The following is a 59,106-nucleotide window of genomic DNA, read 5'->3' as shown; positions in this document are numbered from 1 at the left end:
ACAAGTGGGCTCTATGTAAGCAACGACGGGCAACTAGTTGTGTGTCAAATTTAAACAATGATGGCATCCTTTTGTTATGGATAGATGGTAGGTCGACCTCAATTTTAATGAGGCCTTGTTTGGATCCTTGGAATTGAATTCCATTCTAATAATTATAATTTAGACACCAATTTATTAAGCTAATATGATTATATATGGAATATATTTGTATACTATTATTGGCCATATATACGAGGGAGATACTTATGTGCTATATTTCTACTATAGAAGAGTGAGTCAAAGATCATGTAAGTTATAGAATAGAAATATAGCTTGGTGGTATATAGAATCAATTTCCATCTCCCATCCTATGAATTTAGAATAGACTTATATCTAAACTTTGGAAAGTGGTGGAATGTCAAATTCTAAGCCAAATAGTCTAATTTATGAAGTAGATTTCAAGTCCTCCAAAATGTATTATTTTCATTTGCTTGATTGGTGATGTGTTTGCTCTTTATTCTTTGATGGTGATCGACGATGTTGCTCCATATTTTATTTTTCTCCGAGTGGCCAACAACGTTTCAAGTACAATTCGCATAGTTTCCAACAGTTTTACGAAATCAACAACATAACTCACAATAAATTCATCACCCAAAATTATTGTATGAGTAGATATCTGAACATACTAGAAACCACTAGCCACTTATATAAAGACAAAACTATTTCACATCGACCTTGCAGTCTGGCTGCTATATATGGGGCGCCCCCGAGCCGTCGCAATCGAGAACTGTCATGAACATATATATGTATGGGGTCAATATTTGTTGCGGGGAGCATATGGCTGCGCGCGCCGACGTGGATCGTGGATCCCTCGACCTCCCAGTCCCATCCGGGATAAGCAAGCCTCGCGGGTCACACACGTGGACGTGCGTGCGGTACGGTGCGACACCGGCATGTGCTCTATAGTAGTACTGCATTGAATTATTCGGCAACCGAAACTAGTTGATCTCTCTCATTACTATGATGCCGGATCGTGCGCGCTGGGGAAATTTTATTTCCGGTTGGTTTGATGTGTGGATCGGAACAACTCCAGCAATAACCTACAAGGTGTGAGGAAAATAGCCTCATTAGGTCATTGTTTTATGATTTTGGTGATTGAGTAACAACACAATTAATGGGACTAATGAGTTTGTAAAGTGAATAATTATAGATCCCAGAGATGAAGTAAAAAGGCCAAGCAAAACAAAACACGAAGAAAGAACTCAAAAAAATGTTGAATTAGACGAGTTCTACAGAATTCAATAGCACTGGTCTATCCGGTAGGCTTCAGATACACCGGTACCCTATCACCGGTGCATTAGACAGAGCATGTGGAGGTTAAGTCAACAAATCACAGTTGCACCGGATACACCGGTGGTGCCTAATTGAAGCACCGGTGCAATCACCATGCTATTGATCAGAGAACATGTTAAGTAGAGGAGAAGAAATTTCTTCAGCACCGGATGAACCAGTAGTGCACCAGTTGTTGGTGTCTCTTATGCTCAATCTGAATAGATATTCTGCAAGCGCACAGAATTCACCAGTGTAGCACTTTACCTTGGAGTATTCCAGGGTATCGTGAAATCATCAAGGAAGCACTATGGTAAAGTGTATTGTAAATTGTAGTGACAACCCTTACAGAAGTTATCGACCGACTAATTCAGCAGGGCTAAGCCAGATAACTGATGAGATAAATGGCCAAGTTATGACCGTGTGACACACAGGAGATTCTATACCTTAGAGAGGTAGCAGCTGGGAGGACAACGAGCGAGAAAGAACTCCTGAAACACTTTTAAACTACTGAGCTAGCCTCACTAGAACTAATCTAAGTTTCTAACTTGATGTGGAACCAGGAGTTTACTTCGGCGGCCTAAGCGAAGGGTGCAGGCAAGGGTGAGAAGGAGCCCAACATACTTTTGGCAATCCTACTGCTATGAAAACACCCGAACGTGGTGGACTACGAGGGACGGACAATGCTGTCACCACTTACCGCCTACCACTGCGGTACCGTGGGGGTAGAACACATTTTCTAGCTAGCACTAAGTCAGACACCACGTTTGCTCTCGGTACTAGGATTTCTCTTGAGGCCTTCAAGAGAAATCCCCCTCAACCTAGTGAACTAACTTGAATTACACTAGTATGGGCGAGAAAAGCCGTAAGACTAACTCCGACAAGTAAGTAAGAGAACTTAAATTGAACTAGAGGTAAAACTTACTCCCACAAACAAGTACTAGTACTTGGGAAGATAAATACTTGCGGAAAGTAAAACTGACTCAAGTAAATAAAGAAGATAACTTATATTAAAATAGTCAAAGGAAAAGATACAAGAGCTTTACTGAGCTCCGATGACGACTCCAGATCCCCGAGACAAGCTCGACTCGACTCTAACTCCCAACTACTAACCTACTCTAGACTTGAGAAGAGAGAATTGCTCCTTTGAGTGTGTGTTTACAAGTGAGGGGGGGGGGAGTTCTATTTATAGGCTTCCAAGGTCGGTAGAAGGCCGGTAATTCTGTTAGCGCCAGGTGCACGCAACTGTAGAGGCGGTGCTTAGCTTCCACGTGAAGCCGGGAGCCGGGAGGCTGCAAGGTGGGGCCGGGCGGCCCTCCCTAGGCCGGCCGGCCTAGGGGTGTGCCATCTGGCCACCGACCTCCCGTGGATGGCTCCTGATCTCTTCTGGACATCGGTTCTCTGGGTGGTTTACTCGGATACTTCTATCTTGGGCCGGGCGGTCTGAGGTAGGCCGGGCGGCCTGCCGCCAGAGCCCATTGGCCCTCCGCTTCGCCGACATTGCACAACAGCACTCCACTTTGCTTCTGGAATGGGTGGTTTACCCATTTGACGATCTTGGCACTGGTATGTGGGCTTTTGAGTTGAACCTTGTGCCTTCCAGGTCCACCGACATGATATGAAATGTTCGCCTTGTTCTGAAACCTCATGAACATGTCACATTGCTCCGGTGAAAGTATTGGACCCCATGTATGTGGAGGTGTCAGGCCGGTCGGCACGGAATGTGCCGGGCGGCCGGGATTTTCTCTGATTTCGACCATCTTTGGACAGTGAATACCTGTAATCACAACTCATCCAAAACTTGTGGAACTTATTAGAATCAAATAAAATATGCATGGAACATAGCGCAAAACTCAATTTATTTCCGAGAAGTTGACGGTAAAAAATGTGAGATAATGGCCGTCAACACCCCTCCTAGCTTAAACTTTTGCTCGTCCTCGAGCAAAGCTTAATACTGAGGCTCGGTGGATCAAGAGTTGCATCGATGTTTGCCCTCTACAGGTACCCTGTGCACATCATATTACTCTATCCGTATGTACTTCGAGTAAGTTGGCTTATACCTATATATTCTGGATGATGGGGCTAATTTCACATTTCATCCCTTGTCTTGAGCGGTTGGAGGACTGAACAACCTTCACCAGAATATTTTCATGTTTTCCCTATTCAGATTCATTCTCGAAATATTTCTTAAGTATGCATATGATTAAGGTTCCCTAAAGGTACTCTCAATCACTCAAGGTGTATGATTCCTCATCAAGGTCAAAAATTTGACCATCTTCTTCCTAATCTAAGACTGATATCTGGAGTTATGGGTAGGAAGAGTATGACATACCTTGATTACCTGTGTTGCCGAGCCGAAGAGTGGTTCACAAGAGGTAGGTACTTGATCAAATTCCGATCTTATAGAATCACAAATGTTCAGGGGAGAGGGAGAAATGGACTCACACTTTTAGAAAAATTTTTGGGTCATTTTATTGAACTCCTCTTTTTGAACTATTTTTTTAAAGGATCAAGGGCACTTCTTCTCTCTCTCTCTCTCTCTCTCTCTCTCTCTCTCTCTCTCTCTCTCTCTCTCTCTCTCTCTCTCTCTCTTTTAAGAAGATAATCCCATGTCCTCCATGAATTCAGTATTTTCAGAGGGAGTAATTAAAGAGATTTTCCTGACCTTTTTGAAATGGATAGGCACACAGTGGAGATTTTGGGCTGAGTTGTGGTGGAATTATCTGGTGAGAATGGATGACAATACCCGGAGTAGGTAATTGTCTTACCAGACATTTTGAGGCTAGCAATGAAATGGATACGCAAAGGAGAAAGACCGGCAGATGACAAGTACCTTTTCTCAAGTGAACTCACCATTCGACAAAGCTCAAAGTAAATCAAGATAGCCTATGGTAGCTCATACATGAAATATCATTATGGCTCTGGATGGGACATGTAAACCAACAGGGAAACTTTTTATCATATTTTAATATTACTCCGAGAATTTTCCCTTACTGAGGTAGACAATGTTAATTCCGATGTAGGCCATCTTGAATCCCACAACAACTTAGACTTAGAAATCATGTTAATGCTCCTACACAAACAGATTAATTGTGTCTATTATGTGCCAACCAGCTCTGGTACTAGATGAGTAAAAAGCTGTAAACGGGGCACATGCAAAATTCAAACAGAGCAACTATTTATCATTTCCAAGATAAAAGTTTGCACGGATTTCCACACATTTATTCTAAGCATGGCAATTCTCTCTTTTTTTAACTAGGCTGAACTGAACGAGCGGGTATGACGACTTACTTGGGTACTGACGATCTCCCCCCCCCCCCAAGTTTCAACGAAGCTCAGGGCTACTGGTCTGGATGTGGCAGGGGGTAGTACGCACCATGGTGCCAATCATAGGACATGGAGGATATCATCTCCCAACTCTCATGTGTGAGAGTGGTGTTGTGATCGAGGCTGTGTCCCAATTCCTCCTGTCGTAACTCTAAGGCGCCCAATCGGACAGTGAGGCCTGACAACTCCTGTGTGAGCGGATTGTCATACTCGAAGCATGCTGACGCAGATGGGCCAACCTGCGGGCCATGGGAGGTCCCCATACCCGAGGGATAGTAAAATCCCTGGTCGTGCCCATACCCCGTGCTACCCTCAGGCTGGTACGAGGGATGGCCACCCTGGTTGTAAAACCCCGTAGGCCTCCTCGAAAGTCATGTGAGTGGTGTCTGGGTGAGGCTGTGCTGAGGCATCTGGCGAGGGTGCAGCGTGTGATGGTCCAGCTTCCTGAGAAGCACGGGCCTGCCGTGAAGCTCCTGGTTGGCGAGAAGTACCTGCCTGGCGGGATGCTCCTGTCTGACGGGAAACTCCTGCCTGCCGTGATGTGCCACCCTCGGCCAACTGTGCGTCATGCTGAGTTCTGCCACGTGTCATAGGACCAGCTGTGCTGTGGCGTACTGGCTCCTTCTTTTCCATCTGGAGGGTCAGATGTTTCACGGTGTAGAGTGAGAGCTTCGGGCATGGCAGCTCGAACTTCTTCTCATACCCCGGATAGCACATGAAAACTGAGTTCGCGGGACCTTCACGCATCATGTGCACGTGAACAAAGTGGTCCAGACCAATGAAGGTTCAATACTCATCCGTCGCGGGCAGATATGTGACTTGTGCATTCTCCAAAACACCGACATACCGCGCAATGCGGGTGACCAGTGAGGTTATGTCGATGGGAGATTTGCACGTGATCATTTTCTGCCAATGTGCGACCATGCCCATGACAGGTGAGTAGCTAATCTTCTTTGCCATAGCATAAAGGCATATGAGCTCCGAGGAGCTACATAGCCTGAGGTCTGCTCGAGAAAAGACTACCATAGCTAGATACTTGGCTAGAACTCTCAGAGTTGGATTATGGATGGAGACTATGTTGTTTTTACTACTTACTGGTTCATCCGAGATTTCGTTCCACCAAGCACTACGATCATATTCAAGATCATCTGTTAATGCATTAGCTTCTAATAGGCATTTCTTACTGAAGCCTAGTGCATTACTAAAGTCTCTGGGAAGCATTTCAAAGAACTCGTTGAAAAAGCGGAAGTGGATTTTAGTTTCTTTTCCAACAATTTCGACATGAAGTGTTGATAAGAATTCCATGGTGAGAAGGTGCAAACCTGGTTCGGTGATGTCGGTGAAGCGTGACCATCCCACGGCTGTGAACACGTGGTTCATGTACTGGCGGGGTCCCGTCATTATGAGGAATTCTGTATCGAACCGCTTGGCGTGGCTGTACGACTGCTTCTTCAACAGCTCAAGGCCATCCCGCTCATAATCAGTCCGGACAATGATCTGATCGGCCGATGTCAGAACTCTGATTTTGAGATGGGGCCTCGGTATTGCTGGAGAGGCAGGGGCTTCCTCTTCTTCTTTCTGGGATCGTGACGGTCGGCGGACAGAGTCCACCGACATGTCATCCCGGGAGCCTGATGACGCGCGCAAACTTCGGGATCGGGATGACGAGCCCAGCTTCTTCACCTTGCCTTTGATGTTCCCCCATAGCGACATGACTCCTGCAGAAGATTAGTACAGAGAATATGCAGGGAAAAATAATCGGAGGTGTCAGTGGTTAGTCGTTCTTGTGGGGATCAGTCCACCACAAATGTTCTTCGTTCAGAGCTTGATTATGCATTGGAACATATTTTTGTAATTTTCATTTTAGGAGAGGACTACTACTAATTTTATTGAATTAGTGCCGAGCTAATCTCAACACTATTATTATTTTTATGGGGCTAATACTTGAGTTACTTGGCTTAATTAACTTCTAAAAGCTTCACTAAGCAAGAAAACTCAGAGAGAGGAAGAGAGAAAGTGTGCTCGGGAGAGTGACCTGCGTACTCAGAGCGATGGTGCGACGATCGACGACGACGCAGCGGCTTTTATCGAGGCGCGCAGGGGCAGGGCCGGCCGGCCTGCATGGCGCTGGGCGGCACCTCCCGCGTCCTTCCTTGCTCCACGTCAGTGCCTACTTCGTAGACCTGCAGGTGCTCATGCTCTGGTGGGTGGCGACGGGACACGAGCGGAGGAGGAGTGTCGGGCGGCCATGATGAGGCCGGTCGGCCTGCCCCCCTGTGAAAGGTGTCGGTCTCCTCCCCTTGCTTCTGATGCACTCCAAGACTCTGATTCCTGATGCCCTCTAACCAAACAAAGGAGAGTGGAGCAGGTGGGGCCGGCCGGCCTACACTTTGGCCGTATTTTTTATTTGCAATGTAATAATACTTGAAGCAAAAATTTAAACTTTGGTTTATAAATGTAAACATGCCATGACTTGAGAAAATTTATGCGAGGAATTTAAAGTATCCTATATGCAAATGCAAAAATAGATACGTACCATGGTTCTCATGGCGATAGCTCGGATTTTGAGTCCGGAGCGGGACTCTCCATACCTCGGGTTCTGTTGTCGTCGCCAGATGGAGTTCCAGACGAAGACACTTTTCTCCGCCATTCCTTCTTGGTGGCGGGTTTCGTTTTGATCGGTTTCGCCTCCGATTTCTCAAATTCTCTACGAAGGATTCGTCATCTTAAGTTCCTGTAGTTATGCACTCTGATTTCCCTATCGACTCTCAGTCGTTCCAAGAGCTCGGCAAGGATATCGATTGTGGGTGTTGATGGCTTCTCCTGCTCTTTCTCGGATTTCTTCCAGTTGAATGTTTTGACCTGGGAACATTGTTCGACCTTCGGTCGGAAGGTGAACCTCTCTGTCTGCCCATTGATGTTGAGCCAAATTTCTCCAGCTCCGACGTCAATGTGTGCATTTGCGGTACTCAAGAACGGCCTTCCCAGCATGAGAGGCGTCTTGGCGTCGACTTCCATGTCGAGGACGACGAAATCAACGGGAATAAAGAAGTTCCGGATTTTAACCGGAACGTTCTCTGCAATTCCCGCAGGGTAACGGACCGTCTGGTCTGCTAGCTACAAGCACATAGCAGTAGGGGCAAGCTCATGATAGTTTAGTTTATCGTAAACTACCTTGGGTATGACGCTGACGCTTGCTCCCAGATCACACAGAGCATGTGAGAAATGTTGACTCCCGATTGAACATGTGATTGTGGGGCATCCTGGATCTTTCTTCTTCTCCAGGAGAGGATCGAGTATAGTTGTGCTACACTCCTCTGTGAGTTGCACGACCTCGGTGGTGGGCAGGCTTCTCTTGTTACCAAGTATATCTTTGATGTACTTGGCATAGATTGGGACCTGCATAGCGTTAAGAATCGGTATATTGACATACAACTTCCGTATTACCTCGACGAACTTGCCGAATTGCTCGTCGGCCACCGGCTTCCTTAACCGTTCCGGAAACGGTAAGGCAGTAGTGTCATGAAACTCCCGTGAAGTTCTAGGGGGTTCCACGGTTTTCTCCTGGACAGCAGTTGTGTTGTACTCTTCTACCTCCTCCCGGTCTTCGTGTGCAGCAGAGGTATTGCTGGCGGGTACGGCTTTCCGCCGAGATCCTGCATCTTTAGGGTATGGTGGTTCTTGTGTGGACTTACCTATCCGCGTAGTTACCGTACTAACATTTTCCTTCGGAGGAACTTTCGGTTGCCCAGGAAGTTTTCCCGAATTATTGTTAGGACAAGATGAGGCTAGTTGAGCAACCTGAGTTTCTATCATTTTGTTGAAGCTCAACTGGTTTTTAATAACTGAGTTTATGCCCTCTAGTTGTCCGGCCAAAGACTCCAAAATTTTGTCATTAGCAACAAATTTCTTACTAATGTTGTCATTAATTTATTTCTGGCCATAAACTAGGTCCTTTAAAGTGGTCTGAAAATTGTTATTAAAATTCATACCTTGCTGCTGACTGAAGGGGAGGTTGCGTTTGGAATTCCAACCCTGCTGAGGACGGAAGCCTGAGTTGTTGGAGTTGTTCGCTCCAACGAAATGAGCTTCCTCCTGAGTGATCGGGCAAGAGTTGCCCATGTGTCCGGTTTCTCCACAAATTTCGCATGTCATGCGAGAATCCATAACTTTGTTAGCCTCCTGGTGCGGAGACTCCAGTCTCTTCATGAGAAGGTCCATCTTGGCAGCAAGCATATCGATGTTGTCGATATGATGAATTCCCTTGCGGGGCTGTTGCTGCCTTTCACCTTTCCAACTCTGGTTGGAAGCAATCTTCTCTACCAGCGCTTTTGCTTCAGGGACGCTGAGCGAAAGGAAGGAACCACCTGATGCTGCATCGATGTGGTTCTGAGCTGATGTGTTCAGGCCATTGAAGAAAATCTGAATAATCAACCATTCCTCCATACCGTGGTGGGGGCATGCTGCAATGTACTCCTAGAATCTATCCCAAGCTTCCGGAATGGCTTCATCCGGGAGCTGTTGAAAGCCAGAGATCTTACCTCGGAGGGCATTGGTTTTGCCCACCGGGAAATACTTCGTCAGGAATGCATTGGAGCAAGCTTCCCATGTGGTGAAGTCTGCTTTATTGGTGTAAAACCACGTCTTCGCCTTGCCTAACAAGGAGAAGGGGAACAGTCGAAGACGAACGTTATCCATTGTGGTACCTCTGGGGTTGATGGTGCTGCTCACTTCCAGGAAGTTTTGAAGGTGAGCGTTGGCATCCTCTGATGACTTGCCACATAATGGACTCGCTTGAACCATGTTCACCAGTCCCGACTTGAGCTCAAATCCATCATTGCCATAGTAATTGTTCAGTCCAGAAGGAATGGGGCTGCTGGACGGGGCCGAGTACTGCCTGAGAGTCTTGGCCATGGGTGGTGCTGAGACTGACAAACGAGGATTCCAAGTGGGTTTCTTCTGGGGTGGGACGACGCGGCATCTCACAATTCGCCCAATTCTCTGAGGATTCGGATCGAAGTTGGATGGTAGATCAAGACCGGTCATGCACTGCTCTGCATCGAATAAACGAGAGAGAGAGAGAGAGAGAGAGAGAGAGCAATGGTAAGCCCGCTAAAACTAGCGGTGATAAAACAGTAAGGTTTTCCACTCAATTATACGATAATTTTAGCCAATTGCTTCCCCGGCAACGGTGCCAGAAATGCTTGTTAGTGTTTCTTATGCTCAATCTGAATAGGTATTCTGCAAGCGCACAGAATCCACCGGTGTAGCACTTCATCTTGGAGTATTCCATGGTATCGTGAAATCCTCAGGGAAGCACTATGATAAAGTGTATCGTAAATTGTAGTGACAACCCTTACTGAAGTTATCGACTGACTAATTCAGCAGGGGTAAGCTAGATAATTGATGAGATAAATGACCAAGCTATGACCGTGTGACACACAGGAGATTCTATACCTTAGAGAGGTAGCAGCTGGGAGGACAACGAGCGAGAAAGGACTCCTGAAACACTTCTAAACTACTGAGCTAGCCTCACTAGAACTAATCTATGTTTCTATCTTGATGTCGGAACCAGGAGCTTATTTCGGCGGCCTAAGCGAAGGGCGCAGACAGGGGTGAGAAGGGGCCAACATACTTTTGGCCATCCTACTGCTATGAAAACACCCAACATGGTGGACTACGAGGGACGGACAAGGCTGTCACCACTTGCCACCTACCACTTGCGGTACCGTGGGGTGGAACACACTTTCTAGCTAGCACTGAGTCAGACACCACGTCTGCTCTCGGTACTAGGATTTCTCTTGATGCCTTCAAGAGAAATCCCCCTCAACCTAGTGAACTAACTTGAGTTACACTAGTACGGGCGAGAAAATTTGTAAGACTAACTCCGACAAGCAAGGGAACTTAAATTGAACTAAAGGTAAAACTTACTCCCGCAGACAAGTACTAGTACTTGGGAAGAAAAATACTTGCGGAAAGTAAAGCTGACTCAAGTAAATAAAGAAGATAACTTATATTAAAATAGTCAAAGGAAAAGATACAAGAGCTTTACCGAGCTCCGATGACGACTCCGGATCCCGAGACAAGCCCGACTCGACTCTAACTCCCAACTACTAACCTACTCTAGACTTGAGAAGAGAGAATTGCTCCTTTGAGTGTGTGTTTACAAGTGGAGGGGAGAGTGCTATTTATAGGCTTCCAAGGTCGGTAAAAGGCCGGTAATTCTGTTAGCGCCAGGTGCACGCAACTGTAGAGGCGGTGCTTAACTTCCACGCGAAGCCGGGAGCCGGGAGGCTGTAAGGTGGGGCCGGGCGGTCCTCCCTAGGCCGGCCGGCCTAGGGGTGTGACATCTGGCCACCGACCTCCAGTGGACGGCTCCTGATCTCTTTTGGACGTCGGTTCTCTGGGTGGTTTCCTCGGATGCTTCTATCTTGGGCCGGGCGGCCTGCCTCCGGAGCCCCTCGGCCCTCCGCTTCGCCGACGTTGCACAACAGCACTCCACTTTGCTTCTGGAATGGGTGGTTTCCCCATTTGACGATCTTGGCACTGGTATGTGGGCTTTTGAGTGGAACCTTGTGCCTTCCGGGTCCACCGACAGGATATGAAATGTTCGCCTTGTTCTGGAACCTCATGAACATGTCACATTGCTCCGGTGAAAGTATTGGACCCATGTATGTGGAGGTGTCAGGCCGGTCGGCCCAGGAAACCCTCCAAGCCTACCTAAGTGCATATTGATCAAATTCTTAGGTTTAGCACTAGCTTTGAGAGTGTAAGTGCTAGATTAGCTCTTGAGTGAGTGAGCAACCAAGGTGTTGTACCTTGTGGCTGGTTCTTGAGTGAACCAACAAGAAGATCTTGGTGCGCCGGCCTCTTGGAGCATTGGTGGCTCGCCGGCACGTAATCGATCCTTCGACTTGGTGTGGAGCGGCAACGACAATCTTCTACGGGGGACGTGGAGACCCTCTTCCTTCGTGGACAAGCTCCTTAGTGGAAAACGGGATCAAGGTGATTGTGGTTGAGTCCATGGAAGAGACTTGATTGCCGGGAAGCGATACTCTTAGTGAGTGCTTCAACAACATGGATGTAGGTGTGCCTTTGTGGCTAACCGAACCACGGGATAAACACCCGCGTCGAGAGTTTATTTCCTCCTATCCCGCTCTTTACGTTTTCACATTTCATACCAGCAATTCTTGTGTGTCTTTACTTTCGTAGAGTAGTTTCTTGTTATGAAAGACTATATGTTGCTAAACTCTCTTGGGATAGGAGTTTCACACTAGAAGAACCGTAGTTGCACATATAGATAGCATGTTTTAGTTTAATATTATGCAATTTAGTTGGAGCCATAGGTTATGGTTTTAACTTGCCTAATTCACCCCCTCCTCCTCTTAGGCTAGAGCACACGATCCGATCTTTCACAAGGCTCCTACTTTCTTGAGTAGGGGTTCTCCCAACTTTCTGAGACTTTCAATTTTGCTTCTAACTCCAACAATAATCCCTACTTTCATAATAATAGTAGAACCCATCTCTCATAGGCTACATTTTTTTATTTTCTTCCTTTTTCTCCTATCCTATCCGTTCCCTCTCTCCTCTCTCCCGCATTGCTCCTCCGCCTTGTCATGAGTCTAGTGCCATGAGATTCTCTATATTTTCCCTGTCAAATTACACTGTTTAATATCATGAGTCTAAGAAATAAAAGTTAGCAAATGTTTCCAATTGATGTTGGGGGCATTATTTATGATCAATGTTACAACGATGCCTAAGTAGATCTACCAAACATTTGCATTTACTGGCTGCTTCAGGACTGCTAAGGACCATAAGAAAAGGGGGGGGGGGGGGGCCTTAAGAACTAGGGAACAGAGAACTACAAGTAGGAGCAAACTCCAGCTTTCAAGTGGGAGTGATGGCCCAAAACGCTCATTTCCAAAAGGCACGAGCCGCAGCTTAAGAGAAATGTGGAAATGTGAGTAATTGCTTTTGAATTTGCTGCTTCTTCCTTTTCTGTGCACATGTTGCTCTAATAGAACACTAACACTTTTACTGTACCATATCTATTAACTAGTTCAAGCGAGTCAGGCAGCATTGGCTGATTTTCATAAGAAACGACGTGCAATTGAGGAGGAACAATGCGGCGGGTTTCCCGATCGGGAAGTTCCAAAAAATTCCTTTAAAGAGAAACCATTTGGTGATGAAGCTGCACATGGCCAAGAACTTTGTCGATCCAGTGTTGTTTCACTTGCTTTGTTTGATGGTGACAGTGCTGGTATGCTATGATTTTTCCTAATTTGTATTTTGGTATTTTGCTTCCACTTGTTAATGATTTAAATCATGATTTTGTGCAGAAGAAAACAAGTTGTTTGCATGCTCTGGCATAGCTCTACCACATGGGAGAGCTATACTACGCCTAACAAGATTTGTTACTTCGGCATGTTTGGTTCGAGAATTCAATAACAAAAGAAATAGAGATGATAAATTGAGGGTTGGTGCTGCTGATCATTGTCTTCCATTTTGATTTGTTTAATCAAGCTAACCGTGGCCATTCTGTGCTGATCTACTGCTTTTGTCACTAGGTTAAAGCGCGGCTTCCTGATAACACAACTACTGATGGGCTCTTGGGACTATATGATAAAGATATTGCTATTGTTACATCCATTAACCGCCTAAATGTCCGTCCTGTACATCTCGATCTTCAGGCATCACCTGACTGCCCTGATGGTCATGTACTAGCTGCTGGACGTGCCTTCAATTCAGGCAGTTTTATGGCCATGCATGGATCTCTGTCTAACGAATCTCCCAACATCTTCCTTTCTGATAGTGAAGATTTCACAGAGGTTTGTTGTTAATTTATTTTTACTTTTTGGCATGATGGAAAACTTTAAACTAATATTTGCTTTATGAATTATACCTTTGGTCTAATGTGTCATTCATACACAAGTAAAATGCATTTTCCCTTCATAAACCATGCCACTTTTCTTTGTTCTAGGCTGCACTTGGAGGGCCACTTGTAGGAAAAGACGACAGGTTTTCATGGGATGATCGTTGATCTTTGTCATGATGGTTTTGAGAATAGGAAACGTGCCAAGTTCCTAACGCTGAAATCACTTTATGAACGCTTGGAGTTGTTTCAGATACTCAAGTATGTCTTTGGCAGTTCCAGTATCTGTGAGCTATATCTTCCCCCACTTAATTATATTTGTTACCCTTTTTCTGGTGTTGCATCGGAGCCTTTCACGCTGTAATTTGTGGGCTGGAAACAAATTGATTCTTCTTACCGACCTGGTGCAGACCTGCACCAGTGCTGTCTCCTATTGTTAAATTAGCACCCATGCTTAATTTGAAGCTAGTGTGTCTAAATTAGAAAGAGCAAAAACAATTCATTCAGATGATATGGACAATACAAATTTGTTGCTTATGAATCTGCTTACTCCTGTCATGTCTTTAGCTGAATACGTACGAGTCTGATTGCCTTTGTCCCCTTGTACCTTGATTCCTTTAGTTTCACTGTTATATTTATGAGAATGACCCTTAACATTTTCTATCGCAGTCCTAAGAAAACCCGCCTCTGGGATTTTTTGTTGCCTGAAGGTGTATCAAGTGTGGTCCCTCCAGGTGTGAATAATCTTTCAAGCCATCACTGTAAATGTTACCAATTGATCATTGTCTGCAGAATATTATGTGTTGTCATTCAGAGTACTCATTAATCTCCTTGTTGCATCAGGATTCATGAAAACTAGTTACCGGATAAGATCCTTAGGCTATCCAATGCCACCACCACTTGTGCTTGAATGGTAAGTTCTTTGGTTTTATATTTCTGATGTCCCTTGTTCTCTTCTTTATAATTAACTTCTGATCTTGGTTTTTAACCAGTCAATGGTCGGTTGCATAATCGATTTGAAGACCGTTTTGGTGAATTACGTGCTTGGAAAGGGTATCCTTTTGGTGCTCCACCCAATGATTATTTCAAGCGTGTCTGGGATCAACTTCAAAAGGAAGTTGTGACAAATATATCCCGTAGGGTTGTCTCGCTTCTTTCTACAGCGATTGTTCGAGGTCCTTTGCTTGCACAGGGTTGCTTATAAAGTGGCTTGGAAGCAGAACCACACGCACTGTTGTCTTGACTTCTGCCAATTTAGTTAGAAGTCGTGCTAATGAAGATGAAGTTGATGGAAACTTGAGGGTTGGTGCTCCTATCACTCTTGGCCTTTTAAGTTATATATGGTGGTTAGCTGATCTCTCTTAATCACTGCAGATCGAGGTGTTTCTCCCACCGAATCAACGTTGTGTGATGGGACATTGGAATTGTATAATTTACACTATAATATTGCTATTGTCAGTGTCAAGAAAGGTTTCAATGCTATTCGACCAGAAGACATTTTTAATGGAAATGAAGTGTCAGCTAAACAGGTAGTAGCTATAGGGCGTGACACTATACATGGACTTTTGATGGCCATAATGGGTAAAGTCAAAAGTAATAACAAGGGTAAAGTCGAAAGTAGTAAGAAGGGCGTACTCAATTGCAAGGAGCTACGCTGTTCCACTTGTAAAAGTAAGAAGGTAGTGTGTTGGATTTCTCTTACTGTTTTTTTATATGGCAACCTGTATTAAATAATTGCATTAGAATCTGAGTTATCTTTAATCACAATTCATCCACTGAAGTTATCCAATAACATTTGCCTTTTTTTGTTACTAGGCTGGGATTGGCGGCCCTCTTATTGATTTTGGTGGGAGTTTTGTTGGCATGAACTTTTATGATGGAAGTGATGTAACTCCTTTCCTTCCAAGGCACGAGGTTATCAATGCTTTAAATGGAGCGAATAATTTCAGTTTACCATCGGAGAGGTACTTGTTTTCTTGTTATGTCTCAGTTACTGGGTAAGTGGGTATGTGTTACAGCCTGTGAACTTGTGATTAAAAAATATGTTGGATGACAGCTCAAATAATCCTTTTGCGACTTGATTTCATTAGAGGGGAGGAGAAAAACAGGTAATATTTGTTCTATTTTCTCGTTTTCACTTGTTTGTGACTTCAAAAATATTTTCAACAACCTATAACCTTACATTGGATAAAATATATCTTGGATGACAGGTGGCCAGTGCCTAAAGCATATTGGCATCATGGTGAACTTGAGGCGGATTTGTATGATGTGCGAAGTGGAAGGACTCTCATGTGATCATTGTGAACCTGAGGCGGATTTGTACGATGTGCGTAGTGGAAGGACTCTCATGTGATCATGGTGCACTTAATGGTGTATTAGTATCATGGTGCACTTAATGTGGATAGATATGATGTACCTTGTTATTGGGAGGATTATCAATCGGATGTCGAAGTTTGCTAGTATCTAAGTAATCAGTAGCGCTATGGTTGCCCCTTCTGTCTAAAATATGTGACTTGTACGGATTACTGCAGGATTCTGACAGTTGCAACTTACATGTTTCCTCAAATGTTTGACCTCGTCAAAATGTGCTTAGGTGATCACAACTTTGCCAGGTTTATATTATTTGAAATGAAGGGTTTATTCATGGAAAAAGTTCATTTTTGACCATTGAACTTTAGGCTCAGTTTGGTTTTTACCATCGAACATCAAAATTGGGTATCTTTGACCATTCAAATATCAAAACTATTCCTGTTTGGCCATTAGGTGGTTTTGCTAGGCGGTTTGCCGATGTGGATGCCATGTGGAGCTAAGGCCCACTTGTTAGCATTACCCCCTCTCTCTTTTCTCTCTATGTTCCCCTTCGGTCTCATCTCTCTTCCGCGCAGCGGCCGGCGGGTGGAGTAGGGGGTATTTAACTTTTTACCATTATAATGAATGGTCACTACAGATTTAGCATAAGAGAGAGAGAATCGATCTAGATTTATCACATTTGCTCACGTGGCACGCCAGGTCGTCGCTCCAGTGTGGATCTGAGTCGGCGCGAGAGGGCAAATGACCACCGATGCCCTTGCTTCTTCTTCTTCTCCATCCCGCATGGCCGGGCTGCTTCTTCTCCATACCACAACATCCTGCAGCAGGCTCACGGTGGGGGCGAGCGCCCTTGTCCTCTCCGCCGACTATAGATCGCCCCGGAGCACCACCTGCTGGCCGCCATCGACGACGCGGCCGCGGTCCTCAGCACACCACCTCGGCGCCATGGCCGTGGCTATTGCGGCTCCCGCTCCTGCCATGGCGTGCGCTGGGTGTGGTGCAGATGGGTGCGCCGGCGGGTGTGATCTCCTCGCTGTACGGGGACGGCACGAGCCGGCGCTCGGGCACCGGAGGCATGAGTCGGCCGTGGGTTGTCGGCGCCATCGAGCATGCGCCATGGCCGCGGCGAGCGGGTCCCGGCCGCTAACCCCGCCGTTGTTGCCGTCCTCCGCGCACAGGCTCACCTCCCGGACGTGGCCGTAGCGCTCATTGCAGACGACGGTGGCCTCCGCGCCATGGTGTCCCCCGTGAGTCACTTGCGGTCGACGGAGATGGGGCGGCGGCTGGACGCGTTCAGGGCGCGGCCGGTGATGGCGAAATGCAGCAACGTTCCCGTGCCGCGGCGCGCGCGGTGGTGGCGACGGTGGGGAGCGAGGCGCGAGTCCCGACGGGGCACGTGGCGGTGTGCATGGGCGGCATGGCGTGGCGGTTCGTGGTGCGGGCGGCGCACCTGAACCACCGGGTGTTCCGAGAGCTGCTCCGGCAGGCGGAGGAGGAGTACGGCTTCTCGTCCGGCGCCTGTGCGGGACCCATCGCGCTCCCCTATGACGAGGACCTCTTCGAGCACATCCTCCGCCACCTCTCCTCCCCGTCCAAGGCCTCCCGGTTCGTCACCCTCGAGGACATCAAGAGTGGCGCCTTGGCGATTGTAAGGTCCAGATAGGCTCCTCGAGCAGCAGCATCAAGATGGGCTCTTGATGTAGTCGTTAGCCCATTATAGAAGCTTTGGAGTACGAGCCACTCATCCATCCCAAGATGAGGACAGGCGAGTATGTATTCTTGGAGTTTCTCCCAAGCTTCTGGGATGGATTCCATCCGTGTCTGCTGGAAACTTGATATTCTTCCACGTCGTAGGGCATTTGTTTTGTCCAACGGGAAGAATTTGGCGAGGAACGCCATGGCACATTTGTCCCACGTGCTGACGGCGTCCTTGTTCTGATAAAACCACTGTTTTGCTTTCCCCAGGAGGGAGAAAGGAAACAGGCGGAGCCTGATGGCATCAGCCGTAACGCCCCGTATGGTTATGATCTTGCATAACTCCAGAAAGTTCTGGAGATGGGCGTTGGCGTCCTCATTCGGCTTGCCACAGAATGGGCTAGCCTGCACCATGTTTATGAGGCTGGACTTCAACTCAAAATTCACATCCCCAACATCAACATTGGGTCTAGTTGACACATTGGCAGCTGAGGAGACGGAGAAGTCTCGGAGAGTCTTCTCAGCCATGGGTTCGGTTGTTGTTGATGGTGCTTGAAGAGCTGGTTCACTTGTCGACTGCGAGAGTGGAGGAGGGACGACGTGAGGTAGGACCCTTCTTACAAGCTTCTCGGGATTTTCAATGAAGTTTGTCAGCAAGGAGAAACCAGACATACACTATCCTGTTTTCATCCAATCAGGAGAAAACAAAAAGAGAAACACATTAGCCTGTATAGGCAGTAGCTACCTCTTACTCATATTGCCAGGTTTATGTGCTTAGTGAAATCTTTACACCTAGTGCTATCCCCGGCAATGGCGCCAGAAATACTTGTTGGCATTTCTTAACGTCGCTACTAGGAAGGGTTAGTTCCTAGCAGCGCCGCCAAGGAAATGTCGGGTTGGTATGTCTTAACGATTACAGAAAGATCCGCAAGAGCACAGATATACCGTTGTAGCATTTCGCCCGAAAGTATTCAGGGTATTGTTATTTATATTTTCCCAAGGGATGGCGAGATTGTGTAAAGATGTTTACTAGTTACATAATCATGACATTATGAAATAAGGTGTAGACTACTGATTATACAGGGGTAAGTGATAAATAAAGATAATCAGGGATAATGTGACACACAGAACAGCCAACTCTCATAAATAAAGAATAAACAAGCACACCTAAGGTTAGCGGGAGCATAGGCAACAGATCCTAGTATACTATTCATGTTAGCAGATAAGATACGTTAGCCACATGCTTAGAGCTGCAGGTGCCGGGAAATTAGGGACATCAGGGAGAATGACCCACATTGGAGAACATCCAGTCCCGTTTCAACTTTGCATGAACTCCTACACGATACCCGAACGTCGGGGAGTACGCTAACCGAGAAGCAGCTTCCCGGTGGACCGACAGAGCCGTCACCACTTGCGGTCTACCCTAGTCAAACCGTGGAGCACCGTCATATCCGAGGGATCCCGCATACCCGGGCACCATGCCTGCATATGAGGTCACTACCTTAGCACCCCCGGGTCCCCCACCCTTCGGATGGACAGGTAAGATGCTAAGGCAAGCCCGAAAAGCACAACGAACCGATATCCTTACCCAAATCATCTGGTCTAAGCAAGCAACTAGAATAACTTGATAAAGCATAGATCAAGGCTAAGCAAGCTAAGAACATAGCAAGATAACCAAGAACGAACTCTGTATGAATAGCATAACGAGAGTCGGAATACAAAGCCATACCAGAGGCTGAGGATTGCTCGCCGACCCCGAGGACGACTGGATTCGCTAAAGAGATGAAGTACTAGCCTAGCTCCACTACCCTAAGGAGTACAAGTCACAAGAGAGTGTGAGAGAGAGGCCTTCAAGTAGTGTGTGTGGTGTGAGAGAAAAGAGGCCCCTTTTATTGCTTGAGAGGTCGGTTCCCGGCATCTCCTTGTATGGAAACCAGGGTTTTTTTTCCCCAACCGGACACCCCAAACCGGAGCACTTCGGTTTCGGTTTACCGGACCGGTTTGACCGGTTACCGGTAGAAACTGGTCAAATTCAAATTTGAATTCAAAAAACTCAGTTCAACCAGTTCGGACCGGTATACCGACCGGTTAGACCGGTTTGCCGGTCGGTTTGACCGGTTTACCGGCCGGTTTGACCGGTTTGAATTCAAATCCAAATTTAAAATCGCATGTGTAACCGGTTTGGACCGGTATACCGGCCGGTTTGACCGGTTTACCGGCCGGTTTGATCCGTTTACCAAGTGGGCCTTAATGGGCCGTCTCATTTTTTTCCTTTTCTTTTTTGTTTTAACTTTAAATGCCCTAAAAGTATGTTAAACGAACGAATTTTTGAGAAAATTTGACACCATTAGATTCGTCGCACCTTGAAGTATTTTTAGGAATTTTTTTGGGAATTTTTCATTTTTTCGAATTCAAATTTGAATTTTGAATTTGGGCTGGTTTGGTACCGGCCCAAACCGGTTAGGTGAACCCTGATGGAAACATGCCAAACCGCCATCAGGAGGATAAGATCATCCTTCCCGCCAAAATGCACCTGAATAGGGGCCTATCCTGGTTTGGCCGGCCCCACTTTGCCACCTCTGGCCACCGCCTTTCTCTGGTATACTGCCTGGTGGGCCCTAATGTTGGTAAGTCGGTGTCAGGGGCTTCGTTGGTCGGTTTGGTCTGGTTTGTGGGCCTCTTTTGCATGTGTTACGCAGGACGCGATCTTCTGCGATTTTGTCTACGTATTCTTCGTGTTTTCTTCTTATTCTGGACTTGTGCTCCTGAAAACATAAATCTTCGAAAACAACTGTGGAGCTAGGTTAGTGATACAAATATGTAAGTAAGAGGTATGGTTTTCCTTATTTAATGAGTATAGTTGATGGTCATATTTTGCACTTAACGACGATCAACATAAAACTTTCTTGCACCTTTGACTCATTAACCCTCCTAGTACCTTCTTCCGGGCGCTTAGGCTTGAAAATTCTAAGCTGGCTTTTTGCCTGACCGGTCTGACCAGTTGAGGTGGCCGGTTTGACTGGTCGTGCCTGAGTTGCAGACCAAATGTCTTTTGAGAGGAACTTTCTTGCCCCCGGGTCTTGAAGGAGTCTTCTCCATCGTCACTTCCCTAGCCTGAATCTTGTCATTGACATTTTTTGGCCTTGGCTCACCAATGATAACATTTTTTCCTTTTGCTCCTTCGTCTTGTTCTGGTCGAATGAGTACCTTGACATTATCCAAATCAATCGTATGGACTAGGAATGACGCCTTGTCATCTTTCACCTCATGCATTGCCAATCGTCTTTCATTAATGGTCGATTGGATTTTTCGACGAAAGATATTGCAATCATTAGTTGCATGAGAAAAAATATTATGCCACTTGTAATATGCATGTCGCTTTAGCTCCTCAAGCGACGGTATGGCATGAGACAACTTGATGTTTCCGCTTCTAAGCAACTCATCAAATATACGATCACACTTAGAAACATCAAATGTGAAACGAACTTGTTCTTGTCTATTCCTTGGAATCGGCTTAAGGGATAAACAAGAACATGGCTTAGCTTCTTATTCAGGAACTTCCTTTTTCTCATCGTCCAAATCAGATTTATAATCAACATGTATGGACCGATGAGTATTATGGGCATCTTTTTTGCGTTCTGGAGTCTAAATTCAAAACCCAAGGCTTTCATTTACAAATAATTAACAGTTTGATACTCAAAGCCTTTGAGTTCTTTTTTCAAATAAGAACATAAACCATCAAAAGCCAAATCAGCCAATTCCTTTTCAGAAACTGTTAAATTGAAGCATTTGTTTTTTATATCTTTAAACCTTCGAAAGTTCGAAAGTAATATGAAGCAGGCTCATCTTGGCCTTGCCTAACTGATGCCAAATCCGACAGCTTAGTCTCATTGTCCCCATTATAAAAACGATCATGAAATTTACGTTCTAACTGATTCCAAGATTGAATAGAATTCCGGGCCAATGAAGAAAACCAAGGAAAAGTGGTTTCAGTCAAAAATAATGAAAATAAGCGAATGCGCAAAGCATCATGGAAACCAGCTTTTCCCAGTTGTAACAAATATTGGTCAATGTGCTCCCAAGGTGCTCTATTATCATCACCACTAAATTCCACGAAATTAGGAACACACCAACCAGCAGGAAAAGAAACCAAACCAAATTCAACGGGATATGGCTTTTGGTATAATGTAGAATTACCTATATCCACACCAAATTTGGTTTTCATCGCACTAGCCGGATCCTCTTTTAACCTAGCGGGATCGGCTTCGCATCTACCACCCGTGGATGCTTGTGCTCCAGAAGTAAGATGATGTTCTATAGGATCATCTTGTACCATCATCTGAACTGAACTTATCAGTGCATGCCCCGCAAAATTTCCATGTATATTAACAAAAATCGATTCATGTGGAGAACCAGATTCTTGTGAAGGAGAAGGCTGCACACAATTTGTCATCTCATTGGTTCGGCTAAGGGTTGCCGAGCAAGGAGCAGACGTGTTCGGTGTAGATGTTACTGGGCTGACCAGCATCGCATCAGTCTGACCGGTCTTTTGGACCGGTCTGACTAGTCTAGTCTTATTCGGCCGTACCAGTCGCAATGGTGATGTTTGCCCTACAAAATAGTTCGTCGGTATGTCATATAGTGGTTCTTGAACAGATGCTGGCGTAGCCAACGAACTAGCAGTTTGGAACGCACAATTATCATCTATAGATTTGCATTTTTTTCATGACTGTCGCGGGGATTTTCAAGGGTACCCACAGCCGGGTGGCGGAGCGCACCCGCCTATTCCCAGTGAGGGAGTACTCGGGGAAGTACTAGGCGATGGGGCTAGATCTACGCTGAGATTGGGACTCAGGAATACACGATTTAGAGTGGTTCGGGCCGCCGGAGCGTAATACCCTACGTCCACTGGGAGATGTATTGTCTTGGTTGTGTGAATGAATCTATCCTCTGCTGGTCTTGGCTCTTACCCAGCCTGAGGTTTTCTAACGGCGCTCTCCCCTTTTTATAGATCAAAGGGGGGGGCGGATACATAGAACGTTGATGCCCCGACAGGTGGGCCCAACGTGACTGTGGCTACAGTGGTAGCGAATCTTTCCTTCGATATGCGTACTGCTGCTCTTCTGACACAGGGGGTCTTCTCTTGTCCCGTCAGCGAGGCGCCCGTTGGAGTAGCGTAGCTTGCGGCGTGGCCTGCTGAGGCTATTATGTAGCGTCATAATGGGTGAAGCCGAGCCGTCGTATCCGACTGTTACGGCAGACTGGCAGACGCGGCATGGGCGGCGCCATCGGCTCCACTGCCTTGGTAATACGCGATCAATAGTGCCCCCTGGTCAGTCAAACGCCTCGGCTTCCACTATATCAAAGTGGACGTCCACCTACCGCAATAAATGCGAAGGTAGGTGGACCTCAATATGGAGACTAAGGGCCTCATACACGTGTCGGCCCCGGACCACCCTGAGGCGGGGCGTCCAAACTTTCCCTTGGAGAGGGGTCCGGTTGCTATCCAGGACCCTATGAGGGGTCCGGGACCCCGCGGGGGTCCGGATTCCTTGGGAGGTCCGGAGCCCTGGCTGCTTGCGCTTGAGCGCCTGTTTTTCCTGGGACGTGGCGTTCCCAGACCTTCCCCGGCCGTGGAACAGGTCCGGACCTTTGTCGGGAGGACAGGACTTCGGACTGCAGGGGTCCGGCTGTTTGGTTGTAGTCAAGGATGACTACAAAGGCTCTTGCCTAGTCACAGCAAGAGGGGGTACCCCAGTCCTGGGGTACCGACAGTGGCCCCCGGGCCCACCTCGGGAGAGGTCCGAACCCGCGGGTGGGGCCACCACCGTGATGTGTTCCTACGCAACTTGATTGCGTTGGTGTGCTCTTGGAGAGAGTGGGCATCCCGGACCCCTGAGGCCGGTATGCTTGTTGCCTGGTTTAGGTACTAGAGTGCTCTCCACGGGGCGACGAAGGTGTAGGCTTAGGGTACGGAACCAAGCTAAGCGGCTACACGGACTTCGGATCGCTCAGGGGGTAGCACTACTTCCCGGACCCAGCTTTTGTCGACCGTGGCGAGCGGTCTCCGCCGGAGCGGGCCACCGGAGTGGACTTGGAGCGACCGGGGCGAGCGGTCTCCGCCGGAGCGGGCCACCGGAGTGGACTTGGAGCGACCGGGGCGAGCGGTCTCCGCCGGAGCGGGCCACCGGAGTGGACTTGGAGCGACCGGGGCGAGCGGGTCTCCGCCGGAGCGGGCCACCGGAGTGGACTTGGAGCGACCGGGGCGAGCGGTCTCCCGCCGGAGCGGGCCACCGGAGTGGACTTGGAGCGACCGGGGCGAGCGGTCTCCGCCGGAGCGGGCCACCGGAGTGGACTTGGAGCGACCGGGGCGAGCGGTCTCCGCCGGAGCGGGCCACCGGAGTGGACTTGGAGCGACCGTGGCGAGCGGTCTCCGCCGGAGCGGGCCACCGGAGTGGACTTGGAGCGACCGGGGCGAGCGGGTCTCTCCGCCGGAGCGGGCCACCGGAGTGGACTTGGAGCGACCGGGGCGAGCGGTCTCCCGCCGGAGCGGGCCACCGGAGTGGACTTGGAGCGACCGGGGCGAGCGGTCTCCGCCGGAGCGGGCGTTGCTGACAATCCGATGAAGCATGTTACCAGACCTCATAGTAAGGTGCAAAGAAACCAAGCCTTATACTAGAAGAGAGCCCGGGACCTCTAAAGTCAGCAGTCCTGGATACTAGAGTACTTGTAACAGGGTAGTGAAGTACGTAAACTTAGGGTACATTACCAGGCTAAGCCACGCGGAGCTTCTCTACCCCAGGATACAAATACCACTTCTCCAGAGCAGGTCCCTAGGGGTCCGGACTGCCTTCCAGCTAGAAGGGGTGTCTTCACCTGACCACAAGCCAGCAACTCAACTTGGATTGTTAGCAACAATGGTAAAGACTCTGTTTGGGAGGAAGAAATGGTCAACCGAAAAAACAGCCATCCAGAATGAATGAATGTAACCAGGGTGGAGCCTAGATAAGGTCAAGAAAGAAAATCTCCTTTATCATTGTGGTTATCACGGTATACATCAGAGGTCGGGATTACGAGGTCGGACCTCCACCGCTCCGGACCGCTTTTGCCTGTTTGTGTGATAGGGCCAGAGGCCGGGTTTACAAGGTCGGACCTTAACCGCTCTGGACACACACATAGACACCACGCTATTACAAAGGAGAAATTCTCTTATTCCTTTCTTAGGAGTAACCTACGGCTGCATGCTATACAGCGTGTTCTTCGGAGGTGAAGGCACCTTGGACGTGCCTGAACCGCATCATCCAGGATCACCTCGGGAGCTCGGGGGGCCCCTCCTTGCCTAAGAGCTGTCACATGCTTACATGGCATGAGACAAATTCTTTGGCCTTGAATGGAAGAGGCCCCCTCCCCCTGCCGTCGCCGTTGCCGATGGAAACCAGAACCCTTGCGCAGCAGATGGACCGGTGCGACGCGTGGAGAAGTGCGGTCGTTCGCCGGCTTGTCCTTGGTGCTAGCGCCAAGGGCCCCCGCGCGAGGTGGCGGGGGTCCTGCCTGCAGCAGCACCGAGCAACGCTGAGGTGGATCTCCGGTGCTGCTGCGGCAGGAGGTCTCAGTCAACTTCCTCCGGGATGGCTGTCGGCTCTAGGCTCCAAGTTGAGAGAAAGCCTTGAGCCGACGTCATGCCATCGCAGAGGGGGCGTGGCCGTTGCTTGAGAGAAAACCTTGAGTCGACGTAGGAGCGGCGGCGCGCAGCGGCGCCTCTGCTGCATGCTGCTACGCCGGCTCTGAGGTGTCGCGGTGGCGACACACAGCAGACGCCGCTGCCGTGCGCCGCCGCACCGAGGTCGTCGGAGCGCCGGTGCCATAGCATGCGGAGTGAGTGTGCCTTCCTTCATCTTCAAGTTTGCCGTTGCAGAGGGAGAACGCAGCCCAGAGGCCTGAAGATCCAGCCAACGCCTGTCTTCCCCACGGACGGCGCCAAAATGTCGCGGGGATTTTCAAGGGTACCCACAGCCGGGTGGCGGAGCGCACCCGCCTATTCCCAGTGAGGGAGTACTCGGGGAAGTACTAGGCGATGGGGCTAGATCTACGCTGAGATTGGGACTCAGGAATACACGATTTAGAGTGGTTCGGGCCGCCGGAGCGTAATACCCTACGTCCACTGGGAGATGTATTGTCTTGGTTGTGTGAATGAATCTATCCTCTGCTGGTCTTGGCTCTTACCCAGCCTGAGGTTTTCTAACGGCGCTCTCCCCTTTTTATAGATCAAAGGGGGGGGCGGATACATAGAACGTTGATGCCCCGACAGGTGGGCCCAACGTGACTGTGGCTACAGTGGTAGCGAATCTTTCCTTCGATATGCGTACTGCTGCTCTTCTGACACAGGGGGTCTTCTCTTGTCCCGTCAGCGAGGCGCCCGTTGGAGTAGCGTAGCTTGCGGCGTGGCCTGCTGAGGCTATTATGTAGCGTCATAATGGGTGAAGCCGAGCCGTCGTATCCGACTGTTACGGCAGACTGGCAGACGCGGCATGGGCGGCGCCATCGGCTCCACTGCCTTGGTAATACGCGATCAATAGTGCCCCCTGGTCAGTCAAACGCCTCGGCTTCCACTATATCAAAGTGGACGTCCACCTACCGCAATAAATGCGAAGGTAGGTGGACCTCAATATGGAGACTAAGGGCCTCATACACGTGTCGGCCCCGGACCACCCTGAGGCGGGGCGTCCAAACTTTCCCTTGGAGAGGGGTCCGGTTGCTATCCAGGACCCTATGAGGGGTCCGGGACCCCGCGGGGGTCCGGATTCCTTGGGAGGTCCGGAGCCCTGGCTGCTTGCGCTTGAGCGCCTGTTTTTCCTGGGACGTGGCGTTCCCAGACCTTCCCCGGCCGTGGAACAGGTCCGGACCTTTGTCGGGAGGACAGGACTTCGGACTGCAGGGGTCCGGCTGTTTGGTTGTAGTCAAGGATGACTACAAAGGCTCTTGCCTAGTCACAGCAAGAGGGGGTACCCCAGTCCTGGGGTACCGACAATGACGTCCAATTGACCCTTTAAACTATCAACCAAATCATTCACCGGCTTATATATATCAGCGATCTTCTGATCCACAATAGATGATAATTGGCTAAACAAGTTGGAAGATGAAGTGCTTACATTGCTTATTACCTCGACTTGCTTATTCTTGAGCGTGAAGGAGGGTATCACGAAGTCTTGAACTCTGGTGACCTGGTTTTGTTGATTTTTCTTGAATCCCTTCAAGAATTGTGCCTTGAAGTGCTCCCTGACCACTAAGTAATCTTGACGCTCCTCCTGCTGAGTTCCTCGATGGATATGAAGATGTTGCCTTCATTGAGGTCGATGATGACGCTCATCTTTTCTAGGAGTAGATTAGATCGGTTTTGAATAACCAGATTAATCGTTCCCCAGCAGAGTCGCCAAAAAGTGTGTTGATGCAAAATCTGGTCACACACTCGAATGTGCTAGAATGCGCGTTGATCATCAACACGATCTTCACAAATGAGCTCCCTGCGCACAGACCGATCAGACCAGTTAGGGCAACCGGTCAGACCGGTTCTACAGAGAACGTCGCGAAAACCTTAAACCTTGAGCTCGGGAGGGACCCCGTCGGAGCTCGTGGATCTATAGTTGCTCTGAAGTCAGTAGGTACTTAGAACATCCTCGAACGCCATAGAAACGAGCGAAGAACAGCAGATGGGGTTGGAAAAGCTATGGTTTAGAGATAAAAAGTAAGGGTAAAAGTGTTGAATCGATTGGGATTATATAGGGTGGGGAGGTCTGTACCCGTTAGGAGTCGAAATGTTATCAAATCCCGTGTCAAAATACAACTTCTAACTCAGATTGAGCGTTTCGGACCGGTATGACCGGTCTCTGGGCCGATCTGACCGCCCTGGACCGGTCTGACCGGTCAGACCGGGGTGTAGGTCTTCAGGGAGGCATAACTTCCTCATCCGGACTCCAAATTAAACGTTCTATATATGCATTTCGATCGTCTCGACGAGATCTACGCAATGGTGCAGTCCAATTGGCAATTTGACAAACTTGTCTAGACCGGTCTGACCGATTTATATGAGAGGTCTGACCGGTCTGCCCAGATTGTCTAGAAAACCTTAATCATGCCAATTTTGGGTGTCAACAGTGACCTCCATCAAGAATCCATTGACCAGCCTCCCAATCCGGACCATTACGTCGTGCGATGCCGCGGCGGATGTAGATCGGCGCCCCCCCTCAAACTCTGAGCTCTCGGCAGACCGAGATCGCCTGTGTCCGCGCGCGTGCGGCGGGCCGGGCTTGCCTCCGGGATCTCCGCCACCGCCACCGCCACTCGCCGTAGCGCCAGCTCTTCAAGTATGGTCATCACTGCGTCCATGTCGTATAGTGTCTCGCTCACACACAACGGTATCAGGCGGTCGCTCACGCTAGAGTCTTCTGCCGCTGCTGCCGCCGCCGAGTTAGGGTTCTTGGGCGAGTGGGGAATTTCAGAGCGGGCCAACGGGGGAGATGGCGTTCAAGGCCCGCGCGAGCGCTGATCGACGGGTGCGGCCACGTCGGACAGGTGACACGGGTGATGTGGCCCAAAATCGGAGTGAGTTTTACGAGCATTTAATTTTGCTAATGTGGCAGAATTTTTATGAAGAGAGAGATGGAAGAGTTTTATGGGTGTGAGAAGAGTTTCATCCCCATGAAACTCATCCGGCTCAATTGCCTAGTTTTTACTCTATGTAATCGTGCGATGAAACCATGCATTGAGACTGGCCTAATTTGCATGGTTTTGTTAGATTTTTTGTGGAATATGAATATGAATAGTTTTGTAGTTTGAGATTCAAAATCGAATGAACGTGGTAGTTTAATGTTAAAAAATGGACTTTACCCAACTTTTATCATTCAACATAATTTTTTATTTTGCGAAAAGTCATTCAACATATTAACTATGCATTCAAAATATATGGTGGAGAGAGCGTTGTCCTAGATAGTCAAGTACTTAAGTTAGGCCGCCTCCAATGGTGCCTACGATATCGTCAGCACGTGGAACTGAGAAACAGTAAATAAATAAGAAAACGAGTTCCCATCCTCTCGGTCTCTACGCCGGCTCACACAGCGACTCGGGTAGTGTGCCATGAGCTAGCGACGAAACTGCCGCTGACGAGAGGTGATTCTTACCGTTTCTCTCTCTACCATCTCAGCGGAAGCCGGCGACATCCAGGGATGCAACGGGTCTGGTAAGATGCGTGTAGAGCAAATACTCACTTGCGATAATACCCAAAACTATAAAGCATATTTATACCTGCGAAGTCTAGCGAGTAAAATTTTATATCTGTACCCGATGAGTACGGGTCGAATTTCGGGTACCCATCCGGTATATTAATGATAGCATAAATAACCTATCATTTGGTCTTATAGTCTAGCACGCATTTTAAATTTATCGCCTATACAAATGAACACATAGTATTAGTAAAATAGAGAACTAAATGGTCATCTTGCAACATTTTTTTTCTTATCTTCAACCTCTATTTTGTAGTTGTATGTAAGTAAATGCATTCAATTCTAATTAAGTATTTCATCTAAAAAATGCAACGATGATCATACACTTCACTACAAATAATAAGCAAAATATCAATGTCATTTTTACATCTATTAGTTCACATAATCTCATTATCCGTCTATGTAGTTCATACAATCACAAGAAAATGAGACATAAAATTTGCGAATGATATGAGTTCATTAGATTGATTTTTATATTTCGGGTACCCGTTGGGTACCCGGGCTCTACCCGCGGATAAAATTCTATACTTATACCCATACCCATACCCGCAGGTAAAATTTCATGTCCATACCCTCACCCGTCGGGTCGGGTACCCGCGGGTAAAATTGCCATCCCTAGAGACATCTTAGTCAAGTTTGACTTAAAACATACTATAGGTAAATAAAAATGGAGTGATTAGTAAGCACAACTTTAGAACAAAATTAACATGAACTATCTTTATTACATATATAATCGCATGATGTCGGATGCCAGCGCTAGAGTTGGGACTTTAACTGGAACAATCGAACTGGCTTTTCTTTAAAGAAATAATTGAGGGGGTGAAACAATTGAATAGTGAAGTATATGGACCTAGCTAATTCTCCTATAGGGGTTGTCTACATTTTTTTCCTTCTCCACGCCCGAATTTTTTAGCCATCGAATCAAGATCTAATGGTAACTGTTCATCTTCTTACTCATCTTCTCCCTGGCGCGCCGCCACCCCGCCTCCCCAGCCGCGGATGAGGGTCTCGCACTCGTGGCTCCTCCGTCTGGCCCTCCTGGCACTGCCACCGCCACCATGGCCGTCATTACCCTCGCGCGCCCCGGCCTAGCCAAACCGACCTCCTGCATCGCCTGGCCGGCAGTGCCGCCACGGTCTTCCTCCAAGATTGGCAATGTTGAAGTTCGCCGGAATCCTAACCCTCAACCCCTGAACACTAATCCCCAACTCCGAACCTTAAATCTCACCGGAGAGCTCACCGAGATGGAGACCTCAACAGGAGAAGAAATAAAATTTGAGTGTGAAAAGCAAAGGAAATGCTTTGAGTATAGCTTTCCCATTAATATATATCACTCCAAAAAAGATGCCCACGTCATTATGCATGTCACTGCTGACAACATACTCAGGCACCCGACGAAAGCGTAAGTCATTGATGACACATGTGATCCGAAGAAAACTGCCGAGCCAAGTGAAGGCTTGCAGACAAACAAGTAGTGCGTCCTGTGATCCTGTCGTTTCCTCCGACTGCACCTGCATATCCTTCTTCGCCGATTTCAATAGAAACACTTGGGCACTTGGGCTTTGCTTCCCATCTGATTATGTCGCGGAAGCTCCAGGGCGCCTTATATATGCAGACGGATCGGCATTCACCAATACGTACTTCCCAACAACATCGCCATTGCACTTCAGGATTCCACATTATCACATTACTACAGCCATGGCGGCGAACTCCGACCAAACAAGCATCAACGTCCTCCTCGTCCCGTTCCCAGTCCAGGGCCACATCAACCCGCTGCTCCAGTTCGGCAAGCGGCTCGCCAGCCACGGCGGCGTCCGGTGCACCCTGGCGGCGACCCGCTTCGTCGCCAACTCCACCAGGCCGACCCCGAGCTCGGTGCACGTCGCCGTCTTCTCCGACGGCTGCGACGGCGGCGGGCCCGACGAGGTGGGGGGGATGGGCGCCCCCTACTACGAGCGGCTCGAGTCGGCCGGGTCCGAGACGCTGGACGCGCTCCTCGCTTCGGAGTCGGAGCGGGGCCGGCCGGTGAACGTGGTGGTGTACGACCCGTTCCTGCCGTGGGTACGGCGCGTGGCGAGGCGGCGCGGCGCGGTGTGCGCGGCCTTCCTCACGCAGACGTGCGCCGTGGACATCTTGTACGCGCACGCGTGGGCCGGACGCGTGCCGCCGCCGCCGCTGCTGCGGCCGGAGGACGTGCGGGGCCTGGACGGGCTGTCGTGCCGGCTCGAGATGGGCGACCTGCCGACGTTCCTGACCGACGCGAGCTACCCCCCGTCGTTCAGGGAGCTGCTGGTGAACCAGTTCCTGGGGCTGGACGACGCCGATCACGTGCTCGTCAACTCGTTCCACGACCTGGAACCACAGGAAGCAGACTACATGGCGTCTACGTGGAGAGCCAAGATGGTGGGCCCGACCGTCCCGTCGGCGTTCCTCGACAACCGCCTCCCGGACGACGTGTCCTACGGCATCCACCTCCACACCCCGATGACAGCGGAGTGCAAGGCGTGGCTCGACGCCCGGCTGGCACGGTCTGTTGTGTACGTCTCCTTCGGTAGCATGGCCTCCCTGGGTCATGACCAGATGAGCGAGGTAGCCGAGGGCCTCTACGGCAGCGGCAAGCCCTTCCTGTGGGTGGTCCGGGCCACCGAGACCGCCAAGCTGCCCGAGGGCTTCGCCGACAAGGCCAAGGCCAGGGGGCTCATAGTGCCGTGGTGCCCGCAGCTGGAGGTTCTGGCGCACCCGTCCGTCGGCTGCTTCATGACGCACTGCGGCTGGAACTCGACGGTGGAGGCCCTCAGCGCGGGCGTGCCCATGGTGGCGATGCCGAACTGGTCGGACCAGACGACGAACGCCAAGTACATCCAGGACGTGTGGCGCGTCGGGGTGCGGGTGCGGCCGGACGCCAAGGGAGTGGTGAGGAGCGAGGAGGTGGAGCGGCGCGTGCGCGAGGTGATGGAAGGGGAAATGCGCGAGGAGTTTCGGATGAGAGCTCTGGAGTGGAGTGAAAAGGCCAAGAAGTCCATGAGCGAAGGCGGGACCTCGGATATCAACATCTCGGACTTCCTATCAAGTTTTGGACGCAACACTACTGATGCAACTCAAGCCAACTGATGGGTGATGGACACGAAGTGCATTCTCGCATGTTACTTGTACCATTTTTTTTTCTTGTTAAGATACACATCGCTCCCGCGTGTATTCTTTTCTACAAATAGAAAATGAGGTATTGCATTATTGCGCACTCCAAATAATATAAGGATCAATACATGGATCATTGGGTTTTTGTGGGTATAAGATTGCACCCATGTTTCTGTGGATGAACAGTATAAGTTGTTGTTTGAACCGTTAGTTATATACACCAACATGGTCTCAAGTGATGGAAACTGCCAACAGGCAACTTCATCTTTCTTTCTTTTCCTTAAAAAAATAAAAAATAAAACCAATATGTGGCTTTGGTGGTGTGGTCGTGTCGATGTCCCAATTCGGCCAGACAGTGTCATGGAGGTTTGGGTTTTTATTCCAATCCAACAGGGTAGAGTTCCATTGAGGCTCATGTCGTCCCAATCTAACTATGAGGACTTTCCGTTGAGGTTCTTGTCGACATCCAAATCCGACTAGACGAAGTTGAGAGAGAGATCCAGTTGATGGTTCAGTCTAACCGGAAGTTGTATGTGTGAGTAGTGAGTAGTGTGGCGTGTGCTGATATCCTAATCCAGACGGTGCCCGCATGCGCATAACAAACGGATAAGCACGTTCGGTCGTCTTCCGTGCGCCGGCCGGTTCACCTTTCACGACATGGGAGCGCCGCGGATCGTCGTCGTCACCGGTGGCAAGGCAAGCGTGCCGGCTTGCCCTGGCCGGGTGGGACTGGGAGAAGATAATCACTGGGCTGCCGAGTATCTCATCCTCCTACCTAGCTCCTGGGGCTAGGCGCTAGGCAGAGGAGTACTGGCCTGGCGTAGTGGCGTGCATCGGTGCATGCTCGCAAGCTACAGTAGTTATCTAGCTAGCTGCCGTGCCGTGTGTCGTGGTCAGCTTTTTGACCGTGCAGGCGAGCAGGCGGCACGGCGCCCGTCGCCATCGACGCGACCGGTGCTCTTGTGGTGTGAGACTCTCGCACTCGTCGTCCTCTAAATTCATAAATTCATCTTCTAAAACGAATACTACTCTATTTCTAGTTTTCCCACACTCATTCATCCTCTAGAACTCTACTCTATATCAACTACTAACAGATAAGACCCACATGTCATTCTCTCTTTTCTTCTCCCCTCATTTTTCCCCTCCCGTCGTTCACTCCGCCCCGCCCCCCTCTCTCTCTCCCCGCACCGCGCCACCCCACGCCTCTTTCCTCCGTCGGTCTCGCCGCCGGCGAGCCTGCTCAACCTCCAATGCGGCCGGATCCGCCGCCCCCTTCTCCTCCCTCCTCCATCCCTCTCCCATGGTGGCCTCGAGCACGCCTCCCATGGAGGCCTCGAGCTCCGCCGCCTTGAGCTCCCTCCGCGGCCGTGGTGGCCTCGACGACGCCCCCTCCTCCGGCAGCGGCTCCTCGCCGGCGGCCTCGAGCGCGCCTCCCCAGCGGCCTCCAGCACGCCTCCCATAGCGACCTCGAGTGCGCCTCCCAGGCAGGCGGGCAGCCAGATCTCGGCACTGCACGCGCGCGCGCGCCGGTTAGTGGTTCGTCTCGGATCTCGACGCAGCGCCTCTCGCTCGGCCGGTGTGACGAGAGTAGCGGGGGTGCAGGCTCAGGGACGGTGCGGTGACTATGACGACTACTCCTTGGACTACAGCACCGACTCTTGCATCGCCCGCCCGCCATGCAGGCTCTGCTCGCGGCAACCGGGGGAGGAGTAGGGCGCGGCGGCAGCGTCTCCCCAGTCCCCTAGCTGCTCCGCCATGACGGCCGGGTGGTTGGGGAGGGCCCGAAGATACATCGGCGCACGCGGGCTCCACAGCACCGAGCTGATAGCGGACGTCCTCTACGTTTGCTAGAATAGCGGAAGCGAGGACTTCCGCTTGGATAGCGGAGCCGGTAGCGTACGCCGCTGTGGCGTTTTTTTTCCGCTACCTGGTCCTGGAGGAAGCGATATCGGACTGGATACCGGATCTAGTGCGAGCAGCCTGACCCAGCCACCCACCATAACGGTGAAAGAAATTAAACACTGGCCACCGTGTCTCGATCTACAAAGCCACCTGTGGTGCAGCGCAGCACAACACTCGACACGGCGCCCAGCCAGGCTGACTGATCCCTGCAGCGGTGCATTGATTGCAGTAACGGTGCCGGCGCGAACCGAGCGTGGGCGTGTGTTGTCCTTCACGCCCTCCGCCCGCGGTTGGCCCGTCCCGTGCAGGCCGGGCCTCTCGCGCGTGCCTGGCATGGGGCCGGGCATTTCTCTCATGGGCAACGGGGAGGCCGGGAGGAGCAAGCGACGCGCGCTGCCATGCATCGGGACCAGGGTTAAGGTCGTCGCGCCACGGCTTGTCGGATTGGCAGTGGCGTGCCACGGGCGCGGTCCGTACTCCATTGGGTGTTTAACATTTTTTGCCTCACCCCTTTCCGGGCGGGGTGCACTCTTTAGGACCGATTGGTTTCAGCCGGCGAACCTTAACTTCGATCATAGGGATCAATTTCTAGTCGCGTAACTTCATAATAACGTGTTCGGACCCGTGTCTGCATCTGGGCATGCAGACCGCAGGTCCGCAGCGCATGTTCTTCGTTCATTCCCACGCCGGTATGGATTATTGATCGCCAGTTTGGTCGGCTCCTGCCTTAACGAGCCGCGGGATATCTCGTTAACCACCTCTCTATGCGATCTAGCCATTGAGTTTATTTTCCTTCTCTCACCACCATCGAACCATTGTGATCATGAATCTTGTAGATCTAAGTCTCAATAAGACTACAATATATACATTCTTGAAAACACATTATTGGTACTGCAAAATGCGAAAAGATACATGCCAAAATGTGACCCTTTGTGCTCTCTGGGCAAATGTGTGCATGGTCAAAAGTTTAGTTATATTGGTCAAATGTTTAGTTATATTCTGTATGTCAAATGTTAGAAGTGCTATATAAGGTGCACAATTTTTCTTTCAATTATGTAATACAATATTTTCTATTTTAGTTAAACTTTCATGTTTTCAACTTTTCAGGATAACCAGGCTACCATTAAGGAGTTGCTTCAAAGGGTCAATGATAAAATAGAGTCATCCAATGTGACTAACAGTATGTTAACCTTCCATCATATCAATGTTCGTCCTACATTTATTGTCGTTGCGCCCAATATCTCATCATGCGATTTTTTTTCACAGTTGATCCATCAAACATGAAGGTAGGAAGAATGAAGTGAAAGCAAACAAGAAGAGGGCTCGACAAAGACACTTGATTGAAGGAGCCCTACACTTTCCATTCTGTCATAATGATCGAGCTAACGGGAAGTGATGTTGGGAATTAAGGTGGCCTTAATACCCACTAAACTAAAAATCTACACATAAGACACACCAACTCACTCTCGAGCCGGTTAGAATTTTCAATTTCTAGCTACTTAGTGTATAAGGTCCTTTCAACGGCAGAGCCGCCTACTCGCTTCCGGTGGCAGAGCCTACCAACAGATGAAGCTGGCTTCCGGGAGACAGAGCCTTCCTACGGTGAAATCCAAACCCTTTTTGATCCCGGGTGGCAGAGCCAGCCTACGATAGATCACAACTTATACACTTAGTACTTAGAAATTTGAAGACTAACACTTACAAGGGAACTCAAACCTTTAATCACAACTCAACTAGATACATAATAAGATAACACTTACACTCTTTATGTGGCTATCCTACTATTACATCACTATACTACATGACAACATTGCCATCTGCTATTTGAGACCTCTTATGTCATGGTATGGCAAAGGGGAGGGGTACACCCCTATTTATAGGACTCCATGGTTCATATGGTGTTGCCATGTGTCCAACGTCTACACTCTTCTACATTTCTATAGTTCTCTCCATCTTCATCCTATCATACAAATATATTTTCTCTATAGAGTTCTACACTTCACCATGAAGCATGATAACTATTACTCATATTTGCTCTCCACTCTTCTAAAACCTTCTTACTTTGGCATGATCTTATCCTCATGCATTGCAAAGTTAGTTTCTTGTGATTTCCAAAATCTTCTAGAATGTTCCGAGTATGCATTACATATTTCAACAGATGATTATGGCATATCCATGACGTTCCAATTGTTAGAAGACAAGAAGACATAATGTTGAATTTTGAAGTTACCGCCTTTGCTGTTGTGGCACTAAAACCTTTTACTATCCTCGCTCTGTGCTAAGTTGAAATGTTAAAGTTCTCATTTAGGGTTATGGGGTCGATTACTGCATGCAACTCTTGTGGTACCATTGAGTAAAAAAAAACTTGTGGTACCATGCACTACCAGAATCTGACTGTTTGCCGTGTGCTTTCTATCGGGCACACGGCAAATAAACACTTTGTTGCGTGCACACAAAATAAAAATATAACACACGGCAAAGAAATAGTTTGCCGTGTGGGTTTTTTTTGCACACGGTAAAGCAATAGTTTGCCGCGTGCTTTTTCATGGCACACAGCAAAAAAATAGTTTGCCGTGTGTTTTATTTTAGCACACAGCAAAGTAATTTTTTTTTTGTCTTATCACCTTAAGACTTTTTCTACTCTTCACATACAACATGTGGTACTCCATGTTAAAATTTGGTACCTTTTTGTATTTATTTGTTATATTTAACTAATTTATTGTATTTCAAGCAATTTTTTTGAATCAAGTCAAATTTGAACCGCAAGTGATTCAAATAATAGAGTAAAATGATAGGGAAAATTATATTCATGTTATTTAACATAGTGTGAGGCCTTACCTATCAAAATAAAAAGAAATTTCGAATATCTTGTTTAGGAAATACGACCACGAACGTGTGTTCGAATGATTTTAAAATTCTAAAAAAACAATTGGAGTCTGAAAATTATGAGATTTGTCAATATCTCATGATATCATATGTGGAGGTTGTGGTAAAAATTTGAGTGTGTTTCGCAATTTTGTCACGTGTGATGCTTACAATGGAAACATCTGCGAAGAAGAATCAGAGAGTTGAGAAGGATGCGGTTAGGTTTGAAGTGGAAGCGACGATCAAATTTGGGTTTGACTTCAATTTTTTTTCTATAGCCAATAGACAATATAAATCATTTCGTGTAAAATTTTGGTAATTTTTTGGAACCATTTGATAATTTTAATGTATCAAGTGCAATTGTAGAATTTATATAAATTAAATTTTGATCTATAATTGCATAAAATAATGCAATAATATGAGTAGAAAAATTAAACACATATAGTTGAGTTAATTTGACAAGGTATATTCAAACTGCATGGTAATCAATTTTTTTTAAAAAAGAAGGAAACAAAAAGAACAAAACAAAGAAGGAAACAAAAATTATAATAAAAAAGTATCTGGCACAGGGCAAAGTGAAATTCAAATTTCATAAATGATATTGGATAGAGAAACTTTCAAAATGAAGGTTGTAGATCTCGAAAAGTTATAAAACTTTGTAGTTGACAATTTTTTTTGAATTTGTTTAGAGCTTCCAACAAGCAATTTATACTCGGTTTAGTATGATATGTGGGGAAAGAAAATGAAGAACACTCACAATTGAGTGTGTGGTGTAGTGGTAGAGAAGGTTAGATGTGAGGGGAATGTCGTGGGTTTGAATCCCGCAGACCGCGTTGTGCGAAAAAGGCGGAGCGGGCGGGTGGTTGATCAGTGGGGTCCTCCTCGAATTAAGTTTTTTTGTTTCTATTTTTAAAATTAGTTTTTTGAAAAAAAATGCCAAGTGATTTTTGGCACTCGGCAAATTCCTTGCCGTGTGCCCAATGAACTCTTTGCCGACGTCTATCTGCCGTGTGCCCTTTGTCGTGTGCAACACACGATAAATTTTTTGCCTTGGGTATTTTGGTCTTTGACGTGTGGCTTTGCCATGTGCAATTTTTGCCTTGGGTATTTTGGCCTTTGACGTGTGGCTTTGCCGTGTGCCTAGGGCACACGGCAAAAAGCTCATTCCCGTAGTGATGGAATTGGAAATAAGAAATTAAATTGGACTTCGCCTCGAGCGTGAAAATCAACTCATATTAGAGATAACTGTGGAATAGACGGACATGATAGAATGCCTTGTCCTCTCGATTCTTTAATACCGGCAGGCGGGCAGGGGTACATCAAGGAGCTCATCAAAAAATTCAGCTGACTTTTAGAGCTCCTACTTACCTGACTTTTAGAGCTCCTACTTGGCCTCATGGGCCGGGGTTTACTTATTGATCGAACAGGTTCAACGTCAGGAAATGAGGAAGAACGTTTACTTCTTGAACTTGCACTCACGTAGGAGTACTTCCTAAAAGTACATCGCCATATAAATTCTTTCTGCTAGTGATAGTATGAACTGCACACAAAAAAAGCGATGTACTTTTGGGATGGTATGGTATGAACTCCATTTGCTAATTTATTTTATTACACAATACTGTCACTCGGTTTGTATGTTCTGAGATGCAAATGTCTAAACCATTTGTAGCTACAATATTAGGCCAACATGTCAGGAGTTCATGTGATGCCAATTTGCTACAAGACTGATCACTTGGAGTTGGAGGAGTACTTGGCCACGAACTCGGCGATGTTCCTGTCGGAGCTGCCGCCCTCCCTGCTCGCCGCCCTGGCCTTCTCCATCCACGCGGCGGCGTTGCGTCTGTACTCGCCGCTCCTCTCCCCGCCCATCACCTCCTCGATGCCCCCGGCCACCTCGCCCCTCCGCACGAGCCCGTCGGCAGCCGCCGGCCGCACCCGCACGCCGACGCGCCACGCGGCCTCCACGTACCTGGCGTTCATGGGCTGGTCCGTCCACTGCGGCACGGCCACCATCGGCACGCCGGCCACCAGCGCCTCGACCGTCGAGTTCCACCCGCAGTGGGTCAGGAAGCACCCCACGGCGCGGTGCGCCAGCACCTCCAGCTGCGGGCACCACGACACCACCAGCCCGCCGCCGCGGGCGTCGTCCTCGTAGCCGGCGGGCAGCTTGTGGGCCTCCGACGCGCGAACCACCCAGAGGAACGGCCGCCCGGAGTCGAGGAGGCCGCGCGCGACCTCCCGCATCTCCGACGGGTCGAGGTCCGACAGGCTGCCGAAGGAGGCGTACACCACGGAGCGCGGCTGGTGCGCGTCCAGCCAGGCGACGCACGGCGCCGTGGTCAGCTCGAAGAGGTGGAGGCCGTACTTGGTGTCGGACGGGAGGCGGCCGTCGCCGAGGTAGGACGCCGGCACCGTCGGCCCGATCGTCTTGGCGCGCCACGCCGACGCCATGTACTCCGCCTCCTGCGAGAGCCCACGCACGGCGTCAGTGCAAGATGCATCGTAACGTCGACATGGCTGGCCCAGCCTCCTCCTCCAAGATATTCTTTTTTCCAAGTTGCAAGCATAAGAGTAATCAACCAGTTGACGTGTCTATGAATGATGTCCGAGAAGTCGGGATTCGCAACGATATGGCTGCTGCATGATACCAACCAATTGAAAGTTGGTTCAGATTGGCAGCGATAGGGACGAAGAGAGCATGCAGCTCATCACCTCGGGCTCCAGCTCGTGGACCGAATTGACGAGCACGTCGTCGGCTTCCTCCAGGCCCTGAAACTGGCGCATCACCAGCTCGAAGTAGGCCGGGTACGGGCCGGGCCCGACCCTGAGGAACCAAGGCAGGCCCTCCGGCTCGAGCGCCGGCAGCCCGGGCAGGCGGACCATCCCCTTATCCGCCGGCACGCCCACCCGGCGGCGCCACACGTGCCCGTAGGTGACGTTGACGGCGCACGGCTGCGTGAAGAAGGCGGCGGCGGCGGCGCCGTGGCGCTGGGCCACGGCCCGCGCCCACGGCAGGAACGCGTCGTAGACCACCGCGCGGACGGGGCGGCCGGCGGCGGCCTCGTCCCGGAGGAGCTCCCCCAGTGTCTCGGAGCCCGCGTCCTCGAGCCGGGCGAGGTAGGTGGTGACGTCGCCACACTCGCCGAAGCCGCCGCGGTCGAAGCCGTCCGAGACGGCGGCGAGGCGGACGCCGCCCAGCGCGGCGGCGTCGGGCGCGCAGGTCGCGAGGATGAAGCGGGTGACCGCCAGCGTGGGGCGCAGGCCATGGAGCGCCAGGCGCTTGGCGAACTGGAGCATCGGGTGGACGTGGCCCTGGCTCGGGTACGGCAGGAGGAGCACGCGGCTGCCGCCGCCGCCGGTGTGGGAACCCATGGCCGTGCCTTCGCTGGCTAGTCGCGTCTGCGAAGTGTACTGCCTGTGTGGCGCTGTAGCGCTGCTATACTAGTGGGCGCTCGGCATAGCAGTCGACAGAAATGACCCCGGAGCACACTAGCGACCAATATGGCGGAGAACACACCCAGCGTGTCCACGCATGACAGCAGGCCGCTGGAGGGCTCGGCTCTCCTGCTGCGGCCGTGCGCGTGCGGGCACCATGGGAAACTCCCGCCGCTGAGCGCTGTGTTAGAATCCTGAGCGGCACCGCTGCGGAGAATTTTCTTTCCTTTCATCATATCAACATTTTTTTAAAAGTAATGGAAATTGACTGGACATCGGTCTTCCGATAAGAATAGACGAGAGTCCCCCGCCCTATATTACACCCTCGTCGTTGCTCCACCACACTCCGCCTAGCTCTACCCGCTCTGCCCCACTGCTGACCGCCACCTCATGAGCATCGCCTCCGACACTGGGGAGGACCGTCCTTTCTCTCCCTTGCTCTTCCTTCACCTTTCCATCTAAAATTGTGACAAGGGCTCCCTTCCCGTTGCCGACCTCCAATCACCCTCACCGGTACTGTCCTCTCCCTCTCCGCCCCTCACCGGTACTGTCCCCACTTCATCTGCCTCCACCGTCGCCACCGTCTAACCGGCCACCCCCACCATCTGCCCAGCGGCGGCGGAGCTCACCTGAGTTTGTGTCCTCATCGGAGAAGGTGGTTGCCCAGCTTAAAATTACTCCCTCCGTTCCAGAATATAAGCATTTCTAGATTTAATCAAAGTCAAATTTATTCAATTTTGACTATAAATAATAAATAATTTATAAAAATTTATAGGATAAATATAATATTATTAGATTTGTTATGAAAGCAACTATCATAATATGTAAATGTTTACATTTAAAATAACTCATTTATAAGAATCTTGATGGTCAAAGTTGAACAAATTTGATTTTGACCAAATCTAGAAATGCTTATATTTTGAGACAGAGGTAGTAGGCCTGCTAATGGGTTGGGTTGAAATGGGTTTTATGGGGTGGGTTTTGAAATGGAGTGTGTTTGGATGATTTAAAATGGGTTGTATTAGTTAATGGGGTGGGTCGGGACGGGTTCTATATAAATGCGGGTTGAGGCGGGTTGAAATGGATATTTTTTACAAAATAGTATAACTATATATAAATGTGGGTCCCACGTGAGAGCTGGACTCTGGAATTAAAACCACGTGTTTATATCAGAAAATTTTATCGAAATTGACTGAATTTTGTTGGAGATAACTGACTGGCAGCTATTTTGTGCAAACCAGTGTGGCTAGAACTACCTGTGGGCCCCACATGAAGAGCCGGACCCTGGAATTAAAACCTCGCGTTCACACTATAAAATTTTATCGAAATTGACTGAAATTTGTTGGAGATGACTCAGTACGACTGGCAGCTACTCTGTGCAAAGCAGCGTGGCTAGAACTACACGTGGGCTCCACATTAAGAGCCGGACCCTAGAATTAAAACCTCGCGTTCACACTATAAAATTTTATCGAAATTGACTGAAATTTGTTGGAGATGACTCGGTACGACTAGCAGCTACTCTGTGCAAAGCAGCGTGGCTAGAACTACCCGTGGGCTCCACATCAAGAGCCGGACCATAGAATTAAAATCTCGCGTTCACACTATAAAATTTTATCGAAATTGACTGAAATTTGTTGGAGATAACTCAGTACGACTGGCAGCTACTCTGTGCAAAATAGCGTGGCTAGAACTACACGTGGGCTCCACATCAAGAGCCGGACCCTGGAATTAAAACCTCGCGTTCACACTATAAAATTTTATCGAAATTGACTGAAATTTTTAGAGATGAGTCAATATGACTGACAGATATTCTGTGCAAAGTAGTGTGGCTAGACATATGTGGTCCCCATATTAAGTGTAGAACCACTAAATTCCTCTGCATTGTAGAACCCATGGGTTTTTATGGGTTACCCGCTTATAATGGGGCGGGTTGGTTAGAGTTGAGAAATTAACTAATTGGGTTGGGTGGGATTGGGTATCTAAATATGTTAATTTTGGGTGGGGTTGGGTATAGTGCGGGTTCCAACCCATTAGCAGGGTTAAGAGGTAGTACTTCTTTCTTCTCTTGTTACTTCTTTGTATGTGTTTATGAAAGTAACAAGAGTGCTCAGCATATACCCCTAAATCGAGAGGGCTCTATGTGTAGTTTAGCGAAACGAAATTTGTTTGGAAGCCGAGATGCGCATCGCGTAGCACTGCACGGGTGGTGCTTCCTTTCGCGCGACGTCCGTCCGTCCGCTCGCCCACAACAACCAACGTGCACGCATTGGCCACGGCACGCCGGCGACGACGCCCGTCCACGGCCGTCGACTGGTTGGCGGCGGCCGGCGGGCGTACGCGGCACCAGCCTGCACTATCCGGGCGCGGCTGCTGGACTCCAAGCGAGGCGAGGCGGTCAGCGTCGGACGATTCCCCCGCGATTCGGTTCTTCCTCACCGGTTGGCGGTTGCTTTCCGGGCGAGCAGCCCGGTTGTCGCACGCAGGCAGCGTGATAGCGGGACGAGTGCTCAGTGTGATGGTGATAAGTCATAAGTGATAAAAAAATCAAGGGCCTCTTGCCGCTTTGGTTGAAGTGGACAATACGGAGCGACAACACGTCAACACCTTGATGGGCTTCATTCCTTGACTTCATCGAGCTTGTCTCATTTGTTGATTTGTTCCCTTTTTCTTTCTCTCAAGACCACAAATCCATATATTACGGGAGAATATTTCTGGAGTGAGTGAGCGCTTCTCAAAAAAAAAAAAAAAAACCCCCCGACTTCCTCCCGTTCGGCTGGCAACCCTGATGGGCCGTGTATGTAATAGGCCCGTGGACCGATTAGGCCGATCTTCTTTGGCGCGGTAAACTGGCCCACACAGGCATCGACCATTCATTCACTCTCCAAGCGATCTCTGCTTCTGACCGCGGTCAAGGCGACGCAGCGAGGAAGCCGTGGCCTACCTGCCCCTCTTCTACCCCTCCCACATGGCCGGAGGGAGCCCCGCATCCGCCAAGTACCACCACCCATGACGACGCGCCTGACAGCGACGTCGCTGCTCTCCAGAACCCTCCGCCGCGGCGCCACCTCGCGAATCCCCCCGAGACCCTTCGCGCCCCTCGGCCTCGATTCATCCGCGGGCGCCCCCCGTTCCCAGTCGAGGCCGTCCTACTCGACCGCCTCGGGGGATCCGGGCCAGGAACCCCCGCCGGGCATGGACTCCCCGATCAAGGTGGTCTCCCACCTGGGGAACGGCGGAGGAGCGGGATCGGGAGAGGGGGGAGGGGCGGCGATCGACGCGGGGAAGTCGGCGCGGAGGCCGCTCAGCCTGTGGCCCGGGATGTACCACTCGCCCGTGACCAACGCGCTGTGGGAGGCGCGCTCCAGCATCTTCGAGCGGATGATGGACGCGGGGAACGCCGCCGACGCCACCGACGCGGGGGAGCAGCGCGCGCCCACGGAGCTGCTCGTCAAGACGCCCGCGCAGAGCCGGACCAGCATCGTGTACAAGTTCGCCACCGACGACATCCTCCGGGAGCAGTACCGGGACCCCTGGAACGAGGTGCGCATCGGAAAGCTGCTCGAGGACCTCGACGCCCTCGCCGGCACCATCGCCGTCAAGGTAACGCGACGTCCGTTTCGATCTTCTATTACAGGTGTGGAGATCGGTGAGAGAGTAATCTCCTGCCGCTGCAACTATCCTGAGAATTACTGGTTCTCCAATTTTACATGGTGTACTTATAGAAATCAAAATTCCATTGTTTTACTTCACAGCAAAAAAATGAATCGGATCCTACTACCTGGCTCCAAATCTTGAAAATGTATATGGATATGATGCAATTCGCCAATTCCACAATTTCCCTGTAATTGCTATAATTTCTTTCTGAGATTGGTTGCATGCATCGACATGGAAATGGTAGAATTATCTAGCTCAACTATGAAACTGAAGCTCAATTTATGGACTGAAAGCAAGAGGACTGCCACCATGTTATAACTTATAACCTTAGTGAGATGCAGCCACAATTTTTGGAGTTGATGATGTCTTGGTACTGGAATCTTGGTTCGATGGATATGATTCTACTGAACCCTGCAAACTGTTTTGTTACTAGCAATTGCTACCAAAATTGTGAAATATGACTCCTGTGAATACGGTCTTTACACTTTAGTGCCAACAAAGTATTTTTATTGGGAAGTTGTGGTAATGAACCAATGTTGCCAGTATGGTAGTGGAAGCAGCAGATGAGTCACTGTTCACTCGTTCCATTTCCATAGCTAGCTTACTGATGCCGATTAGTTAAGTGGTTGTGTTCCCTACTGCCACTTGTTTCAGACTTCTAGTTGATTGAATATGGTACATACTGATAACTATGGGTGGAAGATGTACAATTGTTTACTCATTTCACTTTGTGTTTTTCATGCTTTTTGTAGCCTTTTTGACAAAACTTGATTGATGTGCAGCATTGTTCTGATGAAGATAGCACTACAAGACCCCTTTTGGTTGTGACTGCTTCTGTTGATAAAATGGAGCTAAAAAAGCCTATTCGCGTGGACACTGATTTAAAGATAGCTGGAGCTGTTACTTATGTTGGCCGTTCATCAATTGATATACAGATTGAAGTGACTCAGGTTGATCAAGGTATTATTGATTGAAAATTATGACTCAGTAGATGGTCGATCTAGATGTTTAATGATTGGGTTGAACAATGATGTTTGGTTGATTTTTATTTTCTATTTTTCTTTACCTGACTTGCAAATATCTTGCAACAGATGGTGATAATCAGTCTGATCCATTTGCATTGACTGCTAACTTCACATTTGTTGCACGCGATTCTAAGACTGGAAAATCTGCTCCAGTGAACCGTCTTTCACCTGAAACTGAAAGAGAGAAGCAACTATTTAGTGAGAGAGAAGCACGTGATAAGATGAGAAAAAGGAAGAGAGAAGAACAGAAGGGAGGGCTTGCGAATGGGATACATAAACTTCGTGCTGAGGCTGAGAGGCTGAATGCATTACTTGCAGAGGGTCGTGTTTTCTCTGATCTGCCTGCTTTAGCTGATAGAGATAGCATCTTGCTGAAGGATAGCCGCCTGGAGAACTCTCTCGTCTGTCAGCCTCAGCAACGAAATTTGCATGGAAGGATATTTGGAGGTTTCTTGATGCACCGAGCTTTTGAGCTTGCTTTCTCAACTGCATATGCCTTTGTTGGACAGAGACCTTGTTTTCTTGAGGTTGATCATGTTGACTTCTTAAAACCAGTTAAGTCTTATTCTTTTTGGCTATTTCTCAGTTATTCAAGTCTATCTGGTGTCAACTGGGCCATCAGTTCTGTAGTTAACGAAGTAATTTTTCCTTTTGTCATATTTGACTGGTTTTAACCTCAAGCTACATTCTATGTTGTCTTGCAAGAAAAAAAATTTGATGCTTAGTCCATTTGAACATTGACAATACATTTCAATGAACGATAGGTTTAATCATTTTGCTATTCTTACACAGGTGGATGTAGGAGATTTTCTTCGATTCAAATCATGTGTCTTGTACACCCAGCTTGACAATCCAGAGCAGCCCCTGGTCAATGTTGAAGTTGTTGCTCATGTAACAAGACCTGAGCTGCGGAAAAGTGAGGTAATCCCAGAATTCCACTCAACTGCATTGAGTGATGCCAGACTATGTGGCTTCAACAGCTATACCTCAAATCCTTTTTCTGGCTTGGTTGCTGACAATGTTGTCCAACGAACAGATCTCCAACACATTTCACTTCACCTTCACGGTCTGTAGCGACTTGTTGAAAAAGGGATTGAAGATTCGTAATGTTGTCCCCTCGACCGAAGAAGAGGCGCGTCGCATACTAGAGCGCATGGAGGCAGAGGGTTTATGTAACTAGTCTTTCTGTAGAGCCACTTGTTTCAGACGTTTGCTAGTTGTTACTTGATAAGTTGATATCTCAATTGTCCTACCAGCTAACGGGGGATTTGGTGACGATTTGAGGAGCAGCTATCAGCAGATAAGTAGCATGCCGGCAATAGAATGGCATAGCTGTAGTCTGTAGTTCCATGGCACCATCTGTGATTTTTTTTCTTTTTATAAACAATTGTGATTTTTTAAAGAGACCATACGTAGTGCATAATAACATACACCTCGAGACTCAAAATGTTCTTTTGAGAAAGCACTACCTTCATGTTATTTATTTATTATTTTCCCTCGAAACGGTACTAATGGCCGTTCCCTTGCGTTTCTTTTTCCAACTGCCTTTTTGCATCATCGCTTTGTCAAACGTTCTTGTCGGTAGAGCACTTTGTGATGATCAAATGATTTATGCATCTTTTGTGGTCAATTCATTAAAGTGTGTTCATTTCAGCATGTAGTAAGGCTTAGTTGCTCAGAAAGTATGAAGAGAAAACTAAACAATGTGAAATGACGGGAGAAGGGTTAAGGACGAATCATGTCAGAAGTGGGACTCTCAAGAGCTAGCAACTAGGCAGTACCATCTACTTTTATCGTGAGACTGAGCTTTATCATCAGTTCGTCAAAAGCTCTCATCCAACAGTAAAATTACCAGCATGCGGAATCATGTACAATGCCACTTTCACCTTTGGTAGGCCATTGGCATTTGTCAGGGATGATGTTCATCATGCCGAATCATGCAGGACATATAGGCTTCACTCTACATTTATCTTCTCCAGGTAGTACAAAATATTTAGCATGGTCCTACGTCTGAGCCTGCACTGATGTTCTTCTAGACCTCAAGATGCAGATTCTTGCTCAGGCTGCTGTGCTACCAATGCTGCACCCCAACGGCTAGGGCGATGAGCTCGAGCTCTCTTCTTCCGAGCTCATGGATTGCACCGTGTTAAACCTCGTAGGAACAGGCGCGTTCTCCACCCGCCGCGACGACCCACCAGTCGCCGCCCGCTCATTCATCTTCCCGACGTCCTTGCAGACGTGGTCTAGGGCAGCGAGGAAGTCGCGCACAACCATGAAGATCCTCAGCGGGTGGCCTTCCTCCTTGGCTGAATCGCCGTGGAAGAACTCTGTCGTCTCCCTGACGAGGGCGAGGGCGCGGCCCTCCTGAGCCTGCACCGCGGTGATTTCAGCCTCGGCCTTCTGCAGAAACACGCCGATGGAGGCGCGGAACTGCCTGCAGCTGTCTTGGGAGCTGAGGTGCTGGCTTAGATGCAGAACCTCACTGATCTTGCTGACCCCAGAGGAGAGCTTGGCGACGCAGCTGGCCAGCGTGTCAGAGTCCATCGCCGCTGCCTTCTTGACGCTGTTAAGCTCACCGCCGAGGCTGGCCACGATTTTCAGGCCTACTTTCTTGCATTGCAGATCATCCGCAAGGGTACTCGCCTGGTCGGTTGGTTGACCAGTGGCTAGAATGTTGGCTCCTTCAGACTTGATGATTTCTTCGACCACAAAGTGCAGCAGCGTCGTCTTGCCATCAGCGCCCTTTACATCAGCTAGCTTGAGGAGTGCATCGAGTTTGAATGCGTGTGCGTTCCCACGGTTCGTGCCTGTGTTCATGTGGTTACCAGTCTTCAGGACCGCATCTAAGATCTTGTGGAACAACCTGCTGCCCCTTAGCTCTTCACATGCTGCCTGAAATGGCAATGAATATTAGCAATTTGTTCATACTGATTTATTTCAAAATGAAATAGGGTAACGGCCATCAGGCACAATGTTTTACAGTCGTCTAGTCGAACCTAGTCGCCATGGCACCGATAAGGTGATTAGTCGAGATTAGTCGTCGATCAGGCCGATTAGTCGAGCCTAGTTGAGCCTAGTCGTCTGTATAGTCGTCCTATCATGCTAGCACCGATATGATATGTATACTATACATTACATAGTGTATATCAAGCATGAACGCCGCAATAATGGTAAGTTGGTCACTCACTTGTGAGATTTGGGTGACAGCGGGTCTGAGGCACATGCATTTGTGCATATATACCTAAAACCTAATGGGCCTAATGCCAGCCCAGCAGCCCAACCACAGTTGACGCGGCCCATTACTGCAAATCTGATCGTTTTCCTACCTAGTCGAACGACTAATCGCGACTAATCGACGACTAATCGGACGACTAGAATTCTAGTCGCTCATACCTAGTCGTTGCTCCTTATCGGTGCCAAGGGAACGATAAGCCTGACTAATCGCGACTAATCGCGATTAGTCGGACGACGGTAAAACATTGATCAGGCATCTCTTGGCATATGTGGATGAGATTTTGATTTTGGCGAGAAATTCAAGTAGATAATTTTGTCATCAAGATGTTCATTTACTCATCAGGACAAACCCACACTACCATGGCTACATGCTGTATGACAGCAGATGATCAGAAAGAGAGCCTTACATAAATGAAGAGCAGTACTAAAATTCAATTCAGAACCATTGTCATGGGTTTGTACTATTATTTCATTCAAAGCTATAAATGGAACTTTGCAGGAAAAGATAGGTCATTATCCGTATCAGTACCTCAAGAGTCTTGAAGGAGGTCTTGAGGTAGTCAACCTCTGAATCGAAGTTAGTGAAGTAGAGCATTGCTTCCACTCTCTTGAAAGCGAATGGTATCGTGAGCACTGCCTTGAGGAAGCTCTCGGCAGAGCCAAGCTTACACAGAGCATCCTCCCTAAATTCTTTCAGCTTGATCTCCTCCTCTCTGGTAGGCGCCATCTTAAGCAGCATCTCCAAGAGCTCTGTTCCAAGGCTCTCTGCCTGCCCTGCTTCCAACAACAGCAGTACACACAAATGCTCATGAACCTCAATGATCAGAAAGAGTTAGGCTTAGTGAGAGGTTTATGAGAACTCTCTCGTGTCAGTGCAACTCACCATCCAAGAGAGCCTTGCATACTTCTTCCTTTGTCGCATTCAGCGCCCTTAGCATTATCGCGATGTTCTGTGATTTCTTTGGGTCGAGGACCTTGTTCTCCTGGCTGCACAAACTGGAATTTGGCCCCTTGACTCCACTCTTGGACGATCGCCTTGTCGAATTTGAGACGAACAATGTCTCGATCATCTCTTCGTTCACTCTATTATCATATACAAGGAGTTAAACACATTAACAAATACAGAGGTGAGTTGCCATGAAAGCAACAGTGTGCAAGCAATGCCAGTATGCAAGGACGACAGGGCCTCACCGGAAAGAGCTCGCCTTCAGCTGGTCCCACACCGTCGGCCGGCCAGAGCTCGCGCGCACCTTGTCCCAGTGCAACGGCTTCAGCTTCGGCAAAGCAGCCGCATCCGAGTCAGCGTCTTTCTCTGACGGCGTGCGCCCCGGAGACTCCTCCGGGTGAACTGCGCCCGCCGAGGCCCTGATCACCGTGGTCACCGGGCGCTCGGAGAGCCGCCGGGGCAGCCAGCCGCTGCCGTTGCCGGCCCGCGGCAGTGGCGGGGGCGGCGCCGGAGGAGCAGCTGCCGCTTGGGCATCTTTCACCGGTGGCATTGGCGGCGGTGGCGGGGGAGGAGGCGGCGGCGGCGGTGGAGCACCCTCTGGCGCCCGCTTGCCCCCTGCTGCCGAGTCAAGAGCGGCTTTTGAACTTGACGGCAAGTTCATCCGAGTCTGCTGGAACTGCCTCGGCAGAGGCGGCATCGGCCTGAGCTCCGGCGAGCTGGTGCTGGAGACGATGGCCGTGGAGCCCCGTCCATGCTGGTCGGCGCCATCGTAGAGCGCGGGGTTGGCGGGTGGGAGCGAGTTGGGCTTTGAGTACACCGCAGGCTCCTCCTTGGGAAAGGGGTGGCGCCGGCGGCGGGCGAGAATGTACACGAGCGCGGCTGCGAGCACCGCCGCGGCGACGGCGGCGACGGTGACGACGACGATGAGGAGGCGATGGGAGGAGAGGAAGGACCGGAGCGGCGCGGAGTGGGAGACGGGCAGCGCGGCCAGGGACGAGATGTTGGCCGGCGCCGTCGGGTGCGGCGACGACGACGCCGCGTCGCCCGCGCCGGCGGCGTCGGCCGGGGTGGAGGCGGAGCCGGCCGCCGGCGTCAGCGCCGGCGCCGGGGGCCCCGCGGCGCCTGGCAAGAACGGGAAGAACGGCGCGGGCGGCGGCGGCAGCAGCGCGGGCGTGCTCTCCAGAGGGAACAGCGGCTCGTGCAGCGCCCTCCTGCTCCGGTAGTGGCGGTGGCGGTGGTCGGCCGCGGACGCAGCGGGGAGGAAGAGGAGGTGCACGAGCAGCACCCGCGCCAGCATTGCCGTTGGCGTTCCCGGGAACGGCAATCCCCTTCCTCGATGAGCTCCCACACGCTCGATGAGCTCTTGCTAGCTGCTAGCACAACGAGTGTAGCACGACTGGCTTGTGAGGTCAGAGGTGGGAGAGGGAAGGAGAGGAGTGAACGCGCTTGTGAACGCTGGCTGAGGCGACAGAACTGGACAGCTGTGACTGTGACTGCAGCGAGGGAAGTGGTGCATGCCTGCCATGGAGTGGTGTGTACTGGTGTGGTGTGATGGGAATGTGTGCTTTGGATTCTTGCTTCTTTTTCTTGCGGTTTGTGTGACATGGAAGGTGAGAAATGATGGGCGGCTGCACATTGGCTCGGCTCCGTGCTGCTAGCCGCTGCCGCCCTTTCGAGCTGGCTCAACGGAGGGTGCCCGATGTAGGAGTAGCGTGCCAGCACGAGATTGATTTCGATCACTGGACAAAGGGAACGGTGATAAAAAAAATCGCTGTCCTTCCGTTTTCAAAACTTGATCTGATTATTTCCTCCCCACAAATTTGCCATTTTAGGTGTAGTACAGATATGATGTGAGAGCATTTTGGAATAGTACGATTTTGTTAGCAAAGACATACTCCTTGTTACTAGCTGCACAAGTGCAATCCAAGGGGGAAAAAAGGGCAAGGACAAGGACAGCGTTCCTTGGCCTTATTTGGTTTTGCAGCGTGCTAGTGAATAGTAACATTTTGACTGCTAATTACAGTGTCAAACAAAATCAATTTACAAAATCAATTTTAAAACCCCAGCGCTAGTGACCCCGAAAAATCTAATGAGTCCTTTGACCGCGTGATTAGAGAATATTTACTGTAGTATCACTGTAGCAAATTATCAATTAATTACCGACATTAGATTCGTCGTGAAAAGTTACATCCATCCCTGAAAAGATTTTGCAAATCAACTTTATTTAGCACACCATGCATATAAAATTTTTTTAGTGTGTAATAGCGTGGAGAAACCGCTAAACGCCGACCAAAAAATTAACCAACGCAACCTAGGAGACAGCCCAAAGCAGTTAATCCGGCGAGATTACACACCAGGCGGCGTGCCGACACTTGTCTAATGTTTGCAGAACGCAGAGCCGAGGAGCGAGGAGGGAAGGAGCACGGCACGGCAGGGGCTGTCTTGAGTTCCACGAAAAATTTCTAAAATTTTTCACTGACACATATTACATTAAATCTTACGATATATGTATGGAGTATTAAATATAGTTAAAAAATATAACTATTTGTACAATTTGATTGTAAATTATGAGACAAATTTTTTTAAGACTAATTACTCCAGAGCCGCATGTCTGCAAGCGCAAGTGTCCCTCACCCGTCAGCGTCACCGTCCTCAGATTCCTCGTGCTCGATGCGCGCTGCTCTGCCCTCTCCGGCTGCACGCGCGCGCAGTCGCGTATTCACACGAGGACGGGATGGTCATTAGAAAATAACCCCCGTGCTGAACTTGGCGGTGATGGCACAAGAAATCACTGATGGGTGGTTGATCAGGGACAAATGGGGGTGTGAGGCTGTCTACACATCCGGTACCAATGCTGGAGGAGACTTTGGCTATGTTTAGATCTTTATCGGTAAACCTTGTAAACGCAAAAAAAAACATCATATCGAATATTTCGACACATGTGGAATACTAAATAAAATCTATTTATAAATTTTTTTACATGGATAGGCTGTAAATCGCGAGACGAATCTAATGAGCCTACTTAATCCATGATTGCAACAGTGGTGTTACAGTAACCATCCACTAATTATTAATTAATCATAAATTAATTAGCATCATTAGATTCGTCTCGCGATTTACAACCCATCCGTGCAAAAAAATTTGTAAATAGACTTCATTTAGTACTTCAAATTAGTAAGATTCTAACGTAAAAAAATTTTAAGCTGGAACAAAACACGGCCTTTTACCGTTTGACGCTCCGTAGTGGGGTATGCTACATTTAGTCACATAGAGGAGGAGCGCTACATGTAGGGAAGGCACCCACGGGTGCGGGTGCGGGTTTGGCGAAAATCCGCCCGCAGGCAAACCCACGGGATTGGAAAAAATCCGCCCGCGAGCAAACCCACGGGTGCATTTTTGCACCCGCACCCGCACCCGCGGATTTCGGGCGGGTTTCGGGTGCCCGCGGGTCTAACAACAGATATAATAAAAATGTACAAATTCATCAATTTAAACAGTCAAATAACACATTTCTATAAGTAATAAGAGCAAACTAGCATCAAATCTATTAGTTCAAAGTAATAAGGACAAATTAATAATAAATTCATAAGTTATGTGTTCATTTTGTAGTTAGGATAGTTGGGATGGACCTTATCTAAGTAGGTTGGGTTGTGGTTTTTTTTTCCGGACGGATGCGGGTCCACCCGCGGGTGGAATCTCAAATCCGCACCCGCACCCGCAATATGCGGGTGCGGGTGCGGGTCCACCCACGGGTGAAATATCAAACCCGCACCCGCATCCATCGGGTTTAAAATCCGCGGATACCCGCATCCGCGGGTGGAATTGCCATCCCTAGCTACATGCTTGCTGGTCCCATCTCAATTGCAGCAGTTGGTCCCTCGCGCCTGGAGCTCGAGCCCTCGCCGGAGGCCGGAGCAGAGAGGAGAGGGAGGTGGTGGAGCAGCGGCGCACGGCAGTCGGGCAGCAGCGGGCGTGCTACGGAACTCGAGGCCGGCGGTGCTGCCCCGCAGCCGCGCCATGGCCTACCGTCGGGGGAGGGAGGAGCTGGGAGGAGGGAGGACCTCAAGGCCGCCCGAGCTCGACGCCGGCGAGACCAAGGTGGGCCGGAGCAGGGGAGACAGGAGATGTAACACCCGGTTTACAAAAGAACATAAACCGAGCAGTCATATACGTGCCAGGATCAAGTCACACGTATATATAACAGAATGAACAGTATATCACAGCACATATCACGTAAAAAGATATAATAAAATGAGTACAAATGTTATTTATTACATTAATGATAAAATGTCTGATACAAATATGCGGAGGCGCAGAACAAATACGAAACTCTCTCTGAAACTGGGCGCCACAGGGACGTCGATTGGGAGACGACCGCCTAGAAGTCCTCGTAATCCTGGAGGTTCTGAGTGAACTCCTCCGCGTCGCCGGGAACTCAGCAGCAGTAGGGTGTCCCCAAAGAGAACAAGAGGAAAAAAGTAGAGTAGGCAAGAGTGAGTACACAACTTGTACTCAACAAGTATAACACAAACTATGAGGCTCTAAGGTTGGCTGACTCAACTGCATTAGCTTTTAATCTTGGCAAAATTTTATTAAAGCTAATTACTACAAGTGGATGAATTACCATAAACCCAGTTACATAGAAATTAATCAAAATTAATTATGAACTACTGAGAACCAAACTAAACCAAACCACCCGGGGAACCCCCCTAATCAAAGGAAGATAACCCCACTAATCAAAAGGAGGATCTCGGGCGCTCATAACCGTGAGCACGGCTAGTATACCAGTTTTACACTCTGCAGAGGTTGCACATCTTTACCCATAAATCGTGAGCTACGCTAATTGTTCATCACACTTCTGTAGGTGAGATGACTAGCAAACTCACTACGAGACCGTTACAAAGAATCTCGTTGGCGAGGAGTAACCGCGAGAGTTGGATCGGCAATGATGGAGCATGTCTAGTGGGCGTCAAGTCACAAAGCACAGACGAGGCCACTCAGTACGAGGGCCATAGAAACTTACCACCCTTGCCCCGCAGGTAAGTTACTCCAAATCAAAAAGACCTAATTAGTAAGCTAAGACCGCCTCATTCCAGTCTTGTGGTAGCGCTGTTGTCCCAGGTTGTCGCTCTATGAACCGGTCCTTAGGGAGAGTAGCCAACCAAGCACTAAGCACCGTGCTGGCCCCCTAAACCATGTTTCTAGAAAAAAATAATTTTAATGAGACATGAGCCACTCAAGCACAGAACACAGATGTCCACTCTCAGAATTAAGTTGTATATACCATTAATTAAATTAATTAAAAAGGACCAAGTGTGTTATAGCGCAGCACCTAGCACAACTAACCAAAATGTAACCCAAGGGAAATATATAAAAGATATAAAGTGGCTAGGAAAGTCCTTATAGGCATAAAGTATTAAAACGCAGTATGAAATGGTATTTAAAGGTGATAGGATGTTCATGTTATACTTGCCTTCCTCGAAGTGCTCTTGCTGCTCAAAGTGTCCCGCGGAGGATGGCTCCTATTACTCCTCCGACTGCTCAACGTCTACTCACGATCGCAACGCCAAACAAATCTAGCACATACACATACATGCAAACAAAGACAAAAGCTAAGAAACGGTACAACAATACATAAAAACAGCAAACAAAACTGGGCTAGAACTATTCTACGCGTTACAACGATCGCGTGGACATAAAGAACGCCTAAAACGGAGCTAGAACGCGAAATCTAGGGCTAAAACAAGGTTTAAGGACTAAACTGCGAGAAAAACTAGGGTTCCAGTGGATTCTGCACAAAAACCAAGGACTAATATGTAATTAAAAGTTAGATCTAGGGTCTAACGTGCAAAAAGACAGGGGCTGGACGGCGGGTCCTATTTTTAAAAAGGTCAGGGGCCTAAACGTTAAAAACTGGGCTGTTCTGCAATTATTTTTGAACAGCAGTGGATCGCGCGTTAATTCCCGAAAAGTCCAGGGGCTCTTTAACAAAAAGGCCAGGCCGAACCGGTACGCGCGGATCTGATCCGTTGGATCACGATCCTGCGGTTCAGATCAAAGGGGTATGCCGTTCTAATCCTGTGCGTCCTAAACAGATCGGGCGGCTCGGGATTGGTTGGGCGCGCGGGGCGGCGGCGAGGGTCGCCGGAGACCATTCCCCGCGGCGGCGCGCGGTGGAAACTTGCCGGAGTTCACCAATCTTGGTGCTCCGGGGGTCTATTCGAGCGGGGCTTAGGTTTGGGAGGACCAGCGGGACATGGCGAACACACCGGTGCACAAAGGACGGTGGATCAGTGGCTGGCGCGGAGCTCGCCATGGCGAGGGGCGGGTCTGCGCGGCGGGAGTCGCCGGTGTAGGGGGTTCTAGCTGCACCTGTGCTCAGCTGTGGGTGCAGAGGGCTCAGGAAGATTGCGCAGCACAAGGTCAGGCCGGCGCAAGGCTCGCACGGGGCTAAGTGGTGCTGCAACGCGCCCGCCACGGCGGGGCTGCGTCTGCGCGGTGGCGGAACGCTGGCATGTAGCGTTCCAGCCGTTTTGGTGAGCTAAGGTCTACGAGATCTAGCACAAAAGGAACCGGGACTCGTGCTGGTTCTTACCGTGGGTTTGGATTGGGCGAGGACGGCGTACAGAGGTGTCGGCGTCGAGCTCCGGCGGCGACGCTCGGCGCTGAGCTCGTGGGCAGGTCGCTGCGGTGGTCCCCTAGGCTCCAAGGGTCGGTTCGTGAAGGTCCTGCGAGGGAGCCACGGGGCCAGCAGACACGGAGCGGAACCAGAGGCGTGGAATTGCGGCGGCGGACCGGCTCACCTCCGGCGACGTCCGGTGCAAATTCCGGCCGTTGCACAGTCCGTGGTCGCGGGTGAAGGCCTCGGGAAACTTCCGGGTACCGAGGCGAAGCTACTGCGGGGTTTGTCTGTGGCTAGGGAGCGCGAGGCGGTAGGACAAGGCGGCACAGAGCTCTGCTCTGGAACCGGCTATGGCGGAGGTGGCAATTAGGGTTCTGTGGTGACGGCGGAGGTGGCAAGTGCGGGTGCAGGGGAATCGCGGGGCCAATTATAGGAGGCCCGGGGATCTTGGGTAGGCGTGCCCGGCGCTGGCGTCACGGCGGAGATCGCAAAGGCCGTTATTGCGCGGGCGTGGAGGCGGAGACGACATGTGGGCCAGAGCGGGCAGCGAGACGCGGTCTGCGGAAGGGAGCGGCGAGCGAGCGAAGCAGGCCGAGCGAGGGACGCGGCCTGAGACAGCGGGCGAGCTGGGCCGCGGGCGAACGGGCTGCGGGAGCGCGGGTCTGCTGGTGGTGTTGGGCCGGGGCATGGGGGAGGTGGGCCACGGGTTTGGGCTGCTGGGTTGGGCTGGGGTTTTTCATCTTTCCTATTTTTTTCCTTTTCTATTTCTTTTTTCTTTTTCAAACTCACTCAAATCTAAATGAATTAATTTGAATTCAAACCCTATGCACTTAACCAAATAAAACTTATGCACCAGCATGTATGCCCAAACATGTTGAGCCTAGAAAATTTTAATTACTTATGAAAGAAAATTAATTTAAATGCAAGACTAAGCATATAAAACCTTAGAAAATTAAATAAAGCCAATTAAATTTATTATTAAATATGAAATTTAAATTAGGGTGTTATAGGAGAACAAGGTGCCCGCCGCGAGGGAGTGAGGGTGGCGCCGCCGGAGAGGGATGGAGATGCCGCCAGGTGGAGGAAGAGGGCGCGTGCGCCGCCGTGTCGCGCGCGGTGCCGTGCTGCAATTCCGTCGATCGGATATGTTGCCGCGCCATGGCCGCCTCCCCAAAGCCGGGCCTCGCCTCGCCACGCACGAACGCTGCTGCGCGCACCTCCGCGCCGGAGAGGATGGAAGAGGGAGGAGGTCTGCCGCGCTGGTCCGCCCACGCCCGTCGCGCCGCACGCAAGCCGCGGCATGGACGCCGCCCTGCGAGCTCGCCCCTGATCTGGCCGGGAGGGGCCGGTGGGAGGGAGGAGCCACCGGCACGCCCCTGATCCAGGCGCCCTCGAGGGAGGAGGGGGCGGCGCTGGCCCAAGAAAGGTCGCGGCGGCGCCGGCCAAGAGAGGGGGATGGAGCGCCATGCCGGCCGCCGGAGCTCAGCTCCCCCACCTGCGCACGCGTCTGTCAGATGAGGAGGGGAGGAGAGGAGGGGATGCCGACCGGCCGTCGGATGAGGTGGGGCGAAGGGGCGGTGATCGGCCGGCCGCCGGATGAGGAGGGGCGGAGTCTATGCGGGAGGAGGTGAGAGAGAGACACGGGAGGAAGGAGGGCACGGTACGGTGGGAGTAATAAAAGAGAGGTGAGAGTGACATGAGGACTCCTCCATAGGTAGTTGGGATAGAAAAAAATATAAAAATGGATGAGTACAGCTAAATTGGAGAGAAATCAGGCAGAAATATTCGAGCAGGAAGCGATCACTGCGGCCCTAGGACTGGGAGGCTGCTCCAGCTCCAGAGTCCAGAGAGAGAGCATCCCGCCTTTGACCAACGTTCGGCTGCAGCACAGTGTGATTAGGGGGGCGGTGCGGGCCCCGGCTCTGTGCTGCACAAGCCCAACGGGCTTTGGCTCTTCGGCTTGTTTAATCCTTGGCAGCGTGCTCAGCTTTACTGAGTGCAGGCAGGAAACACGCGGACATTTCTTGCGTGACGACGCTTTGACTACACGGCCCGTTGAGCGCTGGGGCCCGTTCGAAGCGCCCAAGCGCACATACAGGAAGAGAGGTTACGTTTGGTTTCCTGTTCTAGCCTTATAGGACTTTTTAGGAAAAGAAATTTATATACATGAAGTAATAAATAAAGTTTATTTGCAAAGTCTTGATGAAGTACCTTTTCGCCACGAATCAAATGACGACAATTAATTGATGATTCACTACAATGATGCTACAGTAACTATTTTTTAATTATGCGATCAAAAATCTCATTAGATCGTCAGGTTCCTAGAGCGAGGTTCTGAAATTAGTTTTATAAACTAGTTTTATTTACACTTACTTGTTTTCTAGTACAAGTCGCTACCGGTTTTGCTATGACTTTTTACTACCGACCAACCGTTACAGAGGCTTTTTCCTCCGTTCAATATATAATGACGGAGGCCAACTTTGGTTGGTTAATCCGATTAGTTCATCGATGGTCAGCAAGTATGATGGTTCTAATGATGATCCTGCACGTATTGTATTTCGTGTGTATCTTCTAGACATTCTAGGGAACAAACCAAACGGGTCAGAGTTTGAATTTTTTTAATTAATATTATTTTAATAGTTAATCGCAAAAATAAATGTCAAATTGAGAAAATTGCAAAAATGGGTGCCTGTCAGCTCTTGGGGAGCCGACAGGGACCGTTGGATGGCCGATATGCGCTAATCGGCTCTTGGAAGACCGATAAAGGGTCCATGCTGGCGCTGGCCGCATCCACACTCGCGTTGTCGGCGGGGATAGGGTCCAGTCGGCCGATAGCACAGTCGGGCCGACTGGGTCTTGTCGGCCATCCAAAGGCCGACAAGCCCTTTTGGTGCCGACAGCCGCGTCCGCATGGTGCGCGTGTGCCACATCACATGCCACGTAGGTTGTCGGCCCTCGAATAGCCGATTACTACCCTGTCGGCTCTCCAAGGGCCGACAGGCACCTATTTTTGTAATTTTTTTCAATTTGGCATTTATTTTTGTGATTAACTATTAAAATAATATTATTAAAAAAATTCAGAGTTTTCCTCATGCTTAATAAGGTATAGTTAATTTTACTGTCATACTAAGTCCATAATGAGACAATTTAGGTGATATATCCATCTTAATATATGCACACTCGTGTTTCGAGTCAATGGTAGTTTAGTTCCAAAACTGTCCAGATTGTTAAGTTGTTTCGGTTAATGGATGATAAGTTTGTGCTTTTGTCTGCTCAGGCTCCCTAAAATTTCTGGATCTGCCACTACTTTTGCGGCTGAAGGTTGAAGAGGTTCATCGAAGCATCAGGTGCTGAACATAGGTGCTTTTTAAAAAATAAAAGATAGGTGCTAAGCATCTGTCTCGAAAATACCCGAGATCGTCTGACTGGATGTTAACAAATGATAGGAACTGATGTAACCTTCCACACTAACTCGGGCACCTTCCAGAGCTCGTCCCTAC

The 59,106-nt window shown here is 49.5% G+C and overlaps 5 protein-coding genes, 1 non-coding gene and 1 pseudogene across 6 annotated transcripts; 5 read left to right on the top strand and 2 right to left on the bottom strand.

Moving 5' to 3' along the window:
* The first annotated feature begins 9,079 nt into the window (after positions 1-9,079).
* LOC120663215 lies at positions 9,080-9,186 on the top strand. Its single transcript, XR_005670434.1, has one exon. It is a non-coding gene; the product is annotated as a small nucleolar RNA R71 (small nucleolar RNA).
* A 3,399-nt stretch (positions 9,187-12,585) lies between these two features.
* On the top strand, positions 12,586-15,802 carry LOC120662760 (annotated as a pseudogene).
* A 1,333-nt stretch (positions 15,803-17,135) lies between these two features.
* On the top strand, positions 17,136-17,854 carry LOC120662759 (auxin-responsive protein SAUR40-like). Its single transcript, XM_039941839.1, has 2 exons — positions 17,136-17,465; positions 17,783-17,854. The coding sequence occupies exons 1-2, from the start codon at positions 17,136-17,138 to the stop codon at positions 17,852-17,854; spliced, it is 402 nt and encodes a 133-aa protein (XP_039797773.1).
* A 12,525-nt stretch (positions 17,855-30,379) lies between these two features.
* LOC120661259 (UDP-glycosyltransferase 79-like) lies at positions 30,380-32,019 on the top strand. Its single transcript, XM_039940021.1, has one exon. It carries the CDS (start codon positions 30,487-30,489, stop codon positions 31,897-31,899), a length of 1,413 nt encoding a protein of 470 aa, XP_039795955.1. The 5' UTR covers positions 30,380-30,486; the 3' UTR covers positions 31,900-32,019.
* Positions 32,020-38,251: 6,232 nt separating this feature from the next.
* Positions 38,252-40,345, bottom strand: LOC120661258 (UDP-glucosyltransferase UGT13248-like). The gene is made up of 2 exons (XM_039940020.1): positions 39,403-40,345; positions 38,252-39,153 (listed from the first exon to the last, which is right to left on the bottom strand). Exons 1-2 carry the CDS (start codon positions 40,060-40,062, stop codon positions 38,419-38,421), a joined length of 1,395 nt encoding a protein of 464 aa, XP_039795954.1. The 5' UTR covers positions 40,063-40,345; the 3' UTR covers positions 38,252-38,418.
* A 2,708-nt stretch (positions 40,346-43,053) lies between these two features.
* On the top strand, positions 43,054-46,291 carry LOC120661257 (acyl-coenzyme A thioesterase 9, mitochondrial-like). The gene is made up of 5 exons (XM_039940019.1): positions 43,054-43,725; positions 44,562-44,739; positions 44,871-45,358; positions 45,597-45,725; positions 45,841-46,291. Exons 1-5 carry the CDS (start codon positions 43,132-43,134, stop codon positions 45,982-45,984), a joined length of 1,533 nt encoding a protein of 510 aa, XP_039795953.1. The 5' UTR covers positions 43,054-43,131; the 3' UTR covers positions 45,985-46,291.
* Positions 46,292-46,568: 277 nt separating this feature from the next.
* On the bottom strand, positions 46,569-50,504 carry LOC120661256 (formin-like protein 15). The gene is made up of 4 exons (XM_039940017.1): positions 49,230-50,504; positions 48,922-49,121; positions 48,568-48,812; positions 46,569-47,696 (listed from the first exon to the last, which is right to left on the bottom strand). The coding sequence occupies exons 1-4, from the start codon at positions 50,279-50,281 to the stop codon at positions 46,899-46,901; spliced, it is 2,295 nt and encodes a 764-aa protein (XP_039795951.1). The 5' UTR covers positions 50,282-50,504; the 3' UTR covers positions 46,569-46,898.
* Positions 50,505-59,106: the final 8,602 nt, after the last annotated feature.

This window comes from Panicum virgatum, chromosome 2N (genome assembly GCF_016808335.1).
Source record: "Panicum virgatum strain AP13 chromosome 2N, P.virgatum_v5, whole genome shotgun sequence".
NCBI lineage: Eukaryota > Viridiplantae > Streptophyta > Magnoliopsida > Poales > Poaceae > Panicum > Panicum virgatum.
This window is presented reverse-complemented; position numbering and strand designations above follow the sequence as displayed.

Bases quoted from the DNA above. Each gene is read 5' to 3' on its own strand.
- LOC120661256 (XM_039940017.1), bottom strand. From the start codon at position 50,281: ATGCTGGCGCGGGTGCTGCTCGTGCACCTCCTCTTCCTCCCCGCTGCG. The intron at 48,813-48,921 runs GTGAGTTGCACT...TGTTGGAAGCAG, and splicing joins ATGCAAGGCTCTCTTGGATG to GGCAGGCAGAGAGCCTTGGA. The intron at 47,697-48,567 runs GTACTGATACGG...TTGCCATTTCAG, and splicing joins CCTCCTTCAAGACTCTTGAG to GCAGCATGTGAAGAGCTAAG.
- LOC120662759 (XM_039941839.1), top strand. From the start codon at position 17,136: ATGCAGCAACGTTCCCGTGCCGCGGCGCGCGCGGTGGTGGCGACGGTG. The intron at 17,466-17,782 runs GTAAGGTCCAGA...TGCTTTCCCCAG, and splicing joins AGAGTGGCGCCTTGGCGATT to GAGGGAGAAAGGAAACAGGC.
- LOC120661257 (XM_039940019.1), top strand. From the start codon at position 43,132: ATGACGACGCGCCTGACAGCGACGTCGCTGCTCTCCAGAACCCTCCGC. The intron at 43,726-44,561 runs GTAACGCGACGT...ATTGATGTGCAG, and splicing joins CCGGCACCATCGCCGTCAAG to CATTGTTCTGATGAAGATAG. The intron at 44,740-44,870 runs GTATTATTGATT...ATCTTGCAACAG, and splicing joins AGTGACTCAGGTTGATCAAG to ATGGTGATAATCAGTCTGAT.
- LOC120661258 (XM_039940020.1), bottom strand. From the start codon at position 40,062: ATGGGTTCCCACACCGGCGGCGGCGGCAGCCGCGTGCTCCTCCTGCCG. The intron at 39,154-39,402 runs GTGATGAGCTGC...GGGCTCTCGCAG, and splicing joins TCCACGAGCTGGAGCCCGAG to GAGGCGGAGTACATGGCGTC.
- LOC120661259 (XM_039940021.1), top strand. From the start codon at position 30,487: ATGGCGGCGAACTCCGACCAAACAAGCATCAACGTCCTCCTCGTCCCG.